This window comes from Microtus oregoni, unplaced genomic scaffold (assembly GCF_018167655.1).
Source record: "Microtus oregoni isolate MIOR12 unplaced genomic scaffold, Mior012 000010F_ref0000083, whole genome shotgun sequence".
Taxonomy (NCBI): Eukaryota; Metazoa; Chordata; class Mammalia; order Rodentia; family Cricetidae; genus Microtus; species Microtus oregoni.
Window position 1 is genome coordinate 31,635,542 of NW_024543069.1, and position 72,089 is coordinate 31,707,630.

The window sequence follows — 72,089 nt, forward strand, 5'->3', positions numbered from 1 at the left end:
TGCAAACATGGGACACTTCTAAACTATGTGTAATATCTAGTCGATCAATTGACCATAGCTAATACTCTTTCTGAGATGCTAGCTTTTGAAATATCAGTGTTGTGGACTCAGCAATTTACCCTGTATTTACTAAGGACACACATTGTGAACTTTCATATCAATGTTCACTATTCATACATGACAGTAGTTTACCTTTGTGTCTTTCTATCTCTCCTTTTGGTCCTAGCAAAAGCTTGTAAAGGGCCTTACAAGCTGGACAGTGGTAGGTGCACGACGCCTTTAATCCCAGCACTTGGGAGGCAGAGGCAGGTGGATCTCTTTGAGTTCGAGACCAGCCTGGTCTACAGAGCTAGTTCCAGGACAGGCTCCAAAACCACAGAGAAACCCTGTCTCAAAAATCAAAAAAAAAAAAAAAAAAAAAAAAAAAGGAAAGGGCCTTACAATAACAGTTAACATCTTTTTCTATTTTAGTTTTTGAACATTTTAAGAAGAATTGTGATTATTTATATTCTAAACATATTGTTGAATTCAGCTCTAAGAGACAAATTTTCATAATATATAAAGAAATGCCAAAGATGAAGATGACTAATCTCCAATTAAAAAATAGGCTAAAACATTATTTCATAGGAACCTCTCATAATTAACCAACAAATAAATTTTTTAATGCTGGAATTGGTTAATCCTAAGAGACATGTATGTTTAAATAGGAGTGAAACATCCACTTATCTCTGATCAAATATCCAACTTTGGAAAGCTACAAACTGCTGGCAAGAATACAGAAAAAAATATTGAAAAAAAATATATATTATATAAAGGAACACATTTCAGAAATTATGGGAAAAGTGTGAAGATCCATAAAATAAAACTTCTACATGGAACTCTTATATATTTCAGGAAACTGACTAATGGACACTGAACTTACATGATCCAGGTAACACCATTATTATTATAAGAGAATTTACCACTACCCAAAGAGCCTTCAGTAGGCAAGTGGATTTTTAAAAAAGATATATTTACACAGTGGAATAAGTTTACACAGAAATTGAATAAAATTCTGGTGTTTGCAGCAGTATGAATGGAATTGAGACCATTGTGGTGAATGAACCAAGCCAAGCCGAAAGGACAACTACTACAAACATCTCACTCATTCATGGAAATGACAATGACTACAGACATCTCACTCATTAACAAAAAAAATGATAATTAGTGTTGTAGATGCTTGCAATAGAATAGAGGACACTAGAGATGTGGAAGGTGAGGGATAGGAAACCATATTTCTGGACCAGTCAATCAGTCGACTCCACACACTTGCCCAAAGCTATAGTCCAGGATTAACTACATATAGCAGTCTGTCTCCGTTCCTGACATGGCTTGCTGTGCAAAGGACATAAGCCAACAACAATCCAAGGTATTCAACCACACACAAAGAAAGCCACCCTGAGAATTAAGCCAATACAGAGTAAGTAGAGCTGAGATCTGAGAAGAGAAATCTAGATTTGTGGCTATCTTGATGAAGCATTCAGATTCATTTATTCCAAGTCAACAAAATCAATAGATATCTTTTTTTTTTCAAAACTGTACAATGTGCTATTTCCCACCACACTTAATGAGATTTCATTACCTACATAAAGGAGAGTCCTTTTTGATAAGGAATATTTTTTTTTTATTGAAAGAAAAAAAAGAAATTCCTGCCTCCTCCCAGCCTCCCATTTTCCTTCCCCTCCTCCCACTCTTCTCCTCATCCCCCCACTCCTCTCCCCATCCCTCTCCAGTCTGAAAAGCAGTCAGGGTTCCCTGCACTGTGGAAAATCCAAGGTCCTCCCCCTCCATTCCGGTCTAGGAAGGTGAACATCCATACTGGCTAGGCTCCCACAAAGCCAGAAAATGAAGTAGGATCAAAACCAGTGCCATTATCTTTGGCTTCTCATCAGCCCTCATTGTCTGCCATGTTCAAAGAGTCCGGTTTTATAACATGCTTTTTCAGTCCCAGTCCAGCTGGCCTTGGTGAGCTCCCAATAGATCAGCCCCACTGTCTCAGTGGGTGGGTGCACACATCAGGGTCCTGACTTTCTTGCTCTTGTTCTCCCTCCTTCTGCCCTTCATTGGGACCTTGGGAGCTCAGTCCAATGCTCCAATGTGGTTCTCTGTCTCTATCTCCATCCATCGCAAGATGAGGGTTCTATGGTGATATGCAATATATTCATTAGTATGGCTATAGGATAGGGTCATTTCAGGTTCCCTATCCTCAGCTGCCCAAGGAGCTAAATGGGGACATCGCTCTGGGCACCTGGGAGCCCCTCTAGGTTCAAGTCTCTTGCCAACCCTAAGATGGCTCCTTTAATTAAGTTATGTGATACCCTACTCCTCTATCCAACCTTCCTTTCTCCCAATCATCACGTTTCCCCAAGCTCCCCCCATTCTCCCCTTCTAACTTTTCTCTCCCCATCAAACCTACGGATCACTATGAAAGTAGTGCTAAGAGGAAAGTTCATAGCACTAAGTGCCCACTTAAAGAAAACAGAGAAAGCTCACATTGGAGACTTAACAGCCCACCTGAAAGCTGTAGAAAAAAAAAGAAGCAGACTCACCTAGAAGGAGTAGAAGACTGGAAATAATCAAACTGAGGGCTGAAATCAACAAAATAGAAACACAGAAAACAATCCAAAGAAGCAATGAAACAAAAAGCTGGTTCCTGGAGAAAATCAACAAGATTGATAAACCCCTATCCAAACTAATCAAACGGCAGAGAGAGAATTTGCAAATTAATAAGATCAGAAATGAAAAGGGGGACATAACCACAGACACAGAGGAAATTCAGAGAATCATTAGACCTTACTACAAAAGCCTGTATGCCACAACCTGGAAAATGTAAAAGAAATGGACACTCTTTTAGATAAATACCATATACCAAAGTTAAACCAGGAACAGGTGAACAATCTAAATAGACCTATTAGTCACGAAGAATTAAAAACTGTTATCAAAAACCTCCCTACCAAAAAAAGCCCAGGACCAGATGGTTTCAATGCAGAATTCTACCAGAACTTCCAAGAAGACCTAATACCTATACTCCTTAATGTATTTCACAATATAGAAACAGAAGAGTCATTGCCAAATTCCTTTTATGAAGCTACAGTTACTCTGATACCAAATCCACACACAGACTCAACCAAGAAAGAGAATTACTGCCAATCTCGCTCATGAACATCGACGCAAAAATCCTCAACAAAATACTGGCAAACCGAATCCAAGAACACATTAGAAAAATTATTCATTATGACCAAGTAGGCTTCATCCAATAGGTGCACGGCTGGTTCAACATACGAAAATCTATCAATGTAATCCATCATATAAGTAAACTGAAAGAAGAAAACCATATGATCATTTCATTAGATGCTGAAAAAGCATTTGATAAAATTCAACATCTCTTTATGATTAAAGTCTTGAAGAGATTAGGGATACAAGGATCATACCTAAATATAATAAAAGCTATTTACAACAAGCCAACAGCTAACATCAAATTAAACGGAGAGAAACTCAAAGCCATCCCATTAAAATCAGGAACACGACAGGGCTGTCCACTCTCTCCATACCTCTTCAATATAGTGCATGAAATTTTAACAATAGCAATAAAACAACATAAGGGGATCAAGGGGATTCAAAATGGAAAGGAAGAAGTTGAACTTTTGTTATTTGCAGAAGATACGATGGTGTACATAAGCGACCCCAAAAACTCCACCAAAGAACTCCTACATCTGATAAACAACTTTAGTAATGTGGCAGGATACAAGATCAACTCCAAAAAAGTCATTCGCCCTCCTATACACAAAGGATATGGAAGCAGAGAGGAAAATCAGAGAAGCATCACCTTTCACGATAGCCACAAATAGCAAAAATATCTTGGGGTAACTCTAACCAAGGAAGTGAAAGATCTATTTGACAAGAACTTTAAGGCATTGAAGAAAGAAACTGAGGAGTATACCAGAAAATGGAAGGACCTCCCTTGCTCTTGGATTGGGAGGATCAACATAGTAAAAATGCCAATTCTACCAAAGGCAATTTATAGATTCAATGCAATCCCCATCAAGGTCCCATCAAAATTCTTCACAGATCTTGAGAGGACAATAATCAACTTTATATGGAAAATCAAAAAACCCAGGATAGCCAAAACAATCCTATACAATAAAGGATTGTCTGGAGGCATTACCATCCCTGACTTCAAACTCTATTATAGAGTTACAGTAATGAAAACAGTGTAGTACTGGCATAAAAACAGAGAAGTCGACCAATGGAATCGTATAGAAGACCCAGATTTTAACCCACAAACCAATGACCACCTCATTTTTGATAAAGGAGCCAAAAGTATACAATGGAAGAAAGAAAGCATCTTTAACAAATGGTGCTGGCATAACTGGATGTCAACCTGTAGAAGAATGAAAATAGACCCAATATCTATCACCATGCACAAAACTCAAGTCCAAATGGATTAAAGACCTCACTATCAGTCAGAACACATTGAACCTGATAGAAGAGAAAGTAGGAAGTACCCTACAGGAGATGGGCACAGGAGAACTCTTCCTATGTGTAACCCCAACAGCACAGACTTTAAGGGCAACATTGAATAAATGGGACCTACTAAAACTGAGAAGCTTCTGTAAAGCAAAGGACACTGTCACCAAGACAAAAAGGCAACCTACTGACTGGGAGAAGATCTTCACCAACCCTGCAACAGACAAAGGTCTGATCTCCAAAATATATAGAGAACTCAGGAAACTAGATTTCAAAATGCTAATTAACCCAATTAAAAAATGGGGCACTGAACTGAACAGAGAATTCTCTGCAGAGGAAGTTCAAATGGCCAAAAGACACTTAAGGTCATGCTCAACCTCCTTAGCAATCAGGGAAATGCAAATCAAAACAACTTTGAGATATCATCTTACACCTGTGAGAATGGCTAAAATAATAAACTCCAATGATAGCCTTTGCTGGAGAGGCTGTGGAGGAAGGGGAACCCTCATCCATTGCTGGTGGGAATGCAATCTTGTGCAACCACTTTGGAAATCGGTGTTTCGGTTTCTCAGGAAATTCGGGATCAACTTACCCCTGGATCCAGCAATACCACTCCTGGGAATATAGCCAAGAGATGCCCTATCATATGACAAGAGCATTTGTTCAGCTATGTTCATAGCAGTATTATTTGTAATAGCCAGAACCTGGAAACAACCTAGATGCCCTTCAATGAAAGAATGGATGAAGAAAGTGTGGAATATCTACACATTAGAGTACTATGCTGCGGTAAAAAACAATGACTTCTCGTATTTTGCATGCAAATGGATGGAAATAGAAAACACTATCCTGAGTGAGGTATCCCAGACCCAAAAAGATGAACATGGGATGTACTCACTCATAATTGTTTTCTAGCCACAAATAATGGTCATTGAGTCTATAATCTGTTATCCTAAAGAAGCTAAATAAAAAGGTGAACACAAAGAAAAACATATAGTTGTTATCCTGGGTATGGGAAATAGACAAGATTGCCAGGCAAAAAATTGGGAACTTGGGTGTGGGGTGGGACGGGGGTAAGGGGAGATGGGGAGAGAATTTTTTTTTCTGTTTGGCATTTTTGAGACAAGATTTCTCTGTAGCTTTGGTGCCTGTCCTGAGACTAGCTCTTGTAGGCCAGGCTGGCCTCGAACTCACAAAAAAACACCTGCTTCTGCCTCCCGAGTTCTGGGATTAAAGGCGTGTGCCACCACTACCGGGCACTGATAAATGATTTTGAAGAAGAAAATCCAAGAGTTGTGTAGCAGATACATTGGTTGTAGTGTATTCTCAATAGTTTTTAATATGATCATTTTTCCAAGCCTTGCATTACTTTGCAAAGCCTGACAAGCTGTCTTGCATTTCCATAGCTCCAATGACAACATTTTCACCTCAGTTAAAAGATGATCTCCAAAATTTAAGCTTCTATTCTTTGTATTGGTTTATTTATTGCAGTGTGTGTGTGTGTTTGTATACATGTATGTGCACATAGACACATACATGTGCACCACATGCAGACAGATGCCCTGGAGGCCAGAAGAGGGCATCATATCCCCTGAATTTGGGGTACTAAGCTACCATGTGGATGTTGGGAATGAAAGCTGGGTCCTAGGTAAGAGCAGCAAGTACTCAATATTGAACCATCTCTGCTGTCCTTCTTCTTACATTAATCAAGTGTCAATTCTTAAATGCTTATAGTTATTGAACTTTTTCTTCCATAAAAGAAATTTATTTATGTCTTCACGTGACAAATGTTGGCTAAAGACAAGTATCATATACTTCCTAAGACAGGATGAAATATTTGCTGTGCTGATGTTGTGGCAGAAGTAAATGTGACCTGTACTTGTTAAACTTTGGGAAAGGTCACAAGACATTTGAGTCTGCATGAGACAGGACTGGCTCCATTTAAGTGCAGCTGTTCTACTGTGTTTGGCTTTTTATAATAATTAACAGTCCTCCACAGCTGAATACAGAACTACAGAGGAGAAGGTGCATTTAAATGCTTCACAAAGAGTATAAAGTTGTATAAATCACTCGTTGTAGGCAGAACAAACACCCCAAACCAGAGCATATGCAGTAAATGACTTTTCATCTTAAAGTCTTATAATTACTCAGCCGTGTGTCCTGTGAATCCATGGAGAGCCAAAGTCAAATCTTATTATGGTATTAAGTTATTAAGAATTGATATTTATTATGTTTCCTAAATAGAGACATGCAAAATTATTTAAGCCGCAAATTTAAGTGTGTGGTGAAATGTATTGAAAATGGAATTACCTCTTCAGGATCTGTGAGTTCATGTGAACCCTGCTAAGTTTCTTCCTGGCCAAGTACTGCTGGTATCCTCCATCCCCTCTGACTCCTACAATCTTTCCTTGGCTTTCCCTATATCTGAGAAGAGGTAACTGATGAAGACTACCAACTTAAAATCCCGTTCTCTCTCCTCTTAGTGTCTTGCTGTGGGTCTCTGCAGAAGCTTGCATCAACTGCTGGAGGAAGTCTCTCTGATGATGGCTGGACAAGTCACAGATGTGTAAGGTAGTACAAGTACAGAGAGATCCCGTTCACATTATATTAAATTTTGCTCATTGGTAAAATTGTGCAAAATATAGGGCAATATTCAGAATTCACATTGATGAAATCCACTGCGTTCTGCACACCAAACTGTACTCATGTGAGAACTGTCCCTAGACCTCAACAAAGCTATAACACCCTGGAGGTCACTGATCATACTCCACCTCTTACAAAATCACTAAAAACAAATGTTCCTTTCATGAAATTTTGCTAATTCCTACCATCTTAGATTTAAAAAAAAGAATAAGTGTTGTACACCTGTTAGGGAAAAAATTTTCTTTCAGAATACTTCCTTGCATGTTTATTCAAGTTGATGCATCTATAAACACATTTATTTTTATTGCTGTATAGTATTTGATGATATGTATGTTAACATGCATGTATACATATAGAGATTGCACAACTATTTATTACAGAATATATGTGTAGATTGTAATTATTTGTTATTAAAAATAAACATATTGTCCATAATACTGATATGCATAATACTCATTCATAAACAAAGTTTAACTGAAATTTAGTTTTTTTATATTTCTGGAATAAATGATCAACTGAACCTGTTGTTCCCTAAGATCATTTAATTCTTTGAAGTGTTTTATAGAGTATCTGTTAATCTTATTATCTACCATTGATGTATGAGTTATTCAGTTTCCCCAAATACTGGTCTGCATTTGTTTCTTTTCACAAGAATTTGCAGGGATGTTTAATTTGATAAAGCTTGTGCCTATCAGTGAATATTTTCAACAGTGAATTTGCTCATTTTCTTTGTTGTAGTGTTATTCTGCTTAAGAAGTTGGGTCATTTTGGAAACTGATGGAAACAGCAATAATTAGTGTGAATGGTTGTTAATACTTCACTCAATAAAATCTCAGAAAAATTGGTGGAAATGACAAGAGAAAATGAGAGTTATTTAGTAATTGTTACAAAATAATGAAAGAGTTTCAAACAAGTACTTTTTACAATTAAAACTTGCACATTATTCTATTTTTATTGAAACAATATTGAAGTGTTTCAGTGTTCATTTGTTGTGTGACAGATACATCATTAGAAAAGAAATCAAGAGTTAAATTCATATAGCTCAAGAGGAAGAACAAAGACGTTGAGTTAAATACTAAAAATAAAATTTATAAACTGGGGGTGGGAGTCACTTTGTTTCTATGGCCTGCCTGCACCAAGCAGGGTAGGCGCTTTGTTTGTGACCTGCCCACCAGCAAGGATGCCTGATCTCTCAGCACCAGGAGACCCAGCTTTGGGGTGAGTTTCTGGCCCCGCGGCACCAGCCTGGGAAGGGGAGTTCAGAGGTTCCTTGCCCCCCTATCCTTCTTGAGCTCTCTGCAGGGCCTCCACTCCCTGCATACCTCCTCTTTCTTCCTAGCCCACCCAGCTTCCATCCAGAACCCTCCCCACTTCGGCCCCACCGCCCTCTTTCTGCACATAACATCACCCAGCCCAGTCTGTCTGGGCACTGGGTCTGAATCCTTGGGGCACCCAAGCGGGCGGGAGTTCCTTTGTTTCTTTGGCCTGCCTCCACCAAGCAGGGTAGGCACTTTGTTTGCCACCTGCTCATCAGCACGGAGGCCTGATCTCTCGGCACCAGGAGACCCAGCGTTGGGGAGACCCAGTGTTGGGGAGAGACAACGTTGGGGAGAGCCAGCATTGGGTAGGCAAGGAGACCTGATCCGGTAAAGAAGATCCATAAGGGAGCATTTGGAAGAAGAGATGGGTAGATGCCAAGGCAAGAATTCGCCCAACAAGCTGAAAAGCAACATGAAGCCACCAGAAACCAGCAACCTCACAACGGGAGGACATGAACACCCTAATCAAGAAGAAGTAGAAAAGATTGACTTCATGAAAGTGATTGACGCCCTTAAACAGCATGTAAAAAAACGCCCTTATAGAAATGGATGAGAAATATAACAGAAAGTTTGAAGAATTGAATAAATCAGTGAATGATACCCTAGAAAACCAAGGAAAAACAATCAAACAGATAATGGAAACGGTGCAAGACTTGAAAACTGAAATGGAGGCAAAGAAGAAAACACAAACAGAGGGCTGGCTGGACATGAAAAATTTAAGTAAACAAACAGAGTCTACAGAAACAAGCATAACCAACAGAATACAAGAGTTAGAAGAAAGAATCTCAGATTCTGAAGATACCATAGAGAAAATAAACACTCTGATCAAAGAAAACAGCAAGTCCAACAAACTCTCATCACAAAATATTCAGGAAATATGTGACACAATAAAAAGACCAAACCTAAGAATAATAGGAGTAGAAGAAGGAGAAGAAGTGCAGCTCAATGGTCCAGAAAATATATTTAATAAAATTATAGAAGAAAACTTTCCCAACCTAAAGAAAGATATACCTATGAAGGTTCAAGAAGCATACAAAACACCGAATAGGCTGGATCAAAAAAGAACATCCCCTCGCCATATAATTATCAAAACACAAAGCATACAGAATAAGGAAAGAATATTAAGAGCTGCAAAGGAAAAAGGCCAAATTACTTATAAAGGTAAACCTATCAGACTTACACCTGACTTCTCCATGGAAACCAGGAAGCCAGAAGGTACTGGATAGATGTACTTCAGAAACTAAGAGACCATGGATGCAAGCCCAGATTACTACACCCAGCCAAGCTTTCATTCACTATAAATGGAGAAAATAAAATTTTCCAGGATAAAAACGAATTTAAACTATACGTAGCCACAAATCCAGCCTTGCAGAAAGTAATAGAAGGAAAATCACTAACCAAGGAGTCCAACAATGACCACAATAACTCAGACATCTAGAGACCCTTCACCAACAAATATCAAAGAAGGGAAACACACAAACTGTACGACTAAAAAAATGACCGGAGTTAACAACCACTGATCATTAATATCACTTAATGTCAATGGACTCAACTCACCTATAAAAAGGCACAGGCTAAGAGATTGGATAAGAAAACAGGATCCAACATTCTGCTGTTTACAAGAAACCCACCTCAACCACAAAGACAGGCACCTACTCAGAGTAAAGGGCTGGGAAAAGGCTTATCAAGCAAATGGACCTAAGAAACAAGCAGGTGTGGCCATACTAATCTCTAACAAAGTTGACTTCAAACTTAAATCAATCAGAAGAGATGGAGAGGGGGATTTTATAGTCATAACAGGAACAGTTCATCAGGATGAAGTCTCAATCCTGAACATCTATGCTCCTAATATAATAGCACCCACGTACATAAAAGAAACATTGCTAAAACTCAAGGCAGCTATCAAACCGCACACACTAATAGTAGGAGACTTCAACACTCCTCTCTCACCAATGGACAGGTCAATCAGACAGAAACCTAACAGAGAAATAAGAGAATTAATGGAGGTAATGAATCAAATGGACTTAACAGCCATCTATAGAACATTCCACCCAAATAGGAAAGAATATACCTTCTTCTCTGCAGTTCATGGAACCTTCTCAAAAATCGACCACATAGTCGGTAACAAAGCAAACATCCACAGTTACAAAAAAATATTAGTAACCACCTGTGTCTTATCAGATCACCACGGATTAAAGTTAGAATTCAACAACAATGCTACCTTCAGAAAGCCTACTAATTCATGGAAACTGAAGAGTAAACTACTGAATCATACCTAGATTAAGGAAGAAATTAAGAAAGAAATTAAAGTCTTCCTGGAATTCAATGAAAATAAAGAAACAACATACTTAAACTTATGGGACACTATGAAAGCAGTCCTAAGAGGAAAGTTCATAGCACTAAGTGCCCACTTAAAGAAAATAGAGAAAGCTCACATTGGAGACTTAACAGCCCAACTGAATGCTCTAGAAAAAAAAAAAAAGAAGCAGACTCACCTAGGAGGAGTAGAAGACTGGAAATAATCAAACTGAGGGCTGAAATCAACAAAATAGAAACACAGAAAACAATACAAAGAATCAATGAAACAAAAAGCTGGTTCCTGGAGAAAATCCACAAGATTGATAAACCCCTATCCAAACTAATCAAATGGCAGAGAGAGAATTTGCAAATTAATAAGATCAGAAATGAAAAGGGGGACATAACCACAGACACAGAGGAAATTCAGAGAATCATTAGACCTTACTACAAAAGCCTATATGCCACAAAACTGGAAAATGTAAAGGAAATGGACACTCTTTAGATAAATACCATATACCAAAGTTAAACCAGGAACAGGTGAACAATCTAAATAGACCTATTAGTCACGAAGAATTAAAAACTGTTATCAAAAACCTCCCTACCAAAAAAAGCCCAGGACCAGATGGTTTCAATGCAGAATTCTACCAGAACTTCCAAGAAGACCTAATACCTATACTCCTTAATGTATTTCACAATTTAGAAACAGAAGAGACATTGCCAAATTCCTTTTATGAAGCTACAGTTACTCTGATACCAAAACCGCACAAAGACTCAACCAAGAAAGAAAATTATAGACCAATCTCACTCATGAACATCGATGCAAAAATCCTCAACAAAATACTGGCAAACCGAATCCAAGAACACATTAGAAAAATTATCCATTATGATCAAGTAGGCTTTATCCCAGGGATGCAGGGCTGGTTCAACATACGAAAATCTATCAATGTAATCCAGCATATAAATAAACTGAAAGAAAAAAACATATGGTCATTTCATTAGATGCTGAAAAAGCATTTGACAAAATTCAACATCCCTTTATGATAAAAGTATTGGAGAGATTAGGGATACAAGGGTCATACCTAAATATAATAAAAGCTATTTACAGCAAGCCGACAGCTAACATTAAATTAAATGGAGAGAAACTTAAAGACATCCCACTATACTCAGGAACACGACAAGGCTGTCCACTCTCGCCATACCTCTTCAATATAGTACTTGAAGTTCTAGCAATAGCAATAAGACAACATAAGGGGATCAAGGGGATTCCAATTGGAAAGGAAGAAGTTAAACTTTCGTTATTTGCAGATGATATGATAGTGTACATAAGCGACCACCAAAACTCCACCAAAGAACTTTTACAGCTGATAAACACCTGTAGTAATGTGGCAGGATACAAGATCAACTCCAAAAAATCAGTTGCCCTCTTATACACAAAGGATATGGAAGCAGAGAGGGAAATCAGAGAAGCTTCACCATTCACGATAGCCACAAACAGCATAAAATATCTTGGGGTAACTCTAACCAAGGAAGTGAAAGATCTATTTGACAAGAACTTTAAGGCATTGAAGAAAGAAACTGAGGAGTATACCAGAAAATTGAAGGACCTCCCTTGCTCTTGGATTGGGAGGATCAACATAGTAAAAATGCCAATTCTACCAAAGGCAATTTATAGATTCAATGCAATCCCCATCAGGGTCCAATCAAAATTCTTCACAGATCTTGAGAGGACAATAATCAACTTTATATGGAAAAACAAAAAACCCAGGATAGCCAAAACAATCCTATACAATAAAGGATTGTCTGGAGGCATTACCATCCCTGACTTCAAACTCTATTATAGAGTTACAGTAATGAAAACAGTGTGGTACTGGCATAAAAACAGAGAAGTCGACCAATGGAGTCGTATAGAAGACCCGGATTTTAACCCACACATTTTTGATAAAGGAGCCAAAAGTATACAATGGAAGAAAGAAAGCATCTTTAACAAATGGTGCTGGCATAACTGGATGTCAACCTGTAGAAGAATGAAAATAGACCCAATATCTATCACCATGCACAAAACTCAAGTCCAAATGGATTAAAGACCTCACTATCAGTCAGAACACATTGAACCTGATAGAAGAGAAAGTAGGAAGTACCCTACAAGAGATGGGCACTGGAGAACTCTTCCTATGTGTAACCCCAACACCACAGACTTTAAGGGCAACATTGAATAAATGGGACCTACTAAAACTGAGAAGCTTCTGTAAAGCAAAGGACACTGTCACCAAGACAAAAAGGCAACCTACTGACTGGGAGAAGATCTTCACCAACCCTGCAACAGACAAAGGTCTGATCTCAAAAATATATAGAGAACTCAGGAAACTAGACTTTAAAATGCTAATTAACCCAATTAAAAATGGGGCACTGAACTGAACAGAGAATTCTCTGCAGAGGAAGTTCAAATGGCCAAAAGACACTTAAGGTCATGCTCAACCTCCTTAGCAATCAGGGAAATGCAAATTAAAACAACTTTGAGATATCATCATACACCTGTCAGAATGGCTAAAATAGAAAACTCCAATGATAGCCTTTGCTGGAGAGGCTGTGGAGGAAGGGGAACCCTCATCCATTGCTGGTGGGAATGCAATCTTGTGCAACCACTTTGGAAATCGGTGTTTCGGTTTCTCAGGAAATTCGGGATCAACTTACCCCTGGACCCAGCAATACCACTCCTGGGAATATAGCCAAGAGATGCCCTATCATATGACAAGAGCATTTGTTCAACTATGTTCATAGCAGTATTATTTGTAATAGCCAGAACCTGGAAACAACCTAGATGCCCTTCAATGAAAGAATGGATGAAGAAAGTGTGGAATATCTACACATTAGAGTACTATGCTGCGGTAAAAAACAATGACTTCTCGTAAATTGCATGCAAATGGATGGAAATAGAAAACACTATCCTGAGTGAGGTAACCCAGACCCAAAAAGATGAATATGGGATGTACTCACTCATAATTGGTTTCTAGCCATAAACAAGGGTCACAGTGTTTACAATTGGTGATCCCAAAGAAGCTAAGTAAGAAGGTGAACCAAAGGAAAAGCATATAGTTGTCCTCTTGGCTATGGGAAGTAGACAAAATTGCCGGGGAGAAAATTGAGATCTTGGGGGTGGGGTGGGATGGGGGTAACGGGAGATGGGGAGAGAAAAGGGAGAAGGGGAGAATGGGGGAAATTGGGGGAAAAGGAGGATTGGGATAAAGGAAGGTTGGATAGGGGAGCACGGAAGCACAATTCTTAGTTAAGGGAGCCACCTTAGGGTTGGCAAGAGACTTGAACCTAGAGTGGCTCCCAGATGCCCAAGCCGAGGTCCCCAGTTAGTTCCTTGGGCAGCTGAGGATAGGGAACCTGAAATGACCCTATCCTAGAGCAATACTGACGAATATCTTGCATATCATCATAGAACCTTCATCTGGTGATGGATGGAGACAGAGACAGAGACCCACACTGGAGCACTGGACTGAGCTCCCAAGGTCCCAATGAGGAGCAGAAGGAGGGAGAACATGAGCAAAGAAGTTGGGACCACGAGGGGAGCACCCACCCACTGAGACAGTGGAGCTGATCTATTGGGAGCTCACCAAGGCCAGCTGGACTGTGACTGAAAAAGCATGGGATAAAACTGGACTCTCTGAGAATGGCGAACAATGAGGGCTGATGAGAACCCAAGGATAATGGCACGGGGTTTTGAACCTATGTAATGTGCTGGCTTTGTAGGAGCCTAGCCAGTTTGGATGTTCACCTTCCTAGAAATGGACGGAGGGGGGAGGACCTAGGACTTACCACAGGGCAGGGAACCCTGACTGCTCTTTGGGCTGGAGAGGTAGGGGGAGAGGAGTGGGGGGAGGGGGAGAAGTGTGGGAGGAGGGGGAGAAGGGTGGGAGGAGGGGGAGGGAAATGGGAGGCTGGGAGGAGGAGGAAATTTGTTTTTTTTTCCTTTTCTCAATAAAAAAAAGTTAAAAAAATTTATAAACTGTTTCCCCATATGATAACAATTCACATTAAAAGGGGGTGACAGAAGCCTATCAGAGATACAACATTTGATTTTCTTCTTGGTTTATAATGCTACCCTGTACTGTAATTATATAGTCATAAAACTAAAACTATCAGTCTCACTAATAGAGATTGTATTATTTCAAAACAGAATTTTTACTCATCTGTGCCTCTTTTTCAGTTTCTTAGGCTCTAGTGAAATGTTATCATGTCATGCTGACTCATGATATCCAGGAGGGGCTTGAGTAATTTTTGTCCCTAGATCACTGTAGTGCATTTTAAAACTAGCAAAAGCTCTTCCCTTCTTTTTTTCAATCTCTTCTTCTAGTAAATCATAGACTCTTTCAAAGACTATGCAGTTGATTAACAGTGTAACAATGCTTGTTTATAACCGTATCTATCACATAGAATTTGATTAAAATATTGTCTCAGCTAAGGAGCAAATGTGCATCTTATGGAAAGCACTCAAATAACACATGTTCAAAAGACTTAGTCGTAGTAGTGACATAGAAATAGAGTAATGTCTTCAGAATCAGAATATGAGCAGTCCCTGTTACCCTGCAATATGTGTTGCCCTACAATCTGTTCCTTTTCACTCTGGTGTTTAGTTTGGTGATATTGTAGAAGGACAAAAGTAAGCAATGGGAAGTTCAAAGAGCCATCCCATTCTGAGGCAATAGGTTTTATGCCAAGACAGTAGAGCAAACTGGGAATTGTGTTTCTCACCATTTTTGAGGGACCTGAGGTCCAGGAAGTTTTCCTTAGTGAGAACATGGCCATTCCTCGCTCAGAACCCAGAGGAAAGAGAGTTGATTGATGGGTAAGCCACACTGGCCACTGGAGAGCTAGTACTGTCAGTCACTCTTCACTGATCCCATATTAGAAAAATTCTTGACAGGTTTGCTGAGCAGATAAGGGCTCCTTACACCAAATCTGATGACTTGGGTTCAGTTCCTATAATTCATGTGGTAAATGGAAATAAACCAATCTTAAATGTTGTCTTTTGGCATCTACATATGTCCTACTGCATGTGAATGCATGTACACACACACAAACACGCATACACACAAAAAACATATACATTAATAAAATAAAGAACACACTCTTTCCCTTAAAAAACTGAAGATTTTAACCTTGTTTTGACTTACATGCATTGTTTTCACATCTTGAAACAGTTAGCAGGATGCTTACCTCTTCTGCCAGATGGCAAAAGAATAATTAATTATCTAAGTGTATCAGAACAAGTGTCATTAGTTTGAATGACAAAGTAGTCTTAGTGACATCATCACTGAAAATTTAAGTCATTCATGTTTTATCTAGCGATCTATTTCTCATTTAAATAAAAATAAGAAACAAATTGTGCTCTAGGGAGCTTAAAATCCACTAAGCAAAAAAGAAAAATTCATCCAGAAGTAACCATAACAGAACAGTGAGAGTCAGAACCATGAGAGGATTAAGAACAATGGCAGCATGGTCAAGTCGTTAGAGTTGAAGAGAGAGTTCATGAGGGTGTGTGGAAACAAATTTTACCCCAAATAGGCCCTTGAAATGAGAATTGCTAACCCGGTGGTAGTAAAGATTAACACTTGAGAGAATCTTCTTTGTCCACGGGCTAGTTGCCTGCAAACTGGATCTAAATTGGAATAAAGAAATAAAGGCATAATGGTTCTTACTCATTTCTACCAGACACAACAGTTTAACTGCTTCAGATTGGCAAGCAGTTCTTAGAGAGACACAACCAGTCAAAATGCCTCATATATATATATATCCCAGTGTTCAGTCCTGAATGGCAAATCTAAACTAATACATTCCTCAATGCTCAGAGAATATTTTCAAAGATAGGAAGCAGGGACATAAAAATGTAGCAGCCTGCAAATGGGAAAGAGATATGTGGGATGAGGTTTTATGGCTATGACATGTTGGTTACTCATGAACACATAGCAGCTTTGATAACCCGAACAAGACCTACATAAATTAAAACAACCAATATTCCAGCACGGATTCTAAAATGGTTCATGAGGCCTCACTTCCAGCTGAGGAACTATTGGTATTTTCTGGAACACAATTAAAGAAAGAAGAATCCTTTGTTTTCAAAGGATTTGGGCCACTTGCAGGTTTCCTACACTCAACGTATGGCTAAGCACCTTGGGACATACAAGAAACAATAAGTGAACACAATGGGATGTTAAAATGGAATATTTTTAAAGGACTTTAATTTGGATGGGGAAATTCTGTTGGTGAAGAGGAATTGAGCATAAATAGGGTGTTAGTATGATCATGATTCATTGTATAAATATATTCAAACCTCAAAGAATAATTTCAAATGTATTTTTAATATTAACATATGGGTTTAGAAGTTGGCATCAGATTAAAAAGGTTTTCTAGCTAGGCATTAGGTCTCCATCACTCGCTCCATTTCATAGAGACTGGTGTCTTTTCCTTCTTCTCAATTTGTCTCATGTTTTACTTTTCTTCACTGAAGTTGCTTTCTGCACTAAAATTCTGTGTCATGTCTTTGAGAACTAATCATTCCCTGTGTTATAGATATGTTACATGAATTATTAAGCTCAGTTTTTCTGTTCTCTTGTTTATCTTTTGATATAGGTGCACATTCCAACAAAACTTTATGGAAGATGGGGGAGTTCTTCTCCTCTCCTGCAAATTCCATCAGCACTGCCCAATTAGCAAATCTCTGAAGTCATCAAGCCTAAAGAGACTACATATGGAGAGTTAATTGATATTTTCATTCATAAAAGCTGGGAGCAGCTCAGAGTTTGTGAGGAGAAGTGATGAAAGTGGGGTGAGAAAAAAATGAATAGCTGTAATTTTTATAAAATGAATTATCTGGACAAATCCATGGACAAAAGGAGAGAAGTACAGATGAGTATCCGAGTAGATACTCTGTAGGAAATTTCTGCCTCTTCGCTTGCTGACTTTCGGGCTGCTTACAAGGACTTTGTGCTGGAGTGAAGTCCTTCCGACTGCCCTGATCATACTAAGCCTTGCCAGGAAGATAGGCTTCAAATCAAAGAAATGCAGAAATATAGTAAATGTAAGATAATCAGGAGTTTAAGTTACTGATTACAATTTCTATAATTCAAGGTGGGATGTAAAAATCAACATACATTTCCAATCAGGTTTATAAGTAAACATTTTATTCAAAATGCAGTATCTTGTATTCTTGATAAATCGTTCTAATGATGCTGTCGCAACATATAATTAGACCTTTTGTTTGGCTTAATGTTATTTTAATATGAAATAAAAACATTTAACCTTGTTCCTCTTTCTGTCCCAGCAATATGCCACAGACTGCATGGAGATCATGAATACAGATGGCACTTCTCACGTGCATGAAAAAGACTTGGCTGTACACTATATCTCTTTGTGCCAAACAAACATGCCAGTATGCAAACCCCCAAATAGGCCATCAGGGCTGTAAGCCTAATTAAGTATGACTGGTCTACCAGTATCCTCATTATCATTACTTCAAGAGAATACTGGACAAATGTATGAATCAGAAAAACTGACTCAAGTAAAATATGGCTTGAAAACTAATTTAATACCCCCAAATTTATTCCTTGTTGTTAACTTTATGTCCATGAGGAATATAATTTAAAAGCAATCCTTAAGATATAAGGTAATTATTCAATATAAAATCTCACGTGTACTTACAGAACTGTTTATTTTATTCTTATAGAGATGGTTACTGCTTGAACCACTTTCTTTGACTTCCAAGGAAAATTGTTTCTTCATAGTAAAGTATTGACTATTTTGTTGGAAAGCATATATTTGATTTATTTGCATATATACATCTGTACAAATGTGTATCAATATCTTTCACATAGATTTATATTTACCCATATATATTCATTGATACGTACATGCCTATTTCAAATGAAAATCTTCAACCTTTGAAATTTCCACTGCTGAGCTGAATAGGTGGATCAGTGGTTAAGTGTGGTTAAGTGTACTTACTGTTCTTGAACAGGATCAGGATGTGATGCCAAGAACCCACAAGATGGCTCACAACATTCCATAACTCTGGTTTCAGGGGAATCCGTGCCTTCTTTTGGCCTCCATGGGTACACATAGACCTACATGCAAGCAAAGCATTCTTATGTATAAATAAAAAACAAATATATAATAAAATAAATCTTTTTTAAAAGCTTAAAATATATTCAGTGATCATCCAACTTTTACTAACTCACATTTTACAAAGAAGATTTAAATGCAAAGCTGAAGCAACTTCTAATAGTCTAAATAGCCACGGCATTTCTCTTCAGGCTGTTGTGATATGGAGAAGAGATCTAAGAGATGAAGTAAACCTTCAGACCACTCTTTCAGAAGACATTTCTTGCCACAAGAGAGGAACATTGTGAAGATTTACAACTTTCAAAATATGTGTAAAAATATTAAGTATTTAAGACATGCATTATTTATTCATTGAATTCAAGCATATTTAGGGACACTAATAAATTTCATTAGAATTTGTGAGTGAGCTTCAAAATCGCCCATGAACAATATAAAATAAGAAATACAGAGAAGCAAAACGGGCTTAAATTACTGTGTTTCTGCATCTGATAAGATGGTTTATTTAACGGTAAGATAAAAGCTCTTTAAATATACTAAAATATTTACCATACAAGAAATGTAATTGTCACGGGTTTTCAACTAGCTGCTATATAAAGCTGAACATTAGCATTTGAAAATGAGAACATTACCTGATTGTGTGGAAGCCAGAGAGAAATCAATTCAGATGGAAGTTCCTTGCACAGAATACGAAAACAGAGATATGTGTTTAAAATAAAGCAAGAGCTCAGGTGAGTGTAAGGAAATAAACACCATCAATATCCTCCAGCTTTCAGAATGAGCATAAGAAAACCAAATCATATCTTCTATGCATTAGTGTTTTCTTTCCCTTACTAGCATAGTTAAAAGATCAATCAAAAAATGTAGGATATCAGGTTTTCATGATTGTATTTTCCTAAATTTGATAATATCTGGGGTGTACAAATAAACATCTCACTGTACCATCTTTTCCTAAATTGCTTTGTACAGAAAACGCCCTGAGGATGGCACCAAGTTTGTCTGTACAGGACGGCAACAAGTGTAAACTGCTGAGAACAAAATGGTATCAACTTACTGCTTGTCTCTCTATATTACTGCACTATTATCTAATACAGGTAAAAATGAATTAGATACTGATATCTATTTGTTTTTTTTAAATTCATTTTAAGTTGTTCTCACTTTCCTTCAGCTCATTCTGCAGAGCACTGATTAAAGAGCTATTGGACTTAAAATATAATCACAATGATGTCATGAGTACACAGAACAAACTTGCTCATGTGTAATTATTATAAACCATTAGGAAGCACAGAAACAGTTGCAATTTTACTTAGACTAGGGAAAAAATTCGTAGACATGTCTAACTCCACACTGCATTGCTTTTAGAATACCTTCTTTGGTTTTGGTTTGCTTTATTTTTGAATGGGATTTCCTGTAACCAAGGCTTCTCTTGACCTTGTTATATAGCAAAAGGTGGCTCAAAATTATGATTATCCTACCTCCTCCTCCCAAGTGCTGGGATGCCAGCAAAAAATCTCCTTAACAGAGGCTGTGCTTCTTTTGCAGTCCTTCAAAGCCACCTTCATAAACTTTGTCTGGATTCATGACTTGTTCATACCTACATCATTCACACAACTCTTCTTTTACCTCAGTTCCTCCAGTAATATAAATTCACTAATGTAATGTCATTTTATACAATCGAATAAAAGCCTAAACTTGCTTATTCAATAATGGGTTAGCATTTGTTAAGTGCCAACTAAGAATGAAGAAAGCACTTCTATAGATAATTTATGTGTTTAATTTCCTTCCATCACTTCAAGACAGACCAGAATAGCCTTGTGAAATTGCAGCCTTTGCTGTTGATCTAGGCCTCCAGCTTAGGATGGCTGTTCTTGCACGAACAATTTCCATTTTCTGTATAATGCTGTCAGTGTTATTGAACTAGATTAGATGCAAGCACTTGCACAGAGAAGAAACATGCAATGTGTTTTCTCCGATCCTTACTACCTCCTATTGATTCAGCATTCCCAATGCCCAAGAATACTACATTCTAGTGGACTTCTGATACCAAGTAGACATGCTAAGACTTACAGCAATTACAAAGTATATTGAATCCATGGACAAATGGGAGTGCCAATAGCTTCAAAAGCCTATGCTTTCATAAAACCCAAAAGTATTTCCAATACAGAAAGAAGGCAGTGACAGGCTAAGACCCACGAATGGTCAGAGAAATGTCTGCTTCTCTTCATCTTTATATTACTCCTATATGTCTGTTATATGTATTTACATGTCTGCTATACACATGATTTAGGAGAAAGGGGAAAGGTAGTACAAGCCTGGTGTTACTTCTTTAGGTCTTTCATTCATCACTAGCATCTAGAGAATGTTGGTAGAATATGTTTGTCAAGAGTTGATATGTAATAAACAGGTGAGTTAGTTTCAGACAACCTTTTGACTATTTGGGCAGCAACATGTGCCTATATAAGTTACAAATAAGTATATAATATCAAGGATTCTATATGCAAGCTAAATATTCAGACTTGTATCTAAAACTGCATTTTACAATGTACAGACAAGATATTCAATTTGTGATAACTTTTAAATTAGTTTCTATTTAAAATGATAAGAGTAAGAAATTAAAATATTAAGTCATGAGAGTCTATTGCAACATTTCAGTTATCATAATTGCCCTTTTTTTCTTTCTTGAAGAGAACTTGCATTTTTATTTTTTGTGAGGGAATCTGTGAAGTATGTAGGTAGTCCTTTAGGAAGATATTACTATTCATAACAATTTTACATAATAGACAAGAAAACTAAGATCCAAAGAGATTAAATAACTTGTTTAGCATTAATCAGCTATTACATGAACCAAGACTTTCAAGCTCTGAACATGTCAGAATTTTAAGAAAAAAAATTATAGCACCATACAGCATAATATAGTGGAATTTACAAGAGACTTAATTTTATATCCTATAATGACAAGCCTTTGCTCATCTACCTAGTACGGAGAAAGTCCCTTAAAATTATTATGATACAACGTTTTAGCATCTAATGTGAAAAGACTATTAATAACTATCTCACATATTTGCTGGAGTGTATATATGAATAATGTATGGAAAACCAATTTAGAACAAGGTATAATGCAGATTTTAGTTACAAGATTGGACTCTTTAAAATATTTATGTGGATCCAATTCCCACATACATAAATGAGCCTCTTAGGATACAAATGATGATTGGACGACATGACTCCGAACAAGCACAACTAAGACATTTCTAAAATTTTATAAACATTGATGAGAAAAAGTGAGCGAATATATTCAATTCTAAGCGAATCTTAAATGATCTAGATATCCTATTCAATTTAATATATGCTACATTTTCATACTTAAGCTAGATCAATACAAACTTTGCCCACTTCCAACACATTTGTATTTATGTGACATGGGAAATCTAAGAAAAGTGCATGTCTAGTTTACAGTTTGTTAGCTAAATAAAATGCCTATTAATAAAAGATTATATTTTTAGTAAAATTAGCTAATTAGGTCCCATATTTTTATCCTTTAAATTCAGAGGTCACTGGTTTGCAATGCCTGTGCCTCCGCATTTATATAAGACATAAACAGATAGCATCAAAGTGAGTTTACTAATCACTTATGTAGTACATAAAACCACTCATGAATTTTCTTTACCCTCAAACAAATTTATTTGTATATCTCTCACCTGACATCTAGAAACTATATTAGAACTAATGCCTTATTCTAAAATTGCCAACTGAAGTTAACATTATTGAATACTGAATGGAAAGCAATACTAGATGAAGTTCAGATTTCTCTACTTCATCCTCTGTGAATGGTAAACTTTAAAACATGAGATTTATGATTAGACGTAAAATTTGCTTAATAGGAGGAAAGCCAAGCCCAGTAATAGAAATCTAGCTAATAACTCAATGTTAATGAAGTCCAGGTTATTGATGGAGAATCTATAGGTACTAATTAATTAAACATGTATAATCCCATGACAATGTATAAGCATTTGTCCTAATCACACAAATAAGTGTAGTCTTTACCCCTCATCAATGAAGTTTCTCTTTGCCACAGATGGAGACCTTTACAGAAAACCACAACCAATCAAAATGCAGAGCATTGGAACCTAGGCCACCTGATGGACTCAGCTAACGTAAGGCTCAGGAAACATGGCTGAATGGGGATGGAAATATTGTAAGAGTCAGAGAGGATCAGGAAGTTTGCTAGGAGATGGTGTCTCTTAGTAATTTTAGAGGCAACACCTATAAAGACTCACCAACATGACAGCTCAGGCGTGAGCTAAACAATCAATCACAAAACCAATGAACATGCTAAAGTACACTGCAAGAAACCCACAAGAACTCAACACAACACACAAAAAAATAGAGGCAACAGAATAAATCTGGGGGCTAGAGAGGTAATTTTTCATAAGAATATAAACATACAAATCTATTGTTCAGTACGAAGTGGTCATCCCTGAAAATGTACATACAAGAAACATTATACACACTGAGCAGTTTACACTTAGGAAATATGTGTAATTACATATATGCATATAATAACTATTAATGGAAAAAAGGACCATGAATTTGAAGAAGGGAGGGCAGCATTATAAGAGAATTTATAAAAGGAATAATTATAATTATATTACATTTTCAAATTTTCCAAATTTAAAATCATGGGATCTGATTCATAATTGTGGAAATGAATATAGCCCAGAGAGTTTGTTGCGGAAAAGGTGTGAAATCCTGTCTGTGAGTGCACTGGTTATTTGTGCATCAACAAGGAGACCGCTTGTTGGTTCCCAGCTGCTCAGCCCCGAAATAATCACATGGAAACTCTATTAATTAAATCACTGCTTTGCCCATTTGCTCTACCTTTTTTTTTTTTTTTTTTTTTTTTTTTTGGATTTTCGAGACAGGGTTTCTCCGTAGCTTTTTGGTTCCTGTCCTGGAACTAGCTCTTGTAGACCAGGCTGGCCTCGAACTCACAGAGATCCGCCTGCCTTTGCCTCCTGAGTGCTTGGATTAAAGGCGTGCGCCACCACCGCCCGGCAACAGCTCTACCTTCTTAATGGCTAACTCTTACATATAAATTTAACCCATCTCCATTAATCTATGTATAGCCACATGACAGTGGCTTACCAGGTAAAGTTTGGGCATCTGTCTCCTCCCTGGGGCTTCATGACTTCTCTCTGACTCCAACTCCTTTCACCCAGCATTCAGCTTAGTTTTCTCCACTTAAGTTCTGTCTTCTCTGCTATAGGCCCAAAGAAGTCCTTTATTAACCAATGGTATTCATAGCATACAGAGGGAATCCCATATCACCTCCCCATTTCTGTTTAAATAAAAAAGGAAGGTTTAACTTTAACATAGTAAAATTACATACAACAAAACAGGTATCAAGCAAGAATTACAGTTTCAATTATTATATCTACTTTCTATCTATTCTTCAACTCCATCAAAGAATCCAGATGAATTTAATATTACCTAAGTAAACAGGAGATACATTGTAAACAACTTCCAAAACTCTAGAATTGACAGAGACATTTCGTTACCTGGACAGTCACCCAAAGTTCTTCTGTACCATTAGGGCATCTGTCTTTAGCTTATAGGCCGATAGTATCCAGGAGACTTTTCCACAAAGCAGGAAATTTCAAAGACAGTTCCACCTATATTGACAGTTTCTACTTTCTCCTGTGTCCTTTAGAATGTCTTGCAGACTCTTTCATGAAGCAGGAACTCTGAAGGACATTCTCGCCTCTAGGCAAGTTCAACAGTCATTTCTCTATGGGTCCTGTGTTTCCAGTTCATCAAGCAGTCCAGGCAAGAGCAATTGGCTAACCAACTCCATAAGGCATTTTCAATGCCCATCTTCCTCTTAGAGAAATTGGTGCTGCCAGGAGCAGATGTGTCTGACTGTCATGAAAAGTCCTAAATTTTTAAAATACTTTAAATGCCATAGTCTTTAGTCTTTGAAAGATTTGAAGAATCTCTATCCATCTGAAATAATCTCTGTACATATAACCAAACCCACATCAGTGGTTTTTACTTATTTTGTTTTGTTTTGTTTGGTGGTTTGTTTACAAGCACAAACCACAATTCTTAATTTCCTGCTTATCAGCATTTTGCTGTTGAGAAGAAAAGGACAACTTTGCAGTCTGATCCCTGCTTTGCCTTTAATGATAACCTGCTAAACTAGCTACTACTTTTCTTCCCAGGGACAGTTTCCTTTTATTAATGGGAAGGATTTTAACATGACTCTTTGTGTTTTGAGGAACATCCAGATTGTGTGTTCTACAAATTCACTCAGGCTAGTTTGCAGTTTCGGGAACAGAATCCATTAAGTTAAATGGGATGGATTTTCTGTCATTAGACGATATATCCACCGGATTGAAATTAACTTCATGTTTCTGTTTCTTTTTATAGACATTTACCAGATGTTGTGTGTCTTCATCTTTTAGTTTTCATGATAGGCCCAAGTCCCTTACTGAAAATATCATTCTCTAGATTATTTTCAGTTACTTTGAACAATTATATGAAATATGATATTTAATGTACTTACTGACCCCAGCACCTTTGCTTGCCTCTAGTGTATGATTCTTATAATATGTGCATGAACACAGTACTGCTTGCTCGTTATGTACACGGGATCATCACAAGAATATTTGACAATTATTTCCCTGGGACCACCTATGACTTAGAATATTTTGTGCCTTTTTACTACCTCAATCTTAACTCTTTTTTTTTTTTGCTTTCTTTTGTTGTATTTTCTTCTTTTACTGTTGCTTTCCAAATTTTCTATTTTGTTCAACTTATCAACCATATTGTATCTTTAAGCAAGCTTCAAAATAATCCAGGCTGGGATTTGGATGCTCAATGAATATAATTTGACATATCTTGTTACCATTTATGAAGCATGTGCATTGCCTTTGTCTTCTCTTGTTTTTAAAGTAAGCAGAAAGAAACTGAAGTATTTGTGCATGGCTTGTAAGGCGTCATGTTCTTTCTGAGTCCCTCCTTCTTCTTTTCCCTTAACATTGTCCTTCCTCTGATGTCTCTTTTAGATCTGATTTGGCATCTTCTCTCTGTGTAAGCATATCAGGGAAAAGATTTAGCATCTTCATCAGTGTAATTGCAGACAAATTCAGGATAAAAATATATAATGATTCCTATCTCAGAATACAAAATAAAAAAAGATCAATACTTTCCATTTTGCAGTTTTGCTTTTGGAAACAATTTCTACTTAGAATCTCTTGAAATTCTAAATATTTAAAAAGCTCTTATTTTCAAGTTTCTTCTAAAAATAAATGCTAATTAAAAAAAAGTGTCATTGTGGGATGGTATCGTTAGGCTTGTTACTTTCTAAATACTTATACCCCAGTATTTCACTTCATTTCTTTTTGATTGCTTATCAATAAGAGAATTATTACTGGACATAAAATAGTATGTCAAAGACTGTTTATATTTACAAAAAAAAGGAATCTTTAGTCAATGAAGCACTAAATGCAGGAAAATAGGAAATTCATGAAATATGCATGGAAAATGCATGTATATATTTTCAAAGCTTTCTGCTGTCTTCTCTGGCATAAAAGATACTGTGATGAAGGAATAAATGGTTAATATGCAACGTGCCAACACATTTTCCTGGCAGGTGAAGTTAATTAAAACCTTATGCTAGCTATTTAAAACACATTTGGCAAATGCATTGAAGGGGTATATTATCATTATTTTATGTGTGTACGTGTGTGTGCATGTGCATGTGTGTGTGTGCATGTACTCAACGTAATGGATTTAACATTTGCTAAATTGAGAATGGATACCTCTCATATACCTACTATGCATTAGCAATTAAGATTGCAAGTGAAATTGAAGCAAAATTCAAGGATAAATATCTTATCTCCAACCTCCTTCATATTTTTAATGTTCTGGAAAAAGGCTTGTGTGTAATTTATTGTGCAGGGAGAGGAAAACTTACAGTAAGAAAAATATAGACTTATGCACACATGTGAATGATTGAAAACAATTTCCAGGCTGCCATACTGAAAATATTTCCCCAGTTTTTGAGAATTTCTGGAAGTTGATTTAGAGGTACTATGTTTGTTTTTCTTACAAATGAATAACACTGCCGTGACAGTCACAACTGGAACTTTAAAATGATCTTGCTGGGCCCGTAAAGAACTGTGGCAAATTTTATGGAGTAACACAGTGTAATTATATTGGCTATCTTTTCCATTGTTACTGCAGGTTTATTAATGCAATACACCTCCAACTTGATGCCTTGCTTAGGTTTAAGCAAGGTTCTTATTTACATGAATATCCATGAGACCCACTGGGTTTCCAAACAGTTTGCTTGCTGACTGTCCTAGTTTCACATATTTTGTATCTTGCCTATTCCCATGCTCAAGAACTTGGACTCTGAAGTTAGATTGTCCTAGAATCTGAGCCACGAACCTTTCAGTTGTTTTATGTTAGGCAGTCACTTACTCTCTTCTGTAGGTAGGACTTTCTGTCTCACCAGTCCTACAGCTGTTCAGTCCCAAAGAAACACACAGAAGCTTATATTAATTATAAACTGTTTGGCCTATTAGCTCAGGCTTATTATTAACCAACTCTTACAACTTAAGTTAACCCATGATTCTTTGTTTAGCCACATGGCTTGGCACTTTTTCTCAGTAAGTCACTCTCGTCTTGTTTCTTCTGTGTCTGACTGATGACTGACTTTGCCTTTCCTCTTCCCAGAATTCTCTTAGTCTGGTTGCCCTGCCTTTACTTCCTGCCTGGCTATGGGCAAATTAGCATTTTGTTAAACTAATACAAGTGACAAATCTTTACAGAGTACAAGAACATTATCCTATAGCACTCTGCCTTAAGTTATGTGGAGTGATGAGCAGTATTCTCTTCCTTCTTTCTGAGGTGAGTGTAAGGGCTCAAAAAATGAATATGTGTCACCACAATAGGGAGGTTCATGGCTCTAAAAATCCTAGGTCTGCATGTTTTCCATGAATCTCTTTTATCAAAAATTATGATAAAGAATATATATATAGGTAAAGTATTTCACATATGCATTTACATATACATGATGAAGAAGACATTATATCTATAACTCCTATGTGTGCCTGCTTGTGTCACACATATCTCCCATGGCAACCATGAATAAATTACCATAGCACACACTGAATGGGACCAGCACTTGTTCACAATATTTCTTAAGTTTCTGTGTTGTTCAGTGATGTGAAGGAGATTAATAGAGGGAAAATAATTATTTTATGCACCAAGTCACTGTGCAAAATATTTTTAGTTCTTTGAAGTGTTTTTCCCCCTCTTGACTAATTATCAAGTAGCTGCCTGATTGCTGATGATTGATGACTGATGGAGACATATCTCGGCAGGTGCTAATAGTTTGGTTAGAATAAGTGCTTCTGCAGAATGAGCAGGGCTCTGAGGCAGAGAGAGATGCAGAAGATTCTCTGGAGGGTGGTGATTTGGAAGGTATGCATAGAATTTATGTTACGAATAGAGAAGAGTGGGACGTGGAGATTGTCTTAAATGCAATTGCTAATGATAATAATAGGTCTGTTTGTGAAGATGACTCATAAAACAGCCTTTGTATTTTAAACTTGAACAGACAAAAGAAAAATCAAGAACAATTTCAGTAGAGACAAATCTAGCTCTCCGACCATATTTATTTTGCATAACATTTCTCTTTTAAATACTTTTGAAAAAAACTGACACATTTTGTATAAAAAATGAATCATAATACTAAAACAAAAATAATGATATGGTATGTTTTTGCTTATTAGGTAAAATGAAATTGCTTCATAATGCTATTAAGGAATTGCCTTAAAAATGTTCAAATTTCTAATTTTTAATTTTACCCTGTGTTAAAAACCAATGTTACTTTCCTCTATATTGCTATATAATACGAATTAAAATCCACTTGTCATTTTAAAATACATAAAAAATGAATTTGTTTTAAGCTCTTTTATTTTAGTAGAAATTTATAATTTTAAATTATTAAAATACACAAACACATATTTCTGGATTACTTTTTTTTTCTTTAAACAGTAATCTCTTTATATCCATTAGGAACTCAGAAAGGAGAAAAAGTTCACATGCAGTACCAGAATGGGTTTCAAAAGATTACAGTGTCAGCCAACAGAAGCACATTTAGCAAATTCAGTGAGAGTCTGAGGATGTTAAATGATACCCTTCCTGTTCCTTATCACTTCCCTGGAACTTCTGCATACAATCAACACACAGAGAAGAGCCTTAGCTTCAACTCCAGTGTTTCTTCCCCATCAGCTGCCGAACCAAGGCTCAAGTGCAGCAACGTTCTTGGCTCAGTGCTAGACAAAGCTTCCATGTTTCTCTGAACCTAGACTTCCTGATTTCAGCACACTATCAATGAAGAAAACAATATCAATTAGAGTGTGAGTAGTGAATAAAATGGTATCGGTTAAAGAGGCTTAATCATGAGAGCCCAGAGGAGATAAGAGATAGAGAGAATAGTATGGATCATTCCACACGATGGAAGGGATCTACATAGGGAAAGGGGAGTATTCAACAAGACCATCTTCAATCAGAAGTATACTTACTAATCAAAAATGTTATCTAATAGTAGCTGTGGTACAAACAGACTCTGATACGCTATACAATGGATTGCTCTGCCTGTGCACATTTCACTATGGCTTATAGGTGTAGTCTTCTTCAATATCCTCTGTATAATTATTTGGAATGACTTTTACCTATAGCACAAATCCTTTGTTCATGCTCCAGAAAGCCATAGGTAGGGTCAATAACACAGTGAGTAGAAAGATCATCAATTAAATTAAACAAAACTTTATGTTGTTCAAGGCATCTTCTCAGCAAATAGTCAATTTCATTCCCACTGTACCTTTTTTATGATTATTGTTGTCATCCCTAACATCTATATTACAGAATGGTTTTGCAAGTGAAAAACTGGAATTTAGTTTGGATAAAGTCACCTCTGAAAATTATAAGGAAGTGTAGAGATAAATGTTGCAAAATATGTATGCTCTCCTAATTTTATCTTCCCAGGATTGAGAAAAGAAAAAAATGTAAATTGTTATAATGGTCAGTTTTCATTATTGATCGTTAACATAACAATTATACTTTTAAGGTGATCAGTGCAAAGCACCAGTTTAGACTTCAATTACATAGAAATTTTAGTCAAACCCTGGACCAACATCATCCACGTGCAGTTGTTTAGAAAAGAGTATCATTTTGCTGATAGTGCTGTGATATTGAGCCACCATCTTGTCCAACACTCTTTACCATGGTTTTACCACGGTAGAACACCGGATCCTGGCTGACCACAGTAGAACTTTGTTCCTTTTCCAAAAAAAAAAAAAAATGCTCATTCACAAACAGATACCTTAATTATGCTTCCCTGCTTGCCTCTTTACAAAGGTATTCATCAAATCTCCTACCTCTAACAGAAATCTGATTTCCCTTCAGCATATAACAGTTTAATTCCCTCTTTTTTTTTTCTCCTTACCACGAGGTTCCAAAACAAATGTATATGTAATTTTATACATGTTGTCTTAGTTTATTTTTTGTTGTTGTGATAAAATACTCCAACAAAAGGAACTTAGGAAAGAAAGAATTTACCTTAGCTCACAATTCTAGACTATAGTCTGTCTCTGCAAGGAAGCCAAAGCAGCAGGAGGCTGAAGTGCCTGGACACATCACATCCACATCAGTGGGTAAAGAAGAATGAATGAGTGCATGCATGCTTTGCCACATCTTACTTTCTCTGTTTATACAATCCAAGATCACCTGCTTGGGAAACACTGATGCCCCCTACAATAAATAGCAGGTCTTCTTATCTCAATTGATATAATCAAGAATATATCCCCCAAGGACACGCAAGCCTACCCTAATTGAGACTTTCTTCCCAATAGGTTACAGATTTCTTTCTTTCTTCTTTTTTTTTCTTTCTTTTTTTTTTTTTTTTTTTTTTTGGTTTTTCGAGACAGGGTTTCTCTGTGGTTTTGGAGCCTGTAGGTTACAGATTGCATCAAGCTGACAGATAAAGCTAACCATTGTAGAATGACATTTTGCATTATATTAACTATATAAATTTAAATTTTATTCTGTCATCCATCAATGTCCATAAACTCTTTGTTACTACATATTCGTGTGTTGCATTTGCCATAGTTATCCGCATAGCCTAAAATAGCTTAGCATTTAGGTGTCCTTAAAATATGAAGTTAAATAAATAAATCAGCATATGAAATTGAACTTTAAAGCAGTATTTTTTTTCACATGTCAATCTGAGAAGATAAAATGAGGAGAACATGAACACTTCACAGCATTTATCTCTAGAAATATGTGGAAATCCCCAAAGCATATAAAAGCTCAATTTGTTTCATCTAGCAAAGCAAAGTACACTGGAATCTTTGATGTTCCCATGCCTCAGATCTTTAATTTTATGAAAAGCACACCTAGGTCTAATTGCATACAATTAAGATAAAATCAGAATACATTGTTGATGTTATTGACTTCATAAATCTAATGCTCAATTACGGAATGACTCCCAACCACTGCCAGGATTCAGATGACTGTTGCCTCTCCCACAATTTATTTTGCAAAAGCAGCCTCCATTATAAATCATTCTGTACATAGTGAAGGTCAGCTGTCTACAGTTAATGGAATGTTTTCTTGCCAAGTAATTTATGTGTATTGTCTTTCTTTCATCAGAATGTATTTCTGTAGCATACAGCTGTATACAGAGGTGTGCCTATATTTCTCAAGATAAATGTCTTACTGGATAAAGTCTTAGAAGAAAGAAATTATAGTAGATTTTGACCCATAAATCAGGGTCCTGAATTTTTAAAATTCTGATGAATAATTTTGTGAGAAAATGGTATATTCATATTTTAAAATCAAAATATTTAAAGACAATTTCAGAAGACTTTGTAGAGGATAAAGGGATGATTTCATTATGAAGTAGATGAACTTTATATTTTAAAACATCAAAAAAGGATAAATATTTCCAGAAACTAAGTGACTATTATAGCTTACATTTTAATCATGAACCTATTACAAAAAAAATCCACCTCTTACAACCTTATGCTTAAAATAAATGCACTTTTCATCATAAGAGACAGAGTTAAGACCAGTGGTTTCTCTGGGATCCATTTCTAAAGGTGGTAATGGAATATGATTTCTGTTTTAATATCAAATAACTCCTTGCCTTTTTTCAGGGCTTAGTCAAAATTTCATTACTATGTTTTTGAATTCAGTTATCTATGTTCATTCAGATAAATGAGTTAATATCTATGGTAATTTAAAATGTAATTGACCCATTTATCACTCAGAAACTTGTTCTAGTAAAGGATTGGAAAAACACTCGTGGATGTCAAAGTCCTTCTGAGCATTGTCACATAACATCTAAATTTGCATAAAATCAGAAAGTGTCTACATGAAGTAGCCATACCACCTCTGAGCAACTACCCAAGGGAATCCATGTACAACTCAAGGAATTTGGCAATGTGTGCTTATTGCTGCTCTATTCATAAATTCAGGGTAATACAATCAGCCCATGTTCCCATTAGTAGTTGAAAAGATAAAGATACATTGGTATATAAAGTTTTATTCAACCATAAAATCTGAATCATACAATTGGCAGGAAAATTAATTGAACTGGAAAACAGTATATGTGAAGTAACCAAGGCTCAGCTATGCATATCATAGATTTTAGATTTTATCTGTATATACTATAGGGGAGTGACTGTGGAGGGTACCTGAGAACTAAAGAAGGACCCATGAGAGGTGGAAAATTATTTCCAGCAGAAAATTACCCTATAGTTACTTCCTGGAGAGTGATAGTATGCTATATCTAAAATCAAAACATCTTGATTGACTGGATTATAAAACCAGCAGATTAAATTTTTAATATACAATAGAAATACAGAAAAATATATCTTTACATGCCTGATTATATGTTAATCATGTAACTTTAAGCACTCTAGTGGTCATACTCAAGGCTCAGTTTCTTTAACTAAAGCTACTTAACCTTGCAATAACATTTGTTATTAAAATTTTATCATTTGTCCTCATCCTTGTACCAATTTCCAGATATCATTATAATAGTAGAAATGAAATTAATAGACTAAACTGCTGTTACATGGACTGTATATTAGTTCAACAAATAAGAACTTACAGTCTTCATATTCTTCCATATATGTAACTTTTAAAAGGCCCTAATGTGTATCATTATCCCTCCCCTATGAATGAGTTTCAAGCCAAAATTATAATATCAATGTACATGGTCCTTGCAAAACAAAATTTTAGCAATTATGAACTAAATTTAACACATCTCTCAATTTTTGCATGTGGATATTTTATTGCATTTTGTTCCATAAAAAGAAACCAATTTTCATTATATATACATATAGAGAGATGTAGATGGATGATCTATAGATAAATGATAAATAGATGATAGATAGATAGAGATACACACATGTGTATTGTATGTGCATGTGTTATTCTATTGTGACATCTATAGAAAACCTCTCAATTTTATGAAGAGTCCGCATACACCAGAGGACAGTTACAGAAATTAAAGGTTTGTTCATATAACATGAAAGTTTTTTGCGGGGTTTGGTGGAATAGGTACACAGCACTTTGCAGAAGATGAAGACTAAAAATCTGTGTTGTAATACACACACAAGCCACTTCCCCTGTACACACAAGACATGAAAACAGGCAGAGACGTAATAGAACAAAAGGTCAGTAGGAATGGGAAATATGAGGATCTTGGGATGACCGTGATTAAAGTATATACATCTAAGAAACTGACAAAAGTATAAAAGTAACAAAAATCACAGTCTTATCGATTTGTGAAATAAATTGATATAGAATTTATTATTAATCAAAGTCGATGCAGTTTTCTGTCATCTCCTGTGTTGTGACTATAAATGTTTATTAGCAAGCATCACATTATTTTTCACCTGTTGGTGTTAGTTTTGAATTTTTATAAATATGTTATTTATGTGAAGACCCCTAAAGGTCACAAAATTACTAAGGGTCCATAGGGAGAAGTTTGTCAAGAGAACAGAAACAGAATAGAAACAGAATGCGCGCGCGCACACACACACACACACACACACACACACACAAAGTGTTAAGATGCAATAAAATTGTTCCACATTTTAAAAAGTAAAGAAAAATTATAGATTAACAAAGTAAGCAAGAATAGAACTAGACATCAAAGTAAACACTAAGAATATAGATCAACTAGCGGATAAGAAATGGGGAATGAAATGTAGTTTTCATCATCTTTCCTCAGAAGCTGATGTATACGTAAGTCACAAGAATCCCCTGGTATATGTAAGTTGGTCTGGTTAATAGGTAATCCTAAAACCTCTGGTCGCTCAGTCACATTTCAAGAAATGAGGTACTGAATTATTTTGGTCAACTTCAGTCCTTAAGGACAAGGAAACAAAAACAAACATAATCAAAGAAAAAGAATGCTTGGTAAGTAAATATCTTCAGTTTTTATTCATTCTATTTGGTTTGCGCAGTAAATATCTCTTGTTTTTAAGTGAAAACATGACCATTCTCATGATGTTGCATGGCAGAGAAGTATCTGAGTAATTACCAGTTTAATTGATGTCATAATTTGGATGTGATTCCATACAGTTTGAAAAGATGTATTAATTTTGTGGACTCTTGAAGTTTTGAAACGTACTACAAAGGATGTTAGGAAGAGGAATTATGGGGAACGCATGATGAATCTCCACAGCAGATCACTGGAAAGATAGAAGCCAGCTTACTATGCCCTAAGGTAAAATTCAGAACTAACAGATTCTTTCTATGCTCACATGGAATACAAACTATCCCAAAGCCATTGCATCCTCAGTTGACTAGGGATACTTTTTTTTTTTTTTTTTTTGGTTTTTTGAGATAGGGTTTCTCTGTGGCTTTGGAGCCTGTCCTGGAACTAGCTCTATAGACCAGGCTGGTCTCGAACTCACAGAGATCCGCCTACCTCTGCCTCCCGAGTGCTGGGATTAAAGGCGTGCGCCACCATCAGTGATACTTTTAGCAAAGGCACCTAGCACTATCCCTGTACACAAAATATTAGGGATCCAGTTTCTAAAAAGTCACTGATGTTTGATAGCAGACATTTTCAAATGTAGGTCATCCTGAGTATTTTTAGAACCTTAGGCTTCAACTCTGTGTTCAGACCATCATTCCCAACAAATAGTTCCCCAAATGAACCTCTCTTCCACATTGAGCTGGCTTGTGTGTGCAATATTAATGCATCTAAATTTGGCTTTCTTTTCTTCACTATGCAAATATACGCATAACTGAGGAACATTTCACCATTTAGCATAAAGTAACCAGCAGTGTTGTTGCAGCCTATCAAAGAAGAGAAAAAAACAGTTAAATTGAACTGTTCCTTTTTAAAGATTCCAACACATGGTTTAGCATCCAATTTACTGATAAAAATAAATATTAGTAATCTTAATCGTTCAGAGTTTTTGTCTCTTAAATTTTGTAAATTTTGTAACTCAGAGTGTTGGTTACTCAAGTCGTACTAAAACATGCTTCTTTGCAAAGATGTAAGTAGTAGGAAGACACAGAAAGGATGTGAACTGGAATCCTATACCAGAGTCAGGATGGAGGATTCTTGACTGAGGAGCAGAAGGAAAGTAAGTCTGTCTACAACAGCCAAATTCTAACAGGAGATTGCTGGTTAGTGGGTCATAATTAGATAAGTCCTGACTTCGACAGCACAGCAGAGTTACTACAGTTAATCACAATTAGTGTATATTGCAAAATATCTAAAAAAATGAGTTTAAATGTTCTCACAATATAAATATACATTACATATTCACATTATTGAAACAACACATGGAATCCCATAAATAGGCATTTTTGGCCACTTAAATATGCTTCTGTAAATTAAATCCTTTTTGAAAATAAGTGTGTTTTTATGTTCCTGTAGAGATGAAAGTTTAGTTTCTTAAGTTGACTGGCTTGGAAATGATGGCTGTGCCCTAGGAAAAGCATGGAAACAGCAATATCTTTATCTAGGGAACATTTAAAGAAGGGTGGTAGGATGTTAATATGAATTTACTACTATAGTAGATGAGTGAAAATAAATAAATTTATATTTTTGAGTTCAGCAGCTGTGAGCACCTACGTCTTTGCTAAGAAAATGACCACAAAACAGCAAAATTATTCATTTCTTATACAATCTAAGTCATAATTTGTGCCAAGGATATGTAGAAACATAGACCTGGTCACCTGGGGACCTTGCCTTTCTCAGAGCATCTGCCCATTGATGTACCAGAGGGAAGCTCCCAGCACTTCCTAGAAAGTTGCTGCCTTAAGGGAGATTTTTTTTCTCCTTAGTCTTACTAGCTACTCTCATCCTTTCTTCTTGATCTAATATGATCCAATATGTTACAAAAATTACTTGCCCAATATCACTAAGAGGAAGAAAATATGATCACTTCGATCCTATTACAAGACTTTAACATCCAGTCCTTGGCTGACTGGACCTGAATGGACATTGTAGCTTTATTGAATTAATTCATGGACTAAAGACACTACATTGAATCATCTTCAAAATCTGTGATTGCCATACACCAGCTGTTAAAATGTTAAGAGCACTTTAGTCTAACAGTTGTGAAGGATTATAGATAAAGTCAGTGAAATGGCTGTGTAGAATAATCAATATATTAGTTTAAAAAATGCCTTCTCACAGCTAAAACTATCAGGAAACTTTTATCAGCTCTACTTCTTTATTAATTGAAATGAAATCTGAATGCCATTCTAGAAATCGGCAGATAATTAAACTAAGAGGGCTTGAAAAGACAATTTAAACTCATGTCATTAAAGTCCCTGTCCTGAGCAAAACTTCAGATTTTCACTACAATTTCAATATTGTGAGATGAATGAGCTAAAGGTAAAAACATCAAAAAATAGTACAAATAATTTTCCTTGAAAATTTGTAGCAAGGCCAAATATATAAGAGCGGTTGCTTTAAAGGGAGAAATACAGGTTTAACGAATGGTATAGATAAATACATGTAGAAGAAAAATACCATCAAAAGTTGAGTAAACTATCATTAAAGCTACTGATTCTGAAACTATTATGCAAACAATCCTAAACATTTTAATATAAATACATTTGTTTTTCGGGTCATTTTTGAAAGGAATAGCCCTTGAAATGTTACAATTAGCACACCAGGTTGTCACTGTTTTAGCCAAAGGGTTGGTAGAATACCATAGCCCAAATGGGAGGCTGGGTCCAGTGGTGATTGGGGACCCTATTGCTGGCAATCAATGCCTGTTGCCATGGGCATTCATTTCTGAATTCTCTGTAAGATCAGACAACCCATGAGAATGCAGCATATGGTCACTTAGCAAGTCCTTTTGACCCTGTTGGCCAATAAAGTTTGGTTGCAAATACTGTACCAACAATGAAGACTCCTCCATAGACGGGCAACTTCTGCAGAAGAGGGACCACCTAAGACAGGGAAGGGGCCTCCCAAAGATGGGTAAGGGTTTATTCTTCTGAGATGACCTAAGACAGGAGGGGTCTTCTGTTTTATAAAAAAGTTTGGGGGGGGGGGAGATGTTGGGATTAATGAGTCCTGGCCTTCAGTTGCTTTTCCCTCCTAGAACCTTCTAATATAAATTACTAGAAGCTGTGCCTAGTTAGAGGATCAGAGGATCACCTGTTGACAATTAACTGCAGTGTATTTAAGTCTACATGTTGTTAATAAAGATGGGCTTTCTGAACCAGAGTTGGGAGCTGCGTGTGTCAGTCTGTCTCTGCTTCTGAGTTCTCAATCTCCAGCCCCTTGCCGAAAGCTCTGGAACTGGATGCCAGCGCACAGAGCACAGACACGGGAGAGCAGAGCAGGGCACACAAGGTGACTAAAACCACATCACAAGATAGGAGTAAAGAGGAGAGCAAAGCGTCTTCTACAGCGATGTGGTGAGCCATGTCCTGGGAATACAGTAATATTGACATTTTCAGCATGTGCAGAACCTTTGGCTTATATATTTTTGGGTTATTAATTTGTCCAAAAGGTTTTCTCTTTTAGTATCATCATTCCAAGTATAAAGAATGCTTCATGGAGGTCTGTCAAAAACTGTCATCTTGTAAGTATGCTGGAAATAAAGTTTACCATGATAGTTTTCTGGGGTTGTCATTGGAGACAATTTAGAGAATTAGAATGTTTAGAATTGTTAATCAAATGTCCATTAAATTCCAATCCAAAAGCCTTTCCAACATAAGTGAAAAAATTGACTCTTCTAAGATAAACTACTTTCCAGGACTAGAAAGGTGGCTCAGCAATTTAAAACATACAATTCCTGCAAGGACTCAGGTTCAGTTTCTAGCACCCATGTTAGACAGCTCTCTACTGTCTGTGAGTCCAGCTCTACTCCGGGAAGAAATGATGGCTTTGGCCTACACAAGTACTTTCACACATGTGCAACATTTCCTACAAATATATACATGCATATATATTTGTATGTGTATATACATATGTATATATTTGTGTGTGTGTCTGTGTGTGTGTGTGTGTACACACACACACACACACACACACATATATATATATATATATATATATATAAACAATTGCCTCCACAGTCACCTACTTTCTCTCTCTCTCTAAAATAAAATAAACCATTAAGAGTATCAACGCCCCCCATTTAATACCAAAGTAAATCAACACCTGATTTTATTCCCAGTTAAACTGAGTTTCTTGTTTCTGACTTGCTATTTTCATTGTGTACTTGGGAATGTTGATTGACAATTCTAGAAAATTGTGGGAATAAAAGGCAGCAAAAATAAGAGGCAAGGTACATTTGGTAATCCACTCCTGTGGCTCCTGCAGAGCAGCCAAAAGGCAGACAAAATTCCACCAACAATGGTCAGCCCCATGTAAAGAAGTAGTCTGCCACCTGTGGATTAAAACCCCTTTGCAGATTGAACTATTCTTTCACAGGGGTAGCATATTAGATATTCATCATATCAGGTATTTACATTATAATCCATAACAGCAGCAAAATTGCCATTATGAAGTAGCAATGAAAATAAATTTATTATTTTGGATCAACACAACATGAGGAACTGTATTAAAGGTTTGCAGTATTAAAGAGCAAGTTTTATAAAGACTGCTCTCCATAATCAATATCTGTGTCTTAAATTTACCTCCTGATATTCTTTGAAGTTTTATTTTTCCATATGGAAAAGATAACAATGATTATTATTTTAAATGAAATGTGAGCAATACATGATGGGAAACTAATGAAATTATTTGTTATAGTGTTCTTCACTATATTATTCTATTTTTATATATTATCAAATGTTATATATTTATATATTATCAAATGCTAATACTATAAATTTACTATTACCATGATATCTTTCAAGAACATATGTAGAGATAGTGGTATAGGAGTGGATAATGCTGAAAGTTGCCAAAATTTAAAGAATTACAAAAAGAGTTGGAAAAAGAGACTATGAAATAGTCAGTCAGTAAAGAAAAAAAAATTCTGGGCTGGTCGATGACATAAAAACTCAGAAAATGAAGCAAGGAGTTTGCACCAGAGATGTCAAATGAAATTAGCATTGTTGAACTCAACAACACAAAAGTGGCCCTGGATCTTAACAAAAGTAGTTCAATAGTTGGGATGGAGATGTGGAAACTGAGTGATGAGAAAATTAGAGGCAATGATTGCAGGTGACATTTTTACCAGAATATTCTGTAAGAGGGCAGGGGGGGAAAGGTGGCAGAGTATTTAGGTAAAGAAATGAAATATAAAAAATTTGGCAGAAGGAGGGGTGGAATTCTGAGATGGCAAATGATCTCGACATCAATGGTACTGGAACTTAGCACAATTAAAAGAAAACTCTAGTTCTAAGACTAGGGATGCAAAAGCAAAGATATGATACTGTCCTTCCCACCCTGCCTGGCAGTTTTTGTGATGTTGAAACATTAAGACAAGGTTAAATTTGGTCTAAGAAGAGAAAAAGAGGCTATAGAAAAGAAGCAGCCTGATAGTAGGCATAGAGAAAAACTGAGGTGATGTGAACAAAAGGCATGTAAAGTATAGGCAAAACAACAACAAAACCAATTAAGGATTTCCAGACCTAGTCAAAATTAATAGAACATTATTAGAGAGCATTGGTGAGGAAGGAAAGCTTAGGAAAACATTCTGGTCCTCTTTCATATGGGCTTTACTCTGTCTGGAGGAGCCAACCTGAACTGTCCTTGTGAATGTTAGACACATGCAATGTATTTTATACCTTTTATTTTAGACCTAAACACATTCATACACAGTATAAACTTTGATTCCTTATTGCCCTCAAATGTAGCCAAGGGACTGCGGAGACAATTCAGTGGTGGTGGTGGTGGGGGCGGGGGGAGAAAGTGCACCACAATTAGGAGGACCTGGCTGAAATCCCCAGAACAGATAAAACCAGACACTGTAACACCAGTGATACAACAAGTGAAGGCAGAGAGAGCGTCTAGACACTTGTGGGCAATCTATTCTGGCCTTCTTAGCACTAAAACAGAGGAAGAGCATACTTTAAGCATGATAAAAGGTGAGGCCTCACACCTGAAGCTGTCCTCGAATCTGCCTGATTCACCCTGTCATACACACTCACACATTCACACAAGAACGTGTGAGTACACACACACAGAGAGAGAGAGAGAGAGAGAGAGAGAGAGAGAGAGAGAGAGAGATAGAGAGAGAGAGAGAGAGAGAGAGGGAGGGAGAGGGAGAACGATAACCTAAAATTTTATTTATTTTTTGTTTAGAACTGAATAAATATCAACATCCATTTAAGGAATAAATCTGAAATTGGTTACTGTTAAAAACAGACAGATATTAAAAGTTCTATCCAATTATCTGTACCAAAAGGTGATAAAAAATGCTTTGCTATTGTTTTTAAAGTAACTAACTATAGCTATATAGGCTACCAACCTGAAATTCTTAAACTACATAAGCCGTGATTCATTCATCTACTTGATAATATGACCAATATGTAAATAAGTAATATATTTAGTTTTTATCTCTAGTCTTGACAGCCAAATGTTTACTTCCTATACATATCACATATACATTGCAATTGTATGCAAATAATAGCCTGGAGAACATTTTTGTAGAAATTGGAAATTCTGTGGCTGTTTCAAACATGTTTACTACTGGAACAAATGGGACACATTATAATTTCTAATGTGATTCTTTTCATTTCCAGAAAGATTGTATCTTGCCCAAGGAAGATATGTTCCTTCTCATGGATATTTCTTTTTCATGAATTTATTTATTTAGTTTCATTAAAGCTTAGGTAAGGAAATTGAAATACATCAGAAACAAACATTTTTTGTGATTGCATGGAGCCTTCCAGTTAATTCAAAATATAATTATTTTCAGAATTTTTCATTGATGTTGTCTTTCACCATTAATTAGGTACCAAAACATAGTCTGTGTGTAATTTTCATAGAGTTCCAACTTTGGTTATCTCTCTACAGTATGAATATTAAGTTATTCCATCCCCTTCCATGTTCTTCTTATGAGGAGGGCATTGTGGTGATTGTGTGTGAAATGAATTTTGACAGTCATTCCACCAAGCACAGAAGTCTCTGAGCATGGACGTTGTGAGAAGAAAATTAAAGAGAAGTTATAACTTGCCAGCCCCTGTCACAAATGCACATCTCTTAATGGGTTCCCAAAACTAACAACCACATGAAGTCATTGATACTGTTTGCTGGAAATGAAAGTGAAGTGAACATACATGATTTCCCCCTATTTACCCCGTTTACTGATGAGCTAAAATGCCAGCCCGGGTCTGTACAGCAGACATATTTCAGCTTCACCTACCGCATGTTCCTGACAGTAGACAGGTGACTAGAAGGACTCATGCAGGAGATGCTTGGCTGGGCTTGTTTCCATGGTTTTCTTGAAATGCTGAAGACATTGCAGCATCGGTCAGATGTGGTTTTCTCTCTTTTTTCCTTCCTTCCCTGCAAAGTATACCACATGAGTTAATCCAAATCATACTGGAGTTTATTTGGAAAGAACTAATCTCTTCTCAAGCTTTTAAAAAGACAAAAAAAGAGCTATATGCAATCTGGACAAAGAAAATCTAAGTAAACAAAAATTGTCTCTTCCCCCACATAGTCTCTTTCTTTTCTAATTTTGTTCTATGGCTCACCTCCTTTTGCCTGCTGCTGATACCTTTATTCTTGCATATATGAACCAGCAGAACTACCGATCCCAACTCCCAACTTCCAACTTGAAACTGTGAGTCTTTGCGACCTGCTAAGAAAGTCACTGTATTGCTATTTAAACTTAAATTATTAAAAGTATTCCTTGGGATCAAACTGGGACCCATATCATTTTATTTTTATTTTATATCATTTGTGATTCTTGATCAAAATAAAAGAATAAAAAATAGATGATAGATAGATAGATAGATAGATAGATAGATAGATAGATAGATGATAGAATACCTCCCAACCTCTTAATCTGTTGAGATTGTACTAACCCTGTGTTTATGAAATGGATATTAGTGGTTCATGCCTCTAATCCTAGCTCCCTGAAGAATAAAACAGGAGTATCACCAGCTCAAGGATGACTTGGAATGTATTGCAAATTTTAAGGCAGAATAGGCCACACAATGAAATTTCTTTTCAAAAGCAAAGGAACAGCATAAAAAAAAAATCTTCTACTTCGAAGTGTGATTAGCAGGTATGCTTCTCTTAGCACCATTTCTGATAATATCTTTTATTAGAGATGCTAACATAAATGAGTCTAACCCTGGGGGATGTTTTAGATGTAATTAATGCTTGAATAACAAGAGTTCTTTGGATAAAGAGGGCTTTTCAAGTAAATTGCTTACTGGTGTTATTATACGGGTAATGATAAAAAATCTGAGAATATTATTCACATGAAAACAGGCAATATAGTTCTAAGCATGAGCATATTATAAAAGAAAATCATTGGTAAGCATTATGTATATGCATTTATATCATGCTTTGTTATGAAATCTATTTGAAATCTCTTACATGTGCCAAAAAATAACATGTTTGTCTTAGTGAATGTTCTATTGCTATGAAGAAACACCACGACCATGACCTTGCCTTTACAAGGAAAATATTTAACAGGGACTGATTTACAGGTCAGATGTTTAGGACATTGTCAACATGTCAGGGAGCATGGCAACAATCAGGCAGACATGGTGCTGGAGAGTTCCTGAGAGTTCTACACCCAAACTCACAAGCAGCAGGCAGAGAAAGACGCTGGGCCTGGCTTGAGCATTTAAAAGCTCAAAACCTACCTCTAGTCACACTCTCCCTCCAATAAGGCCACACTTGCTGTGGATTAATGCTCTTGTACACTGTAAAGATTTGTCACTTCTATTGGTTTAATAAAATAGCCAGGCAGGAAGTGTGTGTATTACCAAGATTCAGAATTGTTCATATTCAACCCACCCAGAGAAAATATTTAATGGGACTTTAAATGGGAAAATATAAAACATTTTGCATTTTATTTATTATGACATGGTCCCTACTAGGTATTTTAATGACAGGTGATCATACACATATTGTATAAAGAATAACATCTGTACTTGATGAATTTATAAAATAGCAATTCCATTTGCTTTTTTCCCTCTCCCAACTTTGGGCATTATTTGTATAGAATTTAGTCAATTATTCATTTGCTCAACAAATATTTACTAAGCTTTTCCTGCATATTAGGTATTATATTGAATATTGGAAATGTGATAGTGAAGAAATTAAAATAAAATCTGTGTTTCTTGGAGATTATGGCCTTAATGCTAAAGTTTTTAACAGTGTATTATTTCTATTAATTCTTAGAAAATTTCATGATCATATTCGTGCTTGCCTTTTCCCTCAATTTTGCCCTGATCCAACATCATCTCATCTCTCTCCAACTTTTTGCCTTCTTTTTCATCTTTTCATAGCTCATAATGTCTAATTTATGATGTTTGTGTATTAATTGGTATGGAGCCATCTATGGAGCATGGTCAACCTTCCAGAAGTCATAATGTTAAGATAAACTGATTCCACGTCCACCAGAGACAATTAAGTGTCTATAACATCCCACTTTAGTTAGACATGGAGACCCACAAGTCCTTCTCACCTCTATGCTAAAATGCTTACTGACTTAATTTTGTACAGGTCTTGTGGAAGAAATCTTTTGAGTTCATTTAGAAACAGAGCAATCGTACTGCTTCCAGAAAACAATGCTTTGCTCTTGTGTTCCACAACCACTGGCATTTACAATATTCTTGTCACCTCTACCATGAAGGTCCCTGAACCTTTGTGACAGGGGTGGTGGTGGCAAAAATGCCTATTTGTAACTAAGCACATTATAGAGACAAATCAACCAAAATATGTTCTCATTAGAATGAGACGGTTAAGAGCATGAGTCTGTGAGACAACGATGCTTGGAATATGGCTGCCGTGCTCTTAACTCAGATTCAAGAAATAGACTCAAGAGATAGATCATCAACTTTGGATGATAATGAGTTGGCAATATGACTGGTATAACTACTAAGTGGGAACAAGGAAATGAAAGCTAATGTAACAGATTTTTGGAATGCTCTCCATAATTTAACAATTCAATAATGTAATAAAATTAATTCCTATCATGTACCAACCTAGAAAGAAAAGACGACTGAGAACCAAGCATTTAAAAATCTGCCACATGTTCAAAATTATTGACTAATATGAATCAGTGAAATTTGTGGGAAGAGAACTAGGGAATAAAGTTGATTGTGTATACAAGTGAAAGGCTTTAGCAGGAAGTATTAAGAACGAGCAATCAATAACCTCAATAAGATTTTCTATAGAAGTAACACTGACACATGATCTATGTGACAATACTGATTGAATCAGAGTTCTCGAGATAAATGCAACTGCCAGTAGATACATAATGCTATAGTTTCATTTCTGGTACTGTTACCTTGGCAAAAATAAGTCTGGGAGTGGAAGAAAGGGTTTATTTTAACTTATAATCCACGGTTATAGTCTATCATTGCAGGGAATTCATGACAGCACAATTATGATGCTGTTCACATGAAACCTACAATCAAGACTAGAGAGAAACAATTGCACACACATTTAGTTCTCAGTTGGCTTTGATACAGTCAAGGGCCTCAAATTTGTGAATAATGCCACCTACTTTCAGGTAGGGTCTTATCACATTGAGAAGACAGTAAATGAAGAGCATCCCTACTGGACACACAAAAGCATCACTCTAAAACCCAAAGTCCCACTTCCACTTAGTCTTTAAAATCTTCAAATATTCCAAGACTTTCAAAGGCCAAAGATTCCTAACTGTGAATTCCTAGAAAATAAAAACCAAATTAAGTGTTTTCATCAAATAATAAAACAAAAAGCATTCTTATTCCTGAATGAAAGCATAGGCACACAACAAATTAACAGCCACACCAAAGCGAAACAAAATTCAGCACACATGAAACTAAAGCTTGAAATTCCAATGTCTGGCATCTGGAGTCTGCAATGCAGTCTGCTGTGCTGCAAAGAAACTGAAAAACCATATCTGCTCTACTACATCCACTTTTCCTTGTCTTAAACCAGCTCTCTCAGCTTCCCTTGGTGGTTGCCTCATGGTCCAGGCTCCTCCAATATAACTGAAGTTTCCTTGGTGGTTGCCTCGTAGTCCAGGCATCTCCAATATTCTGGCATCTCCACTGAAATTGAAATTTCACTTTTACAGATCTATGCAATAGCCTCCTAGACCTCTCCACATGAACTGGGGTCCTACCACACGGTGCCCAGACTCAGCTACACCTCGGTACTGTGTAGATGACATTTATTTTGTCACTTTCTGCTGCTAATACATATATAGCCTGGTGCCATTTTGCCACAGTAGTATCAGCTTCTGTGTGCTGGCCCAGAGCAAATACTTTCCTGCTGCCATGTTACATGTCTGTAACTTCTCTGCAGTAGTGGTGAAGTCAGTTCTAATTATTGCTGCTTCCTCAGCAACAACTTGAATAATCTTCCATAATGAGATTTACCCTACAAACAAACCAAACAACTTTAAACACTCAAATTTTCAGAACAAATTAAAGCCATATTCTTAACAAAGGTATCTCAGAAATTATTCCCATCTTTGCTCGTGATGGAGTCTTTGTTCCCTTCTGAAACCTGGTGACATGAGCTATTACTGGTCTCATATTTCCCAACATTCTCATCTTTTATATCCCCATAAGAATTAGCCATGGCTTCTGCCCAAAGCACTCAACAGCTTTTCCAATCCAAACTTTCAAACTCTTCTGCATTTTGTCTCAGAAAACTGGTTTCAAATGCTCAAAATCCATACGTTTATATTATTACACCGATGGCTACACTTCCTTGTTATCCTTTCCTTAATGAGTTCCATAAAGAATGATTAATCTATAAAAAAAATCTTTGGAGATAAAGAAATGCTGAGCTTTATCCATTCTTCCGTTGAAGGGCATCTAGGTTGTTTCCAGGTTCTGGCTATTACAAACAATGCTGCCATGAACATAGTTGAGCATATACTTTTGTTGTATGATAGGGCCTCTCTTGGGTATATTCCCAAGAGTGGTATTGCTGGATCCAGGGGTAGGTTGATCCCGAATTTCCTGAGAAACCGAAACACTGCTTTCCAGAGTGGTTGCACAAGCTTGCATTCCCACCAGCAATGGGTGAGTGTACCCCTTTCTCCACAACCTCTCCAGCAAAGGCTATCATTGGTGTTTTTTATTTTAGCCATTATGACAGGTGTAAGGTGGTATCTTAAAGTTGTCTTGATGGAAAGTATGGAATATATACATATTAGAGTATTACTCAGCAGTAAAAAACAAGGACTTCTTGAATTTTGCATACAAATGGATGGAAATAGAAAACACTATCCTGAGTGAGGTAAGCCAGACCCAAAAAGAGGAACATGGGATGTACTCACTCATATTTGGTTTCTAGCCATAAATAAAGGACATTGAGCTTATAATTCATGTTCCTAGAGAAGCTAAATAAGAAGGTGAATCCAAAAACAAACACATAGGCATCCTCAGGAATATTAACCTTCATCAGGCGATGAAAGGAGACAGAGACAGAGACCCACACCGGAGCACCGGACAGAAATCTCAAGGTCCAAATCAGGAGCAGAAGGAGACGGAGCACGAGCAAGGAACTCAGGACCACGAGGGGTGCACCCACACACTAAGACAATGGGGATGTTCTATTGGGAACTCACCAAGGCCAACTGGCCTAGGTCTGAAAAAGCATGGGATAAATCCGGACTAGCTGAACATAGCGGACAATGAGGAATACTGAGAATTCAAGAACAATTGCAGTGGGTTTTTGATCCTACTGCACGTACTGGCTTTGTGGGAGCCTAGGCAGTTTGAATGCTCACCTTATGAGACCTGGATAGAGGTGGGCAGTCCTTGGGCTTCCCACAGGTCAGGGAACCCTGATTGCTCTTCGAGCAGATGAGGGAGGGGGACTTGATCGGGGGAGGGGGAGGGAAATGGGAAGCGGTTGTGGGGACGAGGCAGAAATCCTTAATAAATAAATAAATTTAAAAAAAAAGACATGAGATAGACAAGTCTATGCAAAAAACTTGAAAAAAAAACCCAAACAAACAAACAACAAACAAACAAACAAAAACTCCAAAAAAGGCCCTGCTATTGTTAAACTCTAAGTACAAAATGGCACAGCGTCACCTTGATACTTTGTCAAAATAGACAGGAGGCCTGTAGCTAATTGTCTGTCATTTGTATATTAAATGAAACGAGAAAATGTGGTGTCAAGAAAAAAAAAAAAGAAATGCTGAGCTTTTAAACAGAATGGCTCTTCAAAAGAGGTGTTTGTTGCTGGCAATTAAATAAATAGAGGGACCAACAAAAAGAAAATCTGTACAGTTAAGAATAATTGTGGAAGAATGATAAAAGACTGGTAATAAGCAAAGAATAGTTTCTCTAGAAAATACTGGAAAGAGTGAAATAAAGATGGAACAGTGACTATAGAAGTGATTCATCTTCAGTATAATATATCTCGCGTTCTTCCTGAAGACACTGCTTCTGGTAGTTGAGGTGATGTTTGAATCATCTGTTGCAGAAACATGTTAGTAGACAGCTCTGTCCTGACCATTCATGGAAAAAATTAAAAGGTTATCTTGACTACCCTTCATTTCAGATCAGATAAAAATATTCCTGAGTGAATAAATTAGTGAGTTAATATCATTTCAATGGCAACCTAGGCAACATAAGTACTAAGGATTTTTATTTTTTTTATATATATATAAAGTGAGTTTTGATTATACTGATTCAGCAGCCTGGATTTTCCCAGCTGGGATGAGGTCCTTGGTTCCTTTTATTTTTCAAACATTCTCATTCTCAAGATGACCAGCAACAAAGTGACTTGCCTTTCTCTCAAACTAATCAAATGTAAAGATAGGTGCAAAGAAAGCTTAACAACTGGATACCCCAGATCAAGTGTAGCTTTGGAAAAAATTTCCTGATTGTTTCAAACAAATGGCCTGATTTTTTTATCCAAATCAATGAATACACTCCCTCCCTGTGATGAAAGTTTGTCTAGCCACAATATACTTGCTCTTTCCATAGGATTGTTGAGTTATAAAATGAATTCAAGCATTGCTGAATAGCTTTGCCTATTTTCAGTTATTAAATATATGATAATTTGTGGTTATTTTGGTTTTATCAACACAGAAATTAGTGACCAATGATTAATTCTATTTTGCCACTCCATTCTTCCCCTTATTTTTATCAAGAAGTTTGTCCTTGATGGAAATTAAAATATTCCTGAGTTTTTTTTCTTTTAAATACAGAATGCTATTCTTCTAAAAAAAATATTCAGTTCACAACTATCATTCAGCCATTGAGAACAAAAATACTCCTGCTGAATAGATTCTCTAGGGTCTGCTTCTACTTTCCGAGACATCAATATATGCAAGTCTTTAAAATGGGTTAAAAACAAACTTGATTGTAGTGGCTCCATTGAACAACAATGGGCCATCTGTTTCATTAAATCTTTAACAGTGCTCAGTCCTTTACTTGGCTAAATATGGTTTCCCCCCCAAAAATTGTTGAGTTTCAGCCAGACTAATTCACAACCCTCTTCAAGAGTTAGTCTCTTGCTAAATAGCTGAGCATCAGCTGGCTCTGTAACTAAATCACAACTATGAGAATATCATTACCTCCCTCTTCTTCACATACCCCTTATTTAAGAGTCTATTGTCTCTAGTAAATGGAAGCAGCTGAAATAAATTTGAACATAAACAAGAGTTTTATGCAAAATAATTCATTGTAAAGTACTGTTAGAAGATATGTACACAGTCTTGTACATGTGCACAAGAATATACTGTATATGTGTATGTTTATGATTCTGTGTGTGTGTGTGCTGTGGTGGTTTACCTTTTTAATAATTTTAATGTCATAAACTTGGAACATGTCACCAAAATATGGTGGCATCGACTGCTATTTAATTTTTCATCACATCCTCCACTAAATTTTTTCTCTTTTAATAGGATTCTTGTGGGTTTTTTTAGCTAACTTCTTCCACTGATATCACATGACTGAATAGAGATTAATTGCTTCTGGTTGATCACTTCAGTAATAAAATAGAGCTCCAATAGGACTATTCGTTCACATGTGAATGAAAACAGTAAATGGGGTCTTGTTGTATGGCAGAAACTGAGGCTGATAAATAAGTTATGGAGAGCAAATACTGGGAATCTATTATGTTCAATACTCCAGGACTTAACTCTGTGTACCAGTATTCAACTAGCATAAAAGATGGACAACCGAAGGGGATTTCTGAATGGAATATTAAGGTTGATGGGCTCAAGGACAGATTTGTCTGTCATCAGGAGAGTCTGACCATTAAGCAAGATGAAATTCACTGGGCGAGTCAAAAAGAAATGCCCAGTAGCACAAAAAAAATTTGCAATAGAATGCACTGGCTCACAGCAATTCACCCTTGCCTTGCATGGACAGTGAAGTCCATAGAAATATGGAAAAGATATAGGTCATAAATAATAACCCAACTCCCAATTCTGGAGTTCTTTATGCCAAACAATTGGAATTAATAATAATATTCATTGTGATGTTTTTTAGGCTAGAAGTGAGTATGGTTGAGGCACTAGATTTATAATATGTGAAGGGCAGGTCCTTTGGGTACACACCTTTAAGGAAGATTAAGGCTGATCATAGTTTTAAGTCTAAGGCATAGAACTTACTGTCACTATGAAGAAAGTGGAGAATTAAAATACAACAGTATTGTCCCTCGGCAAGAGGAATGCAGAGCTTATAGAAATGATGTTTCAGGAAAACTTCCAATTAAAATTATGAGAAAGTGACCAAGATGTTATCCTATAAATTCTGTGTCCTAAATCGTTTTATTGATAATATTACATAATTTGAACATGGAACTAAAATTTATGGCAGTAGGTTTGTAGAAAGTAAAATTTCAGTTTCTTTTAGAGACATCAAATTTGACAAGACTGTTGTATCTAAATAAGCAATAAGATGTCATCAATATTTAAAAGTATGAAGCAGATAAGAAATTGTGAAATAGTATAATGGAGTAGTGATATGAATATTATCCACCTCTGGATAGAACTATTTTGTGTCAACTTTAAAATGACAAATATATAATCCTGAATTTGTGTCTAGTATTTCCACAAAGTTAGATTGAAAAGCATAAAATTAACTTTTCACTTCAAATATACTGCATGTTCTAGCTCACAGATTGTTTCCTTTCCATTTGAATTTCCATATCAACCCTTATTCATGCCCCTGTCTATCTGGAATTATAGTGCTCTCTATTTTTCACTTCAAAAGTACACACACATGTACAAAATCACCTTGGATGAGACTCACTGTTTTTTGTCTGCATAGTCTAAAACACCTTACCCAGTATTTTGCAGAAAAGATATGCACTTCAAATATGAATTTTATACATTAAAGTTGTAAGAAAACATACTGAATCCACATATATGAGTACTGAGTAGAAGGTAACAGTCTCTGATATTTAAATATGCCAGTGATTGTAGTCAGCCTAGTGATAGAAATAGAATCGTACATTGGGGCAACTGACTGTGGATCACCAGGAGCTTGTACTGAAGACCGCAAGTCACTGGTTCATCTGCTCAGGCTTTCATAATAAGACATTTGGCTGATCCACTTCTGAGTGACTGATGATATTATCAATGAAAAGCAAAGCCAATGTTCTTTAGAGTCACTAAAATTCATTGTAAGCATGAATGAGCTCTTGCATTGGTAAGAAATCAATTCTTCTTAGTCATGGTGATTACACCATTATTGAACAAACATGTAGACCAAAAGATTTCAGCTTAGTCAGAAAATTTCATTAAGGGAGAAGAATCAAAGCCTCCACATTTATCTTCTATCCATTTTTTCATGACTCACTTCATTTTGAGCTCCAACAATAACACTAATCTGCATACATATTTTCTAGGCTTAATTTTTATTATAGTGTACTAGGCAGGGTTCTCCAGAGAAACAAAATTAATAGGATGAATACATACTATAAAGGGAGATTACCTAATAGGAGTTTGACACTTCAACAATAATTATCTGCACTCCAGAGAACCCGAGAACACAGTAGCTGATTTGCCTGTGAGTCTTGGTGTCAGAAAAAAATCACAATCTGGTGCTGAATGCCTGAAGGAATCACTGAGGGTTGTTTGTCAAAGAAAAAGGGTATTTATGTCAGTGAAGAAGTGAAGAACAGGGCAGTAAAATTAACCATGGGCCATGCATACCAAAAAGAGGTAGAACATCTGAGGGTTACTGTTGCATTACCAAAAGCAACTTGGGGAGGAAAGGTTTATTTGGATTACACTGTCATGTCATTGTTCATCATCAAAGCAAGTCAGGGCAGGAATTCAAACAGAATAGGAAAGAGGAGGCAGGAGGTGATGTAGAGGCCATGGAGGAGTGGCGCTTACTGGCTTATTCCCCATGACGTGCTCATCTGGACCAGCAGCTGAGGAATGCTACCACTCACTATAGGCTGGACCCTCCCCTATTGATCAGTCACAATGGGCTGGGTGCTCCCCTATAAATCACTAATTAAGAAAATGCCCTAAAGACTTGCCTAGATCCCAAACATTTTTATTTTTTATTTAAAATATATTTTTCCATTTTACATACTAATCCCAATCTCCCACTTTCCCCGTCTCTCCCTATGACCTGGATTCATTTTCTCAATTGCGGCTCCTTTCTCTCCAGTGACTCAAGCTTGTATCATGTTGGCATAAAATTAGCCAACACATAGACATTGGCAGGCATGGAAGAACTAGTGCTGTATCTCGGTACTCAAAGCATATGTTCTGCGAGAAGCTGGTGGCCATCTCCTCAGCCAATTACAAAGGACTGCCCTCTCAGACATGCCCAGAGTTGGTTCCAGGTCCAACAAAGTTATTTTTCACTTAGAAAAGCTACATTTTGTCCTACCTCATTGATCTCTATATTTTCTGACTAAACTGTGAGTTTAGTTCCTCCAATAATACACATTTATTGACAATATGTGTGATGGCTTTTCTTCATTGTCCACTTGGCAAGCTCTAGAATCACCTTAGAGGCAAATCTGTAAATGTCTGTGAAGGATTCTCTATGTCAGGGGCCCAAGCCTTAGTATTTCATGATATTTACTTATATGTGGATGAAACTGAAATGATGAATAACATTTTCAGAAATTAAAAAGAATAATTTCAAACCTGAAGTAACTTTAGAACTGTCTCTACACCCACTAAAACCTAGCAGAAAAAGACAGAATAACTCATTGTGACAGTTACTCTTAGGTAGTCAAGGGAAGCAAATTGTTGGCTCTTGGTGGACTTGATATGTAACAAGAAGTGATTCATATAGTGTTAAGTATAATAAAAACATCAAGAAAAAATATATTGTGTAAATTATGGGATAAAAGGAAATGAAAATACACACATTGTAGAATGTGTTATTTGTATAAAAATTTTATAAGAAAAATATATAAAATCACATATATAAATTAAAAGTACACATTTAGTATATGATGTTACATGTTTTGTGCGTTAGATCATAGCTTTATATCTATATACCTAGATCACAGTGTCAAAGAAAATGAAAAATGCCAACACCTTTTTGGATGTTGAAAAGTGGGTGAAACTCTACTGCAAAAGGCCACATCACAGCCATCGAAGACAGTCACAGACAGACAGATAGCATTTGTAACAGACATATCTGAGAAAGTGATGACATCCAAAACATGAACGCTCAAAATTCAACATCAGGAAAATTAATAGTTAAAATAAGGAGTAGGAAGGCTTGTTCCCAAAGTCATGCATAGGGCAACTATATGCTCAAAAAGAGACTGCTGTTCCTTGGATATAGTGAGGGAAATGCAATTTAAAACAATGACTAAAATTAAGAGCACTGGCTGTATCCTATTCTTTTGAGAGTGTGGGCCAGTGGGAATTCTCACTCAGTCTAGTAGGAGTGAGAAATGGGGGGATTGTGATGGCTTAGTTCTCAGTTTGATTTCCAAAGAAGACAGAAAAATATTTCAAAAATGTAATGAAATAATGTACTAGTTACCTAGATAAAGAAACAAAAAGGCATTAAGTACATGCAGGGTACATTTTAATGTGATTTTAGAAACCAATGATCAAAAGCAGTCTTAGAGTTGTTCAAATTTAAAAAAAAAATAGCAAGTTTCATCCACAGATATCAGCATATAGATTCTCTAACCCTGGAAGTAATGAAACATTGAGACAAATCCATCACAATTATGTGGGGAAATTACACCTAAAAACATTTGCAACTGTGACATAGTAAGTGGGAAAACACAGAATGAAGCTATTTTCAAAAGAGTAGTGAGGCTTAAAATATTTACTTGCATAAGTTTTTATCTCAAGAGGCAAGTAAACATGTTTGATAGGTTTGAAAATTGAGTTAAAAGAAAAAGATACAAAATCTAGCCACCTACACAACTAAAATAAGAAGACAGTAGGATCCAGGAGAGAAAACGTGAATAAATGTTACTAATTTATTTTGTCAAATACTTGACCATGTGGTAGATAATCTCATGGAAAATAGTCACATTCACAAATTACCTGATAGATGCATCCAGAATTACTCTTCCTTGGGCATACTAGGCCATCATTTTCTCTCCAATCCTTATCAATAGGAAACACAGAGATACAGATAACCAGGATGAAACTTATTATCATACTAAAACAAAATGCTTTGTATGGTAAATAGTATTAATGATAAAATTATCTTAGAAAAATGAAACAAGACTCACAATTGAGTGAGAATTCATTGTCTTCCATAAAATTGAAGCCCAAAATAAGTTCATAGTTCAAGAAATAGCTGTTAAAGAAAACAAGTTTTAAATATGAAAATCCACAGAACGAAGCCTCTTTGGAAAGGTGACACATTGTCCATAGGAAGTCAGGTGACAATGGCTGAGACAATAGTGTCTGAGTGCTTTATTATAGCCTTGTAGTGCTAGTTGACTTTTTAAACTATGTGCATTTATTACTCTTTTAAGAATAAAAATAGCTAAAACAAAAGATTAAACAGAATAAAAGGATGAGTAGGAGGAGAGAATTTCAAGGTTTGATGATTTTGACAGTTCCTTACCTATGGGTACACAGAAAGCCGTTACCAGTACTGTATAGCTATTGTTGCAGCGGAGACAGGTTCCCAGCTCCTATCTAGGCAGGATATTTAAAGAACAAAGAGATTTTTAAGCTGGCACAATTATATTTAATAATATATATTGTTTTTACTACAAAGTGACTTCCCTCAATTACTCCAACTTTTCCAAGTTACTTGAAATAGTCACCTGAACACACAGGAAACATGCAGATCTGTTTCTGTGGCTCATGTCTTTTCATTTGACTTTCCTGTTCCCTATGAAAGTACACACCTAAACACAAAAATAAAAATAGTATTCATGCTATATATATCATAAAATTTCAGAATATGAAATTTTTGTTTTGATTTAATTTTTTTTTATCTTTTTTGAGTCTACTTGTTATGCCTATCAACCACTGGCATACCTTTGACATGTACTTTCAATTCATACTACTCTTTCTTTTTTTCTTCTCGCCCTCTTTTTCTGTCTGTTTCTCTGTATAAATATGCACAGCTGTGTTTGTTTATCCAGTGTCCATTTCTACTGTTCATATAACATGATCAAATCACTCTTGTAAAGAATTAAAAAGAATGTATATTAATGTGTGAGAAGACAAAGTATGATGATTCTACTTCATATAAGTTGGATTCAAAAGTATTATGTGAAAATCTCAAAGAAGTAATAATTTCATGATTTTTTTAATTTAACATTTCAATCATTTGTCATTTCTCTTTCTTCTCTCAAACCCTTCCCATGACCCTCATTGTTCTCTTTCAAATTGATGGCCTGTTTTTTCTTTATTTTTTACACATATATATGCAAGAATATATGTATATAAGTGTGTGTTTGTTTGTGTGTGTGTGTGTGTGTGTGTGTGTGTGTAGCATGCACAATCCATTTAATGTAGCTAACAATTTTCTAGGTCCAGTTCCATCACATTTAATCAAAACAACTAAAATGTTGCCTTTAGAGAAAGTTCAGAGAAAGGACACATTTGAAATTATAGTTACCTCACTTCATCATTGGATTTTGAAAATACTTTCTACTAAGTACAAGTTAAATAAAAATAAAGTGAGTGTAGCTAGGCATAAAAGAGCAAATCTGATAAAATAAAAATACGAAAGAACTGCAGATACACAGTAAACAAAAATTTCCAGAACCACAGAGATGGCATTGAAGTAGCTAAAAAAAAATACTAGTGTAAATATATAACTCTTAATAACTGACATCGAGATAAGAAGTAAGAATTAAAGCATATATAGGAGCAATGTGGGGAAAAAAAACAGCAGCTCCCTTGACAAGACAGTCAAAATTTACTTTTCAATATGATACACATTTTGCATTTGCTCTTTAAGTTGAGTTTGATTCTACTTTTATTTTTCAGATTTCTCTAGCAGTGCTGATAGAACTCAGGTTCAATGGTTCTTGTGTGGTATTGATACTGACATGATAGGTTCTGACATCATGTCGTTTGCTTGTTTTTATAGTTCACCAATTTCTGGAACTACACGCTAGTCCAGATTCATCCTGCATCTTTCTATCCACACTTCTTGAACACACATTCCTGTGGAGGTTCTGTATTTTTTGTATCAGAGAACATTAGAAACAGAGACACTGTCTTCTCTGAAGAGGATGCTTTATATTTTAGTTAAATTATTTTTAGAAATTCTTTCCCATTTATTTTAATTTCTTTTCTCCCAATATTGTTCTACTTTTGTTAACCATTCTGGACTCAAGATAATCTTTTCTGTCTGTGAATAGAGTGAATATGAGTGTTTTTTAATGTTATGGCATTCATATATATGATATAATATAATATAATATAATATAATATAATATAATATAATATATATATTGCTTTTACTTACTCATATGGTCCTGTTATTCACTTGATGGTTCCTCATGATCAAGGATATTGCAATTTGAAGAACTATGGAGAAAGATAAATGTATAGGATTATGTGATCTTTCTATAGAATCAAGTATTCTTTGTTTACAATAATGTGAATAAGTCCACCATCAACAGATCAACTCCTAGTTAGACCTCCTTAGAGTCAAAGAGTAAGTTCCCCATAGGGAAAATTGCATGCTGTGTGGTAATTTAAAACTATCTTCATTTCTACTGTCACAAATCAAATGGTTCACTGAAAATAAAGATGAATGACACATTTCCAAGAACTAGGAACAGGCTCTCATGACACAGATGTTAGAAAATAGGTAGAACTCTGAAATAGCTGTGGTTAAAATAATAAAGTATTAGTGGAAACCATCAATAACGGGTGTTTCCAAAGATCTCTGCAGATAGCAACAACTAATATGATGATGATGAAGTCTAACTAAAAATACAGATGTCATCCACTACCGAAATATCCCTTGAACAACAAAGATTCTTCTTTCAGTCTCTCAACAGCTTGTTTAAACTTTGCTTCCGACTCTATCTGATATATGAGTTCAGCAATTTTAGACTGCATTTAGCAGTAAAGAACACCAAAAGTCAAACTTCTGCTTGAGAGTGAGAGAAGGATCATTGGAAGATAGCAGTCCCCATTTAGACTTGAAACATTCCAAAAGAAAAACCTTGAGAATAAACTGTCACCTAAACCCACCACCATTATGGTAAGTACTACTGTAGGAGCAGAGATTGATTGTCTTTGGAATAAGATAATTCTGTCACTTAAAATATCTACAGACACTTCCATCGAGCTGCCTAATAGTAACCACAGAAAACCCTGGGTTATACTCTAACTTTATCAAATGGCTACCATCATAGACAGACAGAAACAGAGACAGATAGACTACTTGCCTGGAGTAACTACAAAAGAACAGAAAGAAACTGGAGGTTAAGCCATGAGCAACAAGTAGGTTTTTATTATTATCCTCATCCTGTGCTTATGAGTATATGGTTATAAAAATTAGAATTCTGGACAGATATGAGCAACTTGAGTAAAGCTATATTCCATAAAACAAGCCCATCCCTAAAATTCAAAATGGTGCCTTAAATCAAGATATCTCTTTCCTTGCTCTCATATCTGTCCTAACTCCATCTCAACTATCCCATTCCCTCAAGCTTTCCCCAACCCTCCCCTTCTTCCCTCCTCTTCCCTTTTTCCCTTTCTTCTACCCAGCAACCCCATGCTCCCATTTTTTTTCAGGAGATCTTATCTGTTTACAAGTCTCAGGTGGATCTATACATGTTTTTCTTTGGGTTCACCTTATTACTTAGCTTCTCTAGGATCATGAACTATAAGCTCAATGTCCTTTGTTTATGACTAGTATACACTAATGAGTGAGTACATACCATATTCATATTTTGGGGTCTGGATTGTCTCACTCAGGATAGTGTTTTCTAATTCCATCCATTGGCATGCAAAATTCAACATGTTATTTTTTAATATTTATTTATTTATTTATTTATTAAAGATTTCTGCCTCTTCCCCATCACTGCCTCCCATTCCTCTCCCCCTCCAATGATCAAGTTCCCCTCCCTCATCAGCTCGAAGAGCAATCAGGGTTCTCTGACCTGTGGGAAGTCCAAGAAGGAGAGAGAGCATGAGCAAGGAACTCAGGACCGCAAGGGGTGCACCCACACACTAAGACAATGGGGATGTTCTATTGGGCACCCACTAAGGCCAGCTGGCCTGGGTCTGAAAAAGCATGGGATAAAACTGGACTTGCTGAACATAGCGGACAATGAGGACTACTGAGAACTCAAGAACAATGGCAATGGGTTTTTGATCCTACTGCACGTACTGGGTTTGGGGGAGCCTAGGCAGTTTGGATGCTCACCTTGTCATTGTTTTTTTATAGCTGAGTAGTACTCTAAATGTGTAGATGTGCCACACTTTTTTTATCCATTCTTCAGTTAAGGGGCATCTAGGTTGTTTCCAGGTTCTGGCTATTACAAATAATGCTGCTATGAACATAGTTGTACAAATGTTTTGTAGTATGATTGAGCATTTGGGGGTATAATCCCAAAAGTAATATTGCTGTATCCTGAGGTAGGTTGACTCCCAACTTTCTGAGAAAGCACCACACTGATTTCCAAGTGCTTGTACAAGTTTGCATTCACACCAGCAATGGATGAATGTTTCCCTTACTCCACATCTTTTCCAGAATAAGCTATCATTAGTGTTTTTGATTTTAGCCATTCTGACAGATGTAAGATGGTATCTCAAAGATGATTGAGGGAGCCATTTGGGGGTTAGCAACTAATATGGCTCTAGAAAAATTCCCAGGAATCCAAAAAGATGGCCCCAGCTAAGACCCTAAGCAATAGAGGAGAGGGTGCCTGAACTGGCCTCGCCCTGTAGTCAGACTGATAATTATTTTAAATATCACCATAGAACCTTTGTCCAACAACAGTTGGAAACAGAGGCAGAGACCCACATCCAAGCCCTGGACTGAGCTCCCAAGGTCCAGCTGAAGAGCAGAAGGAGGGAGACTATGAGCAAAGAAGTCAAGACCATGAGGGGTTGGTTCACCCTCTGAGACAGTGCGCCTGAGCTAGTGGGAGTTCACCAAATCCAGCTGGACTGGGAATGAATGAGCATGGGATCAAACTAGTTCTTCTGAATGTGGTTGACAGTTGGGGCAGACTGAGGGCCCAATAACAATGCCACTGGGATTTGTCTCTACTGCATGTACTGGCTTTTGGGGATCCTATTCTCTTTGGATGTATACCTTGCTCAACCTGGATGAAGTGGGGAGGGCCTTGGACTTTCCACAGAGCAGAGTGCCTTGCCCTCTCTTAAGATTGGAGGATGATGAGAGGAAGGATGTGTGGAGGGAGTGGGAGGGAAGTGGGAGGAAAGGAGGAAGTGGGAATTTGGATTGGTATTTTTTTAAGTAATAAAATAATAATAATAACAAAATTTCAAAATGGTCAAGCTTATCTTTACAATAGAAAAACATTACATATTTTGGAGAAGTTGTTTTGCCTAACAAATAGCTGGTTGAGATTTACATATTATGTTTTCCTTAAATTATAATAATGACATTTTAACTCTCTAATGCTTCATCTGCTTATATTTAAACACTGATAATATTTCAAATATCAGCTTTTCTAATATGATTAAAAACATGTAAATAAAGAGTTTGTAAACAAAGTGGGTCTTTGAAGGAGCTTGGCAACCACCTTGAATAAACAAAACATACGTAAGCAGTCATGAAAGCACACATCATGTGCCTTCTGCTGCGAACCATAAGAAAGACATATCACTTTGATGGTGTTCCCCACTAAAACAGAATAGTACTAGTCAAATCGTGGAAAACAACAAAAACACCCTGCCACGCACCATGGCCCTGGTCTGCGCTCTATGCGCTAGACCCCAGTTTGCAAGCTTCGGGAAAGGGGCTGGAGGTTGAGAATACTCACACAGGGACAGACTGACACACAGACCTTTAATCACTGGTACCAAAAGCCCCTCTTTATTAGCACCATGGAGGCTTAAATACACTGCAGTCAATGGCCAACAGGTGAAAATCCCATCCTCTGATGCTCTAAGCTAGGCACAGCTTCTAGTAACTTTAATTAGAAGGTTCTAGGAGGGAAGAGCAGCTGAAGGCCGGGACTCATTAGTCCCAACAACACCCAAATTATTCAATATTCTATAAATTGAGTTGCCTGTTTCAAATCGAAAATTCTTAAGGAGGACAGAGCAATGAACTTCATAATTCTACCCTGAAATATAATATTTAATTTGTCTATGAAATGCATTACTAAACCATCTGTGCTCTACTTTGCTTTCTGTGGATGTTATAAAATGTTGACCAAAGCCAACTAAGAGAAGGAAAAAGTTTATTTTGTGTTGCAGTCTGTCTTTGAGGGAATCAGAGCAGGGTGCAGCAGGTTATGATCTTGAAGCAAAGACCAAGAAGAATACTGTGTACCGGCTTGCTTCCTCTGGCTTGTTCCCCCTTTCTTATCTAGTCCAGGTCCACCTCTCTTGACATGGAAGAGACCACAGTGAACTAGTCCCTCTTACAGAAATTAGCATGTAAGATAATGCCTCACAGATACGGCCAGAGGCTGCTTTTATCTGGGCACTTATTCAGTTGAGGTTCCCTCTTTTAGATATTAAGAGCTGAAACTCAGAGATTGAGAAAATTTTGACATATGATTTTGATAACCCTATTGTAATTATACAAAGGCATTTCTTACTAAATACGTATACTAGAATACATAGACTTGAATTTTACTCTCTTTCTCGTTCTACCTCCTAAATATCCATTTCTCTCTCCAATGTTCACCCAATTCCTCAAGTCTCTCTTCTTGATAGTGCAAAATAATAACATATAAGAGGAGGATTTAGTAATAAAGAGGAGTAGTGTGTGTGCTACTGACAAGGCAAATTCATTAAACATTTAAAAATTGGTAAATGAGAGAGAAGGTATTCTATGTAGCTAAAATTATTGTGTACTTTCAATTCTTGAAATTTTCAGCAGCCTAAAAGCAAAAATAGCAATCATTTCTGTGTGGTAATTTAACTAGAATTCATGAGGTCTGAATTATACACACATGCACACACACACACACACACACACACACATACACACAAAACTAAAACAACAGCAACCAAAGGAGATGATTTTTCCTACTGGTAAGGTAATTTAGAAATTTTCCAAACCAAATTGCCACTTAATTTCTTATAATCTTAGGTTAAATTAATGTTATAGAAGACAAATATACTTATAGGCATATACTTAACAGGAGTCAAAAACACCAAAGCAACTTTATTTATAAGTAATCTTATTTTATAGTATGACCCAAACACACCAATCCATCATATTTATTTATAGTTTTAACTTAACTTTTGCACATAAGGAATAATTGCTTTCTAATGACTCTCTGTCAAATAAACTGAGCTTTGAACTTTGTCAAGCAATATTTGCATTTTTATATGTAATATTTGGTGAGTCTGCATTATCATTTAATGATAAAAGATAATTAACAGATAACTATTTAAAGTACAGGATAAATCATCCTATGTAAAGATAATTGTCTATATTACAACCCTATTTGTATATATTCTGATAGTTACAATATGATACTCAGAACTGAATTCTGGTGGGTCAGATATTCTGAAGAAACACATCGCAAGGTCAAAACTTGAATGAAAACAACATTCCTTGTCCTTGCCTCGAGAAATAATGTTAAACAGCGTTTGTATTTTAGGGATCTCGCTGCCACATCAAGCATTTTTAGGTTTTCCACAAGCTAGATGTTGTTACAAAAACAAAACAAAAAATAAATCAGTATTTTTTTGGTGGATCTTAAAAGAAAAAAAAATGATTTAGCTGCTGGGAATTACACCCCCTGGATGGAAGCTGGGAGTGAAAAAGATGAGCTTTGTCTTTGTGACATGGGAAAGTCTAGATCTACTCTTCAGTGTGCTATTGATCTGATGTTGACCTCTCTTTTACAAGGAGATTAAGAGTACCATCACTAAATACAGATACCTTTCTGGCTGCCAGGTTGAATGGATTTGTATGAATTCCAAAACAAAATGATCATGATCCACGGAGAGGACTGAACCCAAAGTCTCTGCCCTGAGATCATTGCCAATGAGATGACTGGTAGCCAGTGAGGGTTCAAAACCTATCAGAGTTCCACACGACCTCGTGTTGCTGGAGCTGATGAGTTCGGGGCTTGAACAAAATATTCCTCAGTGTGTTTTGACAGACCAGTGACAAAGAACTATGCTGATAAGTCATAGGAATTACTGTTCTAAAATATAATTTAGCCATTAACTTGAATCAACCGATGTCTAAGTAGTATTAAAGTGCTAGTTAAGCAATTACTGATGCCCATGTGTGAATAAGAAAAGTATATTACATTTGTTGGGAAATAATTTACAGCACAACTTTTGAAGTATTCTGGTAATGGTAATAAAGACTTCTAGATAGAAGGTGCCAATATAAGTTGTCCCTTCATAGTTCAACAGGTCATTTTTGACTGGGCAAGGCAACCTTGCACATAGTCACTGCCTGGAGTCCGTCAATGGTTAATTAAATATTTTGAGTCAAAATGCACCTCTAAAAGGAGCAGGTGTTAAATTTTTCAAAGGCATTAATACATATGCTGCATAAAAGCTGACTGGACGAAAGTGTTAGAAAGTCTTGGTAATTACCTCACGGTTTTCAGAAGTCACGCAATTTACAGTTGAGCAGAGGAGTATGTCTTCACACTTGCCTTGCAATGTCATAAATTCTGGCCGGTGAGGTACTGATGCTGAGTTGAGCAGAACAGAGTGGTGAGTTGAAGGAAAAAGATAGTTTGATTTTGAATGAAGTATGGTGGCACATGGCCTACCTCCTACACTCAGGAGGTAGAAGTGGCCAGGTAAGGAGTTCAAAGTCCTCCTAGGCTACATAGAGAATTGATATCCTGCCACAACAGCAAAAACAACAACAGTAACAGCCAAAGGGGAATAAGGCAGGTTTTTATTCTGTGCCAAGTCTGATGCTGTTTTGTTAATGGTTTTGTGGCATGCATATGTTTTACTTGGTTAAAGTATTTATCAATATTTTTCTGAAGGTAAGTTCTTTAAGCTAACAAAGAACTTACAATATTAGACACAAAGTGATAAAACAAACCAAACCAAATGAAAATTTGACATTTAAACACAAATGCTAAACATTTGCTTTCTCCTATAGGCCTTCTATATATCTCTAAAATGATTACTTTTTTCTGTTCTTTTCTCAGATGCGTTAAGTAATATTTAAAAACCATAATGAAGATGCTTGATAACCAATACTGATTTCTAAATCTCATATTCATTTGAGGATTAATTTAAGAGTATTGGGGGGTGGGTTACAAGTTGTAAAACTAAAGGACACATTTTTACAGTAATTCAAGGAAGTTTAAATGAAAAAAAAAAAAAAAGACAAAGAGAAACATCATATCCAGACCAGAGGGAAAAGGAATGCCAAGAGCAATTAGGCTGCAGCTGCTTTCTAGGACTTGGCTCTCACTTAGACCCTTGGAACAGTATTTAATCAGAAGGGATTGGGAAAGACTATAAAGGAATTGTGTTTACCTTACCCTGAGCATTGAGTGCTCAGCAATGTGGAACCAGCTACTGAACTCTAAGATGTAACGTGGACAGGATTTATGAAGAGAAGAAATGCAGGGAAGTCAAACAGAGCATTAAAGCAGGAAGGCCCATCTATTTTCTCTGAACTTTCGAGTTTTGGTTAGCTCAGCTGAACACAGGGGACCCTTTCTATTGTTAGCTGCTCCGCAGACAGGAGGAAATTGTAACTGATAGTTGTAAAGGTTAGTCCGTGTTCAGAAAAGACACGGAAAGGCAGCCTGGCATCTGGCATTATTTATCACCTATAGATGGAGTCGCTACATAATGTCACTGACTTCTAAGTCAGGGGAGAACTCCATGGAGACCTGTTCTGCAGGTGCCCACCCTGAGACCCAGCAAAGATGAGTCAACCTGACTGTCAGCTGTGAATTATCCACTCTGGGAGATCCTCCTCTGTATCAGAGTGCATGGACCCCGGCGAGGGTTTTAAAGAAAAATATGCAAACAAAAAGTATTGAAACAGATATATCTAACTGCTTTTCCAGGAACTGCTACAAACAATAAAACACAATTTTATTATTTCCATTTCCTTTAAAAACAATGTTCCTAAAGTATACATTAAATTTTCATGAGATTCATCCCATTTAATTGCATTTTTGAAACATTCAAAGGAGTCAAATGTACACCACATACAAGTCAACTTGCTTCCGTGGAGATGAGCTGAAAACCATGTTCTTTAGAGATCTCAAAATCTAGTAGAATTTATATTAATGTAGAAAAAGAACTTAAAACAATTAGAATATGAAAGAGTTTAAGAGCACTTTTAAAAATGCTATAATAATGAAAAAACAGAATAAAAACTTAATCCTTTAATAATAGGTAAAATTCAGGAGGGTTTGTGGACAACTGGAAGGTTCAGCTAAGTTTGAAAACTCTTATTTCACACAGTAGAGACAGCCATGAAAGTTATCTACTGTTATTTGCATCTGAACTGTCTAAAGCCCCGTGCACTTTGTCACACTTGGTGCTGTTGGGAGTAGAAGGAATGCTCAGAGTAATATGAACCCTCCTGATGAATCACCTGATCGATAGGGGAAGGGTCCTGAAGGGGACAGGAGTAGCCCAAGCAATTTCTCTTTTTCTTTCTTCTCTTTCTTCTGTTCTCAGCAGGACATGAATGTGTTTGCACCAACACAATGTGCTTTTACTCCACAACAGCAGAAACAACAGGGACAAGCACGAGCTGAAGTCTCTAAAATTGGGAGCCAAATGGGTCTTTGTTCCTCGTAAGGTGATTATCAAAGATAATTGTTAGAGTGCCAGAAATTCTAAGTAAAGAGCACATAATTAGGATGGAAACAGTCTGGAGTGAAATGGACTGGGATGTGGAAGTGTTTATCGTTCCGGTTTCTCTCTCTTTCTCTCTCTTTCTCTCTCTTGCTCTCTCTTTCTCTCTCTCTCTCTCTCTCTCTCTCTCTCTCTCTCTCTCTCTGTGTGTGTGTGTGTGTGTGTGTGTGTGTGTGTGTAGACTTCAAACCTGAAATGGGGGAGACTGGTAAATGATCTTGGTTTGGGTGGCACTTTATACTGAGTCAGGACAAAGAGGAGGGAAATTCAAACAGACAAGAAGACCTGACAGAGGAAAGAGTCCTCTGTCCCCTAGGATACAGAAACCCAAGAGGAACTGAGAGAGGAAATCGTCCTCCGTCCACTAGGGTATGGTTTGTGTTTCTTGCAGATTGAGAATCAAGGATTTTGACAGAACTACTCCAACTGCTATGAAGATTGGTGTACAGTGACACTACTGTTCCCTAAGAGTCATCTCTGGAGAAATAACACAGCTAATAAACCAGGCTTAAGGCCAACACACACATCTTAACACTTACAGTCTTATAACACTCTATAAGTAAACTGTACCATATGCCTCATGAGCCACTTCACAAGCTCATCTTAAAGAAACACATTGAGGTAAAAATATGAACAAATCATTTTAAATTAATTTTAAACTTTTCTTCATATTTGAATCTGGCCATGAATTATTTCTATTAACAGATAGAAATAATTGTGCAAAAATCAAAACAACAATTATGTAGCTACTGTAAAAACAACTACATGTGTGTTTCTGTGAATGTTCATACTAGAAGCTCTGAGTGGTTACTTTTCTTTACCTAATAAACTTTAATTTTGCTTTCTTCACACTTGTCCTGAAATTCTTTTCTGGAGATTCATGCGAAATTCAGGGTTCACCAGGGTGAAGGTCTCTAGGGCAACATCTCAGACTGCAAGGAATAGCATCATGTAGCATCTTCCTTTTCCAGTGACACCAATGACAGCATCTCCCTCTCTTCTACCTTCAGCACACTCAAACACACACACACACACACACACACACACACACACACACACACACTTCAATGTTCTGATACTAAGTTGCAGGTGGTGATATTAAGTAGCCTTGAAGTACATAGCAACCAAACCCAACCTTCCTAAACTCCTTGGAACTGTATTTCTAGATAGTATCACTGTTTCATTTTTTTTTTCTTACCATGATGGTTTAAAGAGGAATGGCTACCCTCGCCTCATAGATTAGAATGATTGGTCACCACAAAGTGGAACTCTTTGAAAAGATTTGAGGTATGACCTAGTTGGAGGAAGTATGTCACTTGGGGTCATGATGTCTCTTCACAGCAATAGAACAGTTGACTAAGACACTTGCCAACTTCAGAGACATCAAGAATACCCTAGGAAAACAAGAGGGAACAACAAAATAAATTTTTTTGAGAATCAGTTTCCGATTTTACAAAAAAATATAAAATAAGAGCAAGAAAAAAAAAGAGGCTGTTTTCTACTCATTGTATTGAGATTGGATTCACGGTTCCCCTCAACAGCACAGTAACTGGAAAATATTACTGTTGAAAAGTGGGTGTAAGAGAAAAGGTAACCTGTTTTATGACCCTAGTTTGACCATGAGAAAATATCATACCTGTTAGAAAAATCTTCTGAATAAAATAAAAATGTCTCATCTTTAGCCAACTGAGATGAAGGTGATAACATTTGCTCCTGGCAAATCGAGGCAGAAGAGTCCGGTTCAGTCGGGATCAAATCACATGTAGCTACACTGAGTTTTCTTTAATTCTAAGAGCAATGCTTAATAATTTATAGTCTTCATTGAAAGGAGGCATTGGATTACACATGACTCCGGGGCTTTGACCTCATCACAACCAGATGGGCATCAGAAGCAGAGGCTTCACATTTTAAGTACAGATTTCTGCCTCAGTTCTCAAACCGTAACAATCTGTAACAAAACTAACTCAAGTGGGGAAGTCTCTAAATAACTCCCGCGTATAGAAGCATGAATCTACTTTGTTATGACAATTCAACTGTAAGTTAACCTATAGTACCTCTACCATGTGAAGACTGGAGAGATCTGGATCATATGTATGCATGTACAAATCAGGCTGTGTGCATGAGTCTGTCTCCTACATGAATGCATGTGTTTTTACACATGAGTGTGAATCCACATGAAAGTGTATGCACATAAGTGTGCATGTACATGTGTGTACAAGTATATGCATGTGTGTGTGAACATAAGACTCTGTAAAATATCAGGGACCTACCTATAAACACTTGAAAATAATTAAAATAAGTTTGTAATATGCATAAACATATTACAGTATGCTGAAAACATATAATTCAGAAACAGTTAATAAATTAATATAGATGGGTTCTGTTGTTTCATTTGCTATAAAACTTATGAATAAAACAGGTTTACTTTCCAAGTCATAGTAAAACATGGAAGGATATTAATACAAAGCAGTGAACACTAGGTGGAATTTTTCTTTGTTATTGCCGGCTTCCCAGTAAATTTCATAGAAATTTGCTATTAACTATAATGCTTGGCCAATACCATAGATTGTTATTAACTAACTTTTCAACTTAAATGGACAGATAATTTTATTTATGCACTATAACAGCTTGGTTCCTTTTAAAAGCACAGTAAGTTCAACTCCTGCTTCCTCTGTGTTGTCTGCTGACTCTGCCTTTCTTCTTGACAGCATTCTCTCAGTCCGGCTCTCCCATCTAACATCTTCTTGCCTAGCTATTGGCCAGCTGGCTGTTTATTAAACCAATGAGAAAAACACATCCTCACAGTGTACAAAAGAATTTTCCCACAGCATAAAATTAAAAATATTCTCTTACGAAAGGGGCAGTGGTGGCACATGCCTTTAATCCCAGCACTTCGCAGGCAGAGGCAGGCAGATCTCTATGAGTTCGAGGCCAACCTGGTTTACAAGAGTTAGCTCCAGGACAGGCTCCAAAGCTACAGAGAAACCCTGTCTTAAAAAAAAAAAATATTATCTTACTCAATGCATAATTAAACATGCATGAATGTATACACTACACATAGATATAATTAGGAAATTGTTTAACATGGTGAGTTACTTCTTAACAGATTATATCTAAGTATTTTTCTATATCCTTGTCTTATATCTATTTCTGATATTGTCCTTATGTGCACAAATTTTTGAGCTTGAAAAAAGTGGTAGTTTGCTTGCCTAGCACTTTGGAAAGGCCTGTATTCAATTCCCAAAACTCCCAGCACTTGTGCACATATGTGCATACACACACACACTTACATATACATAATAATATTTAATAGAAAAGGGGGCCATGAATTTGAAAGAGTAAGGAGGGATATGTAGGAGGGTTGACAGGGAGAAAAGAGGAGAGAAAAAGAAATGCAATTATAATCTCAAAAAATTAAAGAAAAACATAGAATTTGATTTTAAGCATGTTTTCAATGTAATTTATCTAACGTATAACCAGTATTATGCTTTTAACATCTGGCAAGAATCAGAATAAAATATATGTGCTACATATAATATACAGTACTAGTGATTACTTATCCCATTGAAAGATGCAATAAAACTACTCAGGGAGATTCCTAAAATATGGATCACTGACTTTTGCAATCAGAGTATCTGATTTCTATGGCCTAAGGAGGAGTATGTCAATCTAATCTAACTCTCAGATGTGTTTCTGATGTTACTGGTCCATTTTAATAACTGATACATTGGGATGATGCATATCTCTAGAAATGAGTTTATTTTGACTTTGTAGCTTTAAATAATCACTTAGTTTTGACCATTCTTTTAGTCAAATACATAATGAAGAATAATGTAATTATTTATATTTATTTTTTTGCATATTGAAGCCAGGTGAGTTACATATAGTTAAATAACTCTGTTCTCAAAAGAATATGTACCATTAAAACATACTCAAGGAGTTAGAGATGAACAGAAAAAGAGAGAGAAACAGAGAGATAAAAATGAAGACAGGCAGCAGTCTCTAAAAGTAACATTTTCCTGTGAAAGTTTAAGGAAGTCTCTCTAATGCTGTAATTGTTATTTTCTTGTACTTTTGACTCACATTTTTTGTCTCCAAGCACTTAACATCTTTAACCTTGCTCAGAATCAGTTCACAAGTGTCCAGCAGAACAAATTTCTAGCGAGATCCTCTTATAAAATGGAAAGGGATCACTCCCATGGTAAAAAAAAGTGGTGACCTCTTCTTGCAGCTTGCAGGAAGTAGAATATTTCTACTTCTAAGAAGAATTTTAAAAAAAAAGGAAAACATGGGAGATTTAATTTTTCCAGTGCATCTTCATTAAAGAGCATGACAATATGGAAACTTTATCTCACACGAACACTTTGGAAAACAAGAACCAGTACCCCATCAAGAGAGCTCGCCAGAGGAAGCAGTGTTACAGAGTACAGACAGTGCTGGCTGGTCTGCCTTCGGTGGAACAGGAGTCTCTCAAACATCTGAAACACAACTGTCTTTTATTAAATTGAAGTGGATGTCTGAGCGGCACCCCTGTGGGGCAAGAACACAGCCTCAGAGTCAAAGCCATACATTTCTTGTTATCTCTGAACGCTCGCCCTTCCAGCCATCTAATAAGAAGAGCACTAATAGCCTCTGAAAGGTATCCAATACAATTTGCCTTGAAGACAGTTACTCTAGCAAGTCCACAGGCCTTCTAAGGAACAGCACAATTAAAAGGGGAATACCGAGTGGGTATTGGGATTCGTGGCATTTTAAAGTTAGTGAACCCCAATGTCATCTCCAATACCAAATCTAGGCAATATACTTTTATGCAATACGATTAGAGAGGAAATTTTTAATCATGATGTCCTCAAGAAATGACATAGCTTGATTGATTAGAAAGGAGGTTTCCTGTGTTTCTTCCAAAAAAATATATTTAGTACATTTTACCCAAGCTCACCAAATTTCTAGGGAATAGCTTCCCACGTGTGTATTTGAGGTTAGAATTTCAAAATCCTCATATTAATATTTTTGCCTTGCATGGAGATGATTCATGCTACAGTGCTTCTGCTAATTAAATTAATAGCTACAAATGCTTACCAAGGAGATTAACTTACGCACTGCCCTGCCCAGAAGAATGGTTGCTAGGCAACCTTGGGTGAAGGCTTGGCATCCAGCTCCTTCTCTCTCAAGACCCAGGCTGCTATGCATCCTTGACTCTGGGAAGGCATGCTTGCTACACTGCTCTGAGGAAGAGCATTCACCTTTGTCCTTACATCTCAATTGCTCCAGTTTAATTATTTTCATCACTTGCTGTGTCCTAGCACTCCAAGTCGATTTAATTTTTTAGGATATTTTGTCTCATGCTTTGTGGACATGCTTTGAAGTGTGATCTTTCTCCTGTTCCCTTACAAGCATGAGCTCTCAATTACACACACGTGGCTCTCTCACCTTAACCAGGCACGCTTCCTGACTACTGACGCTTCAGCCTGAATCAGTCAACTTAGATTTTTAAAATATGATTTCAACTCATAAGCTATCTATTGTCAAATATTTGTCTGCAGTAACTCCTTGGTTCCCACACTAGCAAACTTTTTTATTTTTTGGAACATATCCTCATTTTTTTTCTTAGTTTCCGTATCTTTAGCCAATACAGCTACTGAGTATTCAAACTAAAGATAAATGTGGCACTTGCATCTCCTCCAGTTCGTGCTTTCTGCTGCTAAACATGCCGCTCACAGATTCGTCACTTATGAAATTGGGCCACAGCCCAAACTCGAGTTGACATCCTTTCTTCCTTACAAACAGGTGGCCCCTTTAAATATTAAATCAAATCCAGATGAACAATGTGCATGTGTTAACGAACGTTTGGAACCTAGAAGATAAATCCGTATTTATTAAAAATGAAATATTTATATTAAAAATAGGCTGCCCACAATGCTAGTCTAACTTTATTGCAGTTGATGAGACCCTATTCAAGCTGGGCTGGAAGCTCACATCTTGACCAACAAGTTGGAGGTAGATAGAAAGACAGACAATGGGAATGACATGAGTCTTTTAACCCAGGGACATACCTTCTCCAACAGGTCACACCTCCTAATCTTTCCCAGATAGTTTCACCAACTGGGGATCAAGCATTTGAACATATGAGCCTATGAGGACCATTCTCATTCAAACCACTACCATACATATGTGTGCTCGTGCTTGCAAAGGTCAGAAAATTAACTCGGCTGTCGCTATTCAGAGCAGTCTCCTTTGCCTTTGAAAGCAAGGCCGCTAATTAGATAGAGCTCAACAATTATATGAGATTGGTTGGCAAGTGAACTCCAGGAATACACTCTGCCTCCCAGTGCTGAGATACAAAAATTCACCCCACATTCAGCATCTTTACCTAGATTCTGTGGACTTAACTGAGTTCCTCATATTGGTGTAACACACCCATTACCAACTGAGCCCAACAGACTAAAATCTTTATTTTTTAACTTTTAAAAATTTATTCTTGTACTTCACGTCATGCATCTCCATCCCATTCATCTCCCTGTGCCTTCAAATCTGCCCTTTTCCCCTTGCAACCTCCTCCTAAAATTAAAATTTAAGAGGAAAAAAAAGAACAAAAAGAAAAAGATAAGAGAGAAGGAAAAATGAATCTGGTGATGAAGCTGTAGAGTGACTCACAGAGTCGTGCAGTAAAGCCTTTATCCATCTATCTTTACTTGCAAGTGTTCATTGCAAAGAGTCATTGCTCTTGTTTGAGGCCTCTGTTATCACTACACCCTTGATACTGGGACCTCCCTGGGACTCCTCTTGGGTATCCTGTTGGAGATCCTGTAACTTTGAAGCTTTGGGTCTGCAGGACCATTCCCTTTACATACTTCAGCAGATCACAGGTGGGGTGGATGTTGGGTGGATCAGCTCATAACCCTGGTTCTGAGCCTGGATAGTTACAGGGTTGGTCAGGTCACCAGCTCTCCCTTGTCTTGACCACCAGAGTAAGCTCTCCTGCATTGCCCTGGCTAGTTCACGCCTTGCAGAGATGAGCAAATGGCTGTGCCAGTTCTCCTGTTTCATTGTCCTCAGGGTCAGTTCTCCCACACCTGAAGGTATAGACTTTTAGGGCCTGCTCTACTGCCTTGTTGAGGCGTGG